This window comes from Eretmochelys imbricata, chromosome 20 (genome assembly GCF_965152235.1).
Source record: "Eretmochelys imbricata isolate rEreImb1 chromosome 20, rEreImb1.hap1, whole genome shotgun sequence".
Taxonomy (NCBI): domain Eukaryota; kingdom Metazoa; phylum Chordata; order Testudines; family Cheloniidae; genus Eretmochelys; species Eretmochelys imbricata.
The window spans coordinates 21,539,132-21,598,453 of NC_135591.1; the positions used below are offsets into that span (position 1 = coordinate 21,539,132).

The 59,322-nt window shown below is 46.1% G+C and overlaps 2 protein-coding genes and 1 long non-coding RNA gene across 9 annotated transcripts; 2 read left to right on the top strand and 1 right to left on the bottom strand.

The window, feature by feature from the left end:
* Positions 1-668: 668 nt before the first annotated feature.
* Positions 669-27,058, bottom strand: LOC144277631 (uncharacterized). 4 transcript variants are annotated; one of them, XR_013348469.1, is made up of 4 exons: positions 26,730-27,058; positions 25,655-25,862; positions 20,345-20,478; positions 8,105-9,705 (listed from the first exon to the last, which is right to left on the bottom strand). It is a non-coding gene; the product is annotated as an uncharacterized LOC144277631 (long non-coding RNA). The 4 variants fall into 4 exon arrangements; XR_013348470.1 differs by lacking the exons at positions 8,105-9,705; positions 20,345-20,478 and adding an exon at positions 669-856; XR_013348467.1 differs by lacking the exons at positions 8,105-9,705; positions 20,345-20,478 and adding an exon at positions 1,195-1,304.
* On the top strand, positions 1,175-22,309 carry NIBAN3 (niban apoptosis regulator 3). The gene is made up of 15 exons (XM_077838539.1): positions 1,175-1,311; positions 7,769-7,899; positions 9,644-9,775; positions 10,190-10,304; positions 11,407-11,574; positions 12,105-12,220; positions 12,314-12,418; positions 12,999-13,161; positions 13,569-13,756; positions 14,470-14,628; positions 14,939-15,055; positions 15,286-15,393; positions 16,370-16,481; positions 18,418-19,098; positions 19,509-22,309. Exons 1-15 carry the CDS (start codon positions 1,257-1,259, stop codon positions 19,937-19,939), a joined length of 2,781 nt encoding a protein of 926 aa, XP_077694665.1. The 5' UTR covers positions 1,175-1,256; the 3' UTR covers positions 19,940-22,309.
* Positions 27,059-27,252: 194 nt separating the features above from the next.
* Positions 27,253-49,473, top strand: COLGALT1 (collagen beta(1-O)galactosyltransferase 1). Of its 4 annotated transcripts, none has more exons than XM_077838270.1 (13): positions 27,253-27,616; positions 35,527-35,637; positions 36,846-36,963; positions 38,080-38,214; positions 38,366-38,570; positions 40,136-40,255; positions 41,677-41,753; positions 42,012-42,118; positions 42,769-42,901; positions 43,817-43,944; positions 45,094-45,182; positions 47,598-47,689; positions 47,877-48,005. In XM_077838270.1, exons 1-12 carry the CDS (start codon positions 27,408-27,410, stop codon positions 47,687-47,689), a joined length of 1,524 nt encoding a protein of 507 aa, XP_077694396.1. In that variant the 5' UTR covers positions 27,253-27,407; the 3' UTR covers positions 47,877-48,005. The 4 variants fall into 4 exon arrangements, with proteins under 4 accessions (XP_077694396.1, XP_077694394.1, XP_077694395.1 ...); XM_077838268.1 differs by having other exon boundaries at positions 27,256-27,616; positions 44,976-45,182; positions 47,877-49,473; XM_077838269.1 differs by lacking the exon at positions 47,598-47,689 and having other exon boundaries at positions 27,258-27,616; positions 47,877-49,473.
* The last annotated feature ends 9,849 nt before the right edge of the window (positions 49,474-59,322 follow it).

Sequence of the window (59,322 nt, forward strand, 5' to 3'; positions counted from 1 at the left end):
CATTTAATCATCCCTACTGCTCTGTCATGCATAAAGGGTTATCTTGCTTTTTATCTAGCACAAGAGCTAATGTAAGTGCTGAATGCTTCAGCTTAAAGAGAGGGTGGAAGATTTCCTATTTCTACATATCCTGGAGGGTATCACTGAAACTGGCTGTCACATAATATTAAAAGTGGAAGGTTACTGAATTAATCTTAATCAGGAGAAACAAAGTACAGAAGGGAACTGAGAGTTGAGAGCAGGTGCTGAGCACTGACCTGTGGCATTTCTATGCGAAATCAGTCTTTAAATAAATGTTGCTTTCGGGTTCAAAAATACTTCAGAAAAGTCCCACAGTGGCACTGCTAGATTCAGTCACTGGTGCTTTGTTTGCAGATGAACTATCTCTGGCTTTTGGTGCAGTTGGAGGAAGCCCATGTGAAATGCTCTGTATGGATGGTGTATAAAAGGCTATAGAGCGGGAGGATGCCCTAAGTGAGCGTAGGACATTCGTGGATAAATTAGTTCATTACAGCCTGTTAGTTTATAGCTCTTGACTCTTCAGCACCTGAAATCCAAATTCTGGTGCAATAGGACTTTGATAGAGAAATCCTTTTTTGTTTCCTTTGCATAGCATTACTTTATAGTAAGTGGAGACAAAATGGGTAAGGTTATTTTTTTATTGGACCAATTTCTGATGGTGAAAGAGACGAGCTTTCAAGCTTATGCAGAGCTCTTATTCAGGTCTGTAAGCAGAGGATTTGCTAGGACAGAAATTGCAATTTGCACTTTGCAGTTTATTGAATCAATCTGGGATTTGCATTCTTCAGTGTAATCAAGGTTCCATCATGTCCATGTTCTGTGACCTTGTTCCACCCTGTTACAAGAGGGAGGGAGTCTGTATGAGCTTGGGTTATATCAAGCACAGACACAAAAGACACCACACGGTTAACAAAAACAGAACCTCCAAACAGCCTTTTTAACATTAAAGGCTTAAGGATATTTTGAGGCCTCTTTCTGTGTCAGGGTGTGGGTTCATGGACTAAGTGCTGCTGCCCCTTTAAGGCCTGTTTGTGTGTAGGGGTGTGGGTGCAGGGACTGCCGTGAGACAGAAACATTATTTGAATATTTATGAGCTGATGATCTGAAGGCGAGTGTGACAGAAAAAGACAATCCCTGCTGCTCTTGGAGCCTAAAAATCACTTTACCAGGCAGCTCCTCTCTGCCCATGACTCTGACTGGAAGAATTGGAAACAGGCAAGATATTAAAGTGGAAGATGGGAGGAAGGTATTCAAGTCCACTGGATGGAAGACAGCGCAGGTACCTGAGAGGTAAGGAAAAGCTTTGATGATTACCATTTCCAGAGTGATGGTTCCTTTTAAAAATAAAACCATACAATTAGTTCAATGTATAAACATGTAATCTGAGGTGGATGTATCTGCAGGTTGTTGCCTGACATGGGATATGGTAGATTACCATAAATCCAACCCTGGGGCAGGGATGCTGTATAAAGAGGACTGGAGAAGGGGGTTCAAGATTCATCTAGTGGACAACAGCAAGTTGAAACATAAATGTCCCAAACAAGTTATGTTACAGATCTTTCAGATATAGTGGTTACTACTTATTCTGACTTCTGTGCAGGGAAGCTTATGGCAAAGAGATTTGCTACAATAAGGAAAGAAGACTTTCCCCACCTGTTTTCAGAAGTGCATTTTCATTCCTGGTTTGTTTTTTTTTTTAAATGTGGTTGCACAAGTCCTACAACCATGTTGGGAGGGACAGTTAAAAGATCCTGCCCCCGTGTTTGAACTGTTGCTTATTTGATCACAACATTAAGGCTGGAAAGAAATATGGATCAACAATGTTCTACACAGTGGTCAAATCTAACTTGACATGACATGACAGTCAGGTGAACCTCTGTAACGTAACTTGTGAGTCTTAGTGTCGTATGGGAATTCAAAAGTTGGAGCCTGGCCATCAGTTAGATATCAGCACTCACATTTATGCCAAGCTATAATATATGGTGCTGAGAATCCATGCTTGCCAGCAGAGCTGATGAGTCTTTTATGAGCACAGAGGCACCAGTAAAGTTATCACATCTGTCTACATTGCTCCAGCTGTACATCACAACCTGGCACCATATGTGAGTATCTATCTGATACTGAATCACTAAGGTTCCCATCCTGGTATCAGTCCAGTTTGCCTCTGCTTACAAGGGCAGCAGGAGAATTTGTCTGAAAATAGCTGAGTCGTAATCTGAGCCAACAACTCATCTTCGTTTTTAGGGCCTGTCTACACTACAAAACTACCATGTCAGAGAATCTGGTTACAATGCAACTAAGACAAACTTTCATCTTGTAGACAGGAACTGGAACCACATTTTTAATTGTGCAATAATTGTGCTGCAGCCCTATTCTGCCCATGGCCATTTCTCTACTGTAGTGTCGGAGACTCTTTCAGGTGTGTTCCAAGCTCCAAAGTGTTTTACAAACTATATATAGAAGAATCCATTCTCCACTGGGCCAGGACAAGCACCTATGGGTGAAACAAAGCGAGTGTAATGATACTTGGCTTTAAAAGTACAGTGCTTTTTAATGACAGGTTTCAGAGGAGCAGCCGTGTTAGTCTGTATTCGCAAAAAGAAAAGGAGTACTTGTGGCACTGTAGAGACTAGCAAATTTATTTGAGCATAGTACTTGTGACACTTTAGAGACTAACAAATTTATTTGAAGTGAGCTGTAGCTCACGAAAGCTTATGCTCAAATAAATGTGTTAGTCTCTAAGGTGCCACAAGTACTCCTTTTCTTTTAGTGCTTTTTAAGTATTCATTAAGCCTTACAGCTCCTTGTAAGATAGGCTTGTATAAGCCCCATAACTCCCTTGAAAGGTTGGTGGTATTAGTACTAAAATTACTTTTATTATTTTACAGATGGGGAAACTGAGAATCAGAGTTTCACAGCACAACTAGACACAATAGTTTAGGACAGAAAGAAAAGACCTGGCAGCGACCTTTGGGTTATTTGGTTCCCTCTGGAGCATTGAAAAGTAGCACCTTAGGACCAGGTGGGAGTATCCCCTGTAACTGCCTGTGACTGTAGGGGTGCAGGTAGTGGAGCATCTGTTCTTCTCATTTTATATTTCTGTGATCCTACCTGAGCGAGTTTGAGCAGGCAGGGTGTAATGGTCTGAGCTGCAGTTTGGCCAGGACGCTATTGTTAATGCCTGGGCTCATGCAAACAGCACACAGGACCTTTAGTGACCATGGCTGGACAGAACTTTGGTTTTGTATGTCTAATCCGAACAACTGTTAGTTCTCAGATTACCTTTAAAAACCTCTGTTGGCTTGTAGAGGGTGAGTGAAGGATACAGCAAGAGAGAGAGAGAAAGAAGTCAGCTGAAGTGACTAGGGTGGTATTTACCTAATGTAAAAACACAGATGTCAAACATCAAGGGGCAAAATATACCCCTAATGCAATTTGATTAACTCCTTCTTAGATACACCAGGGACAGCTATGGCCAAGTTGTTTGTCTTGTGGGGTGGTGTTTCTTCTCTGACATGGGTGTAGCCTCCTCTTTCTAAAAGGATTCTGTCATCCAAACATCATTCCTCAATCACCTCACTTATGGAGATCACTGTCTTCCTCAGTGGATCCCTTTCCCATCTAGGCAATAGCCACCTCTAAGGCTGACAGCAGAGTTGCAGTGTGAATTAACCAGCTGAAGTTGCTGGCTTAAGTTCACCTGTCATGGAGCCCTGTTCTTTTTCTGTTGGGCCAGCAACCCTGGCTAGCATAGACTCGAGGCCAGGTACCTTGCTTGCCCTCTCACTGACTGACTTACAGTGGCGCTGCAGGAGCTACAGTCTCTGTTTAAAATCACTTGGATGTACTCAGTGGCTTTTGTTTTGCTGGGCACTTTGCTGGGAGGTGCTGAGCACCTGCCACTCCCAATAACTTCAGTGCGAGTTCAGTGCCCAGCATCCCCCAGGAGCCTTTATCTAGTTTCTTCTGAAATTAGCCAGTGATGGTTTACTTCAAAATATTATCCATAACCACCATCATCCTGGTAATAAGTGTGTTGAACCACAGGGAAAACAAAATGTAGCTGATTGCATGGGTCACAGCCATTTTTAAGGGACCGTACAAGGTTAAACAAGTAAAATGGGAAAAACACCCAGTGCGGGCAGGAAATAAGAACAGGAGATGCCTTTTGCTCCACAACAGGTTGAGTATTCTCCTGGGTCCCAACTTTAATTAACTTGTGTATTTGTTACATAGGGTGCGTTTGCACATCAGCAGTCATTACTGAATTCTGGGCCAGGGAGACGTGACTAGTTCGTAATCTCTATCTAGATCATTAGGCACTGCTGCCAATGCATGTACAGGGTATCTAGGTCAGGTGAGAGATGCTTATAAGAGAGACATGACTATCCTGAGGTATTTATTATGGTTTCACTAAACACTAGCACATTCGTAGATGTATAGATTCTAAGGCCATTGTGATAATCATCTGACCCCCTATAAAACAGGCAATAGAACTTCCCAAAAATAATTTTTAGAGGAGATCTTTTAGAAAAACATCTGATCTTGATTTACAAATTGTTAGTGTGGAGAATCTACCACGACCCTTGCTAAATTGTTCCAATGGTTAATTACTCTCACTGTTCAAGTTTTACACTTTATTGTCAGCTGGAATTTGTCTAGCTTCAACTTCCAGCCATTGGATCATGTTAGACTTTTCTCTGGTAGACTGAAGAGCTTATTATTAAATATTTGTTCCCCATATTGATACTTATAGACTGTAATCAAGTCATCCTTTAATCTCTTCATTAAGCTGAATAGATTGTGTTCTTTTAGTCTGTCACTGTAATGCATTTTTTTCTAATCCTTTAATCATTATCATGACTCTTCTCTGAATCCTCTCCAATTTATCAATGAGTCACTTTGTTAGTGAACTCTCACAGATAAGTCCTTCTAACCTCTGGTGAAATTTCTGCTGTTGCATCATCATCTCCTTGGGCAGGGTGAATGAGCCCACAGGAAATTTTTAAAAAATGAGGAGCCCTCCCATAAAGTGTTGGAGTGAGTGAGGACTCAATCTCAGCTTCTATTTTTCTGTGCAACTTGCTGTAATGATTTGGTGTGATAAAAAATAACAGTCCCCCAAGGTTTTGACTTATCAGTCTCCTAGGTCCTTGGAAGTGGTTGCCTTATTTGCACTATTAAGAGCATCTTCCTGAGGCCCATTTTGCTGGCCTTAGTACAGTGGTGTCAAGCTCTTCCACGCTTATTTCAGGTGCACACTTTTCATATTTTTGCATTTGAGGTAGAGGGCGGGGCACGGGAGGTCTGTTTAACTGACTGCATCTGTTGGCCCTGAAAGTCCCCTGCCTGGTACCTTGTGTTGTCCTTTACACCTGTACAAAGTAGTTGTAAAATGCTGCTATTCTGATTTGGTAGTAGTTTGCATTCATTTTGCAGAGCTGCAGATGACAACACATATTGGTGCATGGTGATGGAAAAGGAGATTCATTGGTCATCAGCTATGCTGGGTCACAGATGTGGTTACTCCAGCTAAAGCTGTTTGTGTTACTTTGGCAGAGTAGCTGTGGCAAAAGGAACTTGAAATCTCCACTGCAATCATTGGCTTTACTGGAAATTCCACCATCAAGTCCGTTTAAGCAGCTTTAGTGGTACCATCAAATTCAATCCAGGACTCCATAAAGAGGGTAGTGCAGTAGCATACATTGTCTTTCCTCCCACAAGCTGGCAGACTTTTCCAGCGGTCAGTATGAGCACATCCCACAACTTGTTATGAATTTTTGGAAAGCTACTAATGCTGGCTGAGTGCTCACTGAGCTCACATTTGGGCTGTGAAATACAAAATCTAATTTAGGGTTTGATTACTTTTCTTTTCCATAGTAAATCAGCCAACAGTTCAAAGGCATTAGAATATGCAGGCAACACACACACAATTAGTCTGACAGTGGGAATGGCCTCTGAGTGCCTTTCTCTTGTCCCCCTCCTATATAAGTGTGTGTGTGTGTGTGAGAGAGAGAGAGAGAAAGATGGGAAATGTCTTGTTTTTATACTTTCGTCATTCTTTCCCCCGCTCACTGTTTGAGCCACATTTTTCTCTTTGCCTCTTCATGAGTCTCCAGGCTAAAGGGGGGTGGGCTGGGGAATGTATCACAGGAAATCTTCAGAAATTCATACTGTGACAGCATTGTCCGCTTTGCCTGAGGTCACAATAGAATGCAGGCATGACCTTTCAACAGCTTCTCAGTTATTAGTGAATTTGCTCTCTCGTTTTAATCTCCTCTTCTAGACTATAGAGAGAATCTGTTTGGAAAAGCAATGGCACATAGGAATCTTTTATCTTTTAATTGCATCAGACCCTCTAACATTCAGAGCCATCTTTCTAATGCTTCACTGGTTTTAGAGGAGCAGCCGTGTTAGTCTGTATCCACAAAAAGAACAGGAGTACTTGTGGCACCTTAGAGACTAACAAATTGATTAGAGCATAAGCTTTTGTGGGTGCTTCACTGTTTGCCATTTTCACAGGCTATTTTGGTTGGCTTTTGCTTCCCGCAGTGTAGAAGTACAGCAGTTCAGGAGTGTGATCTAGTGGTTACAATAGGGAACTGGCAGTGGGGGTACCTGGGTTCTCCAGGCTGTGGTTGACCATGGGAAGGTTTCTTCATATTTCTCTGCTTCAGTTTCCCTACTGCAAAATCACACTAAGCTACCTCTTAGGACAGTGTGAAGCTAAAATGTCTGGCAATCATATTATGATTTAATGATTTAATTGGGGATTGGTCCTGCTTTTGAGCAGGGGGTTGGACTAGATGACCTCCTGAGGTCCCTTCCAACCCTGATATTCTATGATCTGTGACTGTAGGTTGGAAGAAACCTTCTGGTTCTTCCCATACTAGATACTGGTGGGGCAGTGGCAAGACTCTTCCAAAATAAACACTGTCAGGCCAGGGCCTGTAAGCTTTCCAGGATGGGGAGCATCTCCTTTCTACATTTGTACAACAGCTACCACAATGGGGTCCCAGTCTTGACGGGTCCTTGGGTGCTACCATAATATAAATGTAATAACATCAGAGATGCTATAGTAAATCTTATATCTCAAGTCTGGCTCCTCTGTTGTGGTGCTCCCCACATTCCTCAATGGAAGTAGAAGATTCCTGCCCCGCATCTGCACACCGTGCATCATGTCAGTGTTCCTTGGTCAAAGAAGGTTAGATGGAATCTCTTGTCAGAACCTATCAGTGCTGCTGCTCCTTGCTCAGCTGCAGAAGTCATTGCAGGGTGACACAAGTTTCCTTCCCCCATGCCAGCTGAACATGCTCCTCCTTATGTTTGGTAGGCACACTGTACGCATCAGTGAATAGAGGGACATAAAGGCCTGTAGCATGCATCTCCCAGGTACTTTTAGAGTCAAAGGGTTCCCTAGCATTGGCTGTCTGCATGTTGTTTGTTCTGATTCCTCCTCTGATGAGCATTAGTAGCTGTTAGAATCTGGTTGTAGCCTTACAGTGAACCTATGAGTCTAGAATTTGTGTAGAGAGAGCCCAGATTAGAACTCCCACATTGGGGTGCTCATGAACTTTGGATAAGTTTGGATCTGGATTTGAACTTGTTGGCCTCATCCTTGGCGGCCCACACTGGTAATTCACAAGCTACTGGGTGAAGGAACAATGCTAATCAGACACAGAAGCTTGCATTACCTCACTTGGGAGAGCACTGAAACACCATGGTCATCTCTGTTCTCGCTTCCCAGGTCGCACAGATGCCACAGTGAAGAATTTCATGCCCTATTATCAGAGGCAACTTGCAACCACCTTTCTGAGACGGGTCTCAAAGGAGCTGGACCCGCAAGGCAAACCTGCTCTACAGCTGCTGCAGAACAAAGTAAGTATCACACCTCCTGTACATGACACACTGCCCCTACTACAAACACCTGATCCCAAGGGCACCTTTTCATGGCTCCATTCCCCCAGAAACAAACGTTCTCTTAGCAGTTGCTGTAATATGGAAACTACAGCTGCTTCTTCCTAGACTCTAGCAGTCTCATGTAATTATTTGCTAGGGTGTAAAAAGAAAAGGAGTACTTGTGGCACCTTAGCGACTAACCAATTTATTTGAGCATAAGCTTTCGTGAGCTACAGCTCACTTCATCGGATGCATACCGTGGAAAATACAGAAGATGTTTTTATACACACAGACCATGAAAAAATGGGTGTTTATCGCTACAAAAGGTTTTCTCTCCCCCTACCCCACTCTCCTGCTGGTAATAGCTTATCTAAAGTGATCCCTCTCCTTACAATGTGTATGATAATCAAGGTGGGCCATTTCCAGCACAAATCCAGGTTTTCTACCCCCCCCCCTCAAAACCCCACTCTCCTGTTGGTAATAGCTTATTGGATCACTGACCTAACAATAGGGGCTTCTTTGGCTTCTCCTGCCCTGGAAATAGGTCTTTAGGGACATATTTTAAAATGCAGATTACAATGGTTGATCTGTGTGTGTGTAGGGGCAATTTCTGCATGTCGGAGGCCAGTGGTGGGATGGCTCAGTTCACTTTTGAGGGACTGACTAAAGTTTCGGATAATTCAAAAGGCCTTCTCTTCCTGCACACCACCCCCTCTTTTTCCCTCCCTCACTGATCCCCACTGACTCCTGTAGGAGCTGTGAGCTTGGAGAGAGGACAATGAATGGCTGTTACTAGTGTTCTGGGAGATTTCTTTTTCCCACACACCCCTGAGCTGTTGTCTTCTCCCTGATCTGAAGACAACTTTGTCTTCCTCCCTCATTCTCTCTAGCATCTTGAGATTCTTTAGGGCTATTAATCTGACACATAATTGTGTGTGTTGCTGAATGAATCAAGCATGAGGATACATGCCCTGGTGGCCCGAGCATGGGAATAGGAGGTGGCAACTCCCAAATTCTAATCTTCACTGCTGCCCTGCTGCCACTAGGAAGGTTTAAAAATTGCCACTCTGTGTTACTTGCTATCTTTCATTCCATACTAAAGAAACAAGGTGGGTGAGGTAATATATTTTACTGGACCTACTTCTGCTGGTGAAAGAGAGAAGTTTCCAAGCTTACACAGAGCTCTTCTTCAGGTCTGGGAAGGGTACTCAGAGCATTACAGATAAATACAAGGTGGAACAGATTGTTAAGCATAAGGAGTTAACACATGTTGCAAGAGACCATTCATGGTGAAGTGGGCTGTTAACACCTCTGCATGTCTCTCTAATAATCCTGGGATGAACATGGCTATAACACTGCAATTCCACACTACATACAGTTTTATAATTTTATATACACAGATGGAGCCGATAAACTGTGACCTCTCCTCTGGTTAGACTGAAAGACCTTGTAAGTCCCCTTCAGAGCTACTGACTGTAATTACAGGGCGTGTGTGTGTGTGTGTGTTAATGTAGGTGTTTTATTTGCTTTCAGTGTCCGCTAGCTGTCATCGTTCAGTTGTCCCATTATTTTTATTGTGGTAGCAGCCAAAGTCCCAAGTCAGGGTCCCCTTGTGCTAAGCACTGCAGAGACACAGATGACATGGTCTCTGTCCCAAAGAGTTTACAACTGCATCTGCACTTTCACTGGGATTTGTTTCCTGTCCTCTCTTATCCATTCTCAGCTCCAGAAGCCACCTGATGCTCTTCTGCATGAGGGATTCCTGATGCAGTATACTGGGGACACCTGCAAGTGGAAGAAGAGTTATTTAATTTTGCTGGGAAACTATACCCTGGAGTGGTTTGATAGTAAAGAGGTAAATGTGCTACTTCAGCTGCGTTTGTCCCCACTTTATGGGTTGTAAAATGTATATGGATCTTACATACTCTTACCCCATTCAGGTGTGTTTCCTGCAGACACATGTACACCCAGACATCTGACAGTGTGTCCCACTGTTTCAGAAAGTTTATGTTCTGCGCCCCCTCCCTGCCCAAATTCCTCCTTCTGGCTTATAGGATTACATTCTCCTCCTTCATTTCCTCTCCAAAATGAATGTGTGGTGTTTGTTACACAGCTACTGAATTCTACCTCCAGAGGTGGCTGTATACTGTCAGTGAGTGCAGTTTAGAGAAAGAGACTTGCTGACCCTAAACACTAGCAGCAAGGTGTGTGTGAGGAATTCTGCCCTTGAGCCCTCATTAAGATAGTTCTGTCTGGATTTCTTTTCCAGGCCCAGGGGAGAGGATATAAGCCCAGAGGATCCACCACTCTGTCTGGATACTTGCTGGTGACCTCACTGAGCGAATATACCAGGCTGATTGACAGTCTCTGCCAGGGATTAGTAGGTAAGTCTGTGATGTGCCCCATTTGAGAAATGTGCCGCAACCCAGAAGGGAACAGTGTCTTACTGGCCCCTCACAGCATTACACAAAACAGCGACTTCAAGAACTCTTCAGCAACACCACCTCTAAATAGAAAGGGCTCCATGTCTGAATTCTGGACTTTCTCTTTTTTGTTGTAAGGATGGCAAAGTCCAACATATAGAAAGAATATTGATTATACATACACAGAGGCTCCATTGCTCATGGGGCTGCTGTACTGTTCAAAGTTAGAGACCACAAAATAAATTGAACATGCTGATGTCTCTAAAACATAAGGTTTTCAGGACCTCATGCTGTTTAAACCTGTTTCCTTTTTGCCATGCTGTTCTGTCCCTCCTTTTTCTCTCTTTAGAAGGAGTACATTTAGTACTGTTGGTGGGTTACAGGGCTTTATTCAGCCAGATGAAGAACCCAGGTTTCACAGTGAAGTGACATGAAATTAGAAGCAGATGCAGAGAGATGTTGCCAATCCCTGAACTCATTTGAGACAGCTGCTCTGTTCCATTTCTCAGTGCTACTTGCCAGCTCTGAAAAGAAAGTGGCAATGTGCCCTAAAAGTTCCATCTATTGGTAACGATATGTAAAATCTTTTTATTTCATACAATACAAATTAAAAATTTCTAATGAAGCAGGAATTTTTCCTGTCTGCTGAAGAAAGGAAGTGAGACTTCAATAATCACTTTCAGAACAGAACAGATTTTGTTAATGGCAGAATAGAAAAAATCCTTAGTGTACAATTTTGGCACAATATTTTCTAGTAAATACTAACTACAAAAATGAACATGCCTTAAAGTGACTGTGCAAGTCTCTAGCCTAACTCAGTGCATTCAGATGTCTCAAATTATGGGCATATCTTAGCAGGTACTGATCACATGTAGTTCCCTCTGACATCTTAGAAGTTGCTGGTGCTCAGGTGTCTGTCATTAGACAGCATTTCTTTCTGGCAGTAAAATGGCAGCTGTCAGTGAGAGACACTAGGATCATTAAGAGCTGTGGAGACATTACACAGTATTTCTAGAAATAATTCTAACTCGTTGGAAGCATGTTCTGTGCTTTTCTTTTCAAGTTGACTACACCCACCAAGACCAAGACCCCTTAAATGGGCCTCCAGAAGAGTTTCTGCTGTTCCTTTACCATCCGTTCCGAAAGTCCTTCTGTTTCTGCACAAACTCTGCAAAATCCCAGCACACCTGGAAAGCCATCCTTCAAGATGGGATCCGATATTGCAGCACAGGTAACACCTGGAAGCGCCTGCATCACTAGACCTGAGGCAACATCTGCAAATGGGGCTGACCACAGGAGTTCGCTACTGACATGAGGATCCTTTCCTAAAATTGTGTGGAGTCCATTCAGTGAGGCATCACCTGTGAATTGAGGGCCCAGTGAATCGGATACGAATGTGATATTGATGAAAGTCCAAAGAGTGTAAAAATTTCCTACATTTTCTATTGTTCCCTGGATTGAATTTATGGTTTTTAAATTTGAGCAAGTTCAGGCAGTTAGGCTTTCATTTCTTTAAAGGGAGAGGCTTGTGCATTCAGATCCACAGAGATTTCCAGAGGTTCTTCCCCCTTCTTTGTTATTAGTGTAATGTTAGTCTCTATCATAGGTTTTATATAGCACTCATTGCCATAGCATTTAAGCACTGCTTGTAACCAGCAAGCTTAGTTACATATAGCCAGATTTGGTTGTGCTAAGAGTGGATTGGACTTTTCTGATTAACCTCAGCTATGTTGCTGGGACTAACTTGTATTTCGGGTTCAGTTTTACAGAGACAGGACTCCTTTGAAGTAGAGGCTTTCCTGGAAGCTGTGCGATTTTATAGGCAAGAGAAAAGTAGTTACGGAGCAGGGGATCTCCTCCTGGGAACAGAGCCTGAGGTTTGTAAAGTGCTGAGCATTCCAAAGCTGGAGTATTTAATACAAGCTCTGTGCTGGTAACTTGATGAAGATGGTCTTTTTCTTTGGGTTTAGATTCTCAGTAATGTGCTGATGGAGGATTTGCTTCCAGTGCTGCAGTCTCAGGTCCCCCCAAATCTCAAAGGGTCAGAAAGTAGGAAGAAACAGATCTGGTGCCAGGTAAGTCCACAGAGCAATGCTTACATCTAAACCCAAACAGTGATGTTTCAGGAACTAATGAGTGACACTCAGCTAACTTTTTAGACTATGGTTTCGGAGAGCACATTAGGAGTTTGTACTTTGCTCTGCGACAGACAAATAAACACAAAGAACAGCTCCACTAGCTACTGCTCTCAAAATCCAACCCACAGCCTCTGCCTTTCATGTCTCCTGTGAAACTGCTGCCTTTGATGTAGTGTGTTGTGCAAAATTTAAACGGGGTATTTGTGGGGAGTGAAGAGCGTCCTGCTGTCTACATGTAGCTACCAAGTAAATGATGCCCCAGGAGTGATTGGACTGGCCTTTGAGTTGGGTCAGCTGGCTCTGTAAGAGTCAATTAGAGCCCCATGCTTACAGATCTAATATAGGTAGAAGACAGTGCACTAATCAGCTGCAAGCAGAATGACCTGACAAAGACTGTGCACCCAGCAGCACAACCAGAAACTTCTCCTGATCTCTGCACCTGGCCTGTATGATGCCTCTTATTTTTCCTGTTTTCTCCTCCCCTTTTGCTGATCTGGTCCCTGCTCTGGGTGGTCAGTTCCTAGAGGAGGTTTATACATTGGTCCTCAGCCAGGTCTCCAGCGAATTCCTGGATTTTCAGAGGGAGAATGAGAAACTCCACATTCAATTGGAAAAGAAGATTCGCCCTGATCTGGATCAGATGCTGATTTTGAAGGATCAGATATCTATAAAACTCCAAGGTTAGAGGAAAGGGGGTGAAGGGATGGGGTGTTTGGTTCTCTTCTGTTAATCCACGGGATTTACTTTGCTTTAGAATTCTAACTCTCTCAATTGTATTTGAAATTTTAAGCAGCGTGTGCAGCATTATCTGCCACTGGAGAGGTTGGAGTGGGGGATGAGTTCATTATGTCTTACTGTTTTAGACAATGCTACGTGAATCTTGATTACAGTATTTATGATTAGATGCTATTTGATGGGTACCCTAGATTCACAGAAACTGCGGGGATGGGCACATCCGAAATAATGGATGAATGAGTATTTCACATTCCAAGACCCTGCAGTTGTCTCCTTGAGCCTAATTAATCCAGGGCAACCTGATTTCCGCTGTGACTCTGTCAGGCTAATTGAGGGGTTTCTACCTTGGCAGCGGTGGTCCAGAGCTCAGTGGAATCCTGCTGTCGCCAAGGAGTAGAGCCTGACCTGGACTGTGTGATGGAGGAGCTCATATGCCCCATCAGCTTAGGATTTGACGTGGTGCGTTCGCTCTTCACAGACAGAATTGATGAGATGATCAGACATGTGCAGAGTTTGCCTACCACTGTCTTCCAGGAAGAGGTAAGATATAGACGATATGACAGAGGGACCGTTTTGTCTTATTCCCCTGGAGACCACATTACATGTCTGCTTTCAGTATTGTGGATGGCAACTTAATTCCATCTGTCCCATAGACCCCGGAACACCAGTGATCCACCTACTCCAGTATCCTGCCTCCAACAGTAACCAATGTATAATAACTTGTAATCTCCTCATCACAATGATGTCTCTGAATTGTGCAGGTCTGTACAATGGGAGGAAAATTCTCCCTGACCCCCAGCTAGAGAGGAGATTATGCCCTGAACTGTGCAGATTGTGAGCTCTTGTAACTTTCACCTAGCTGCTGTTGTAACCACACAGTGCAATTCATTCAGGTCAGTGCCACATGCTGTTTTGAATGTGACTACACCACAGACGCAGCTTGATAAAGGGAGGCAACTTTGTTAGACAAGAATATGGCTTCTGAACTTGTCTCAGAGTCTGCTCGGTATTCCACTGCCTGTTCATGGATCACCCATAAACAGGTTTTGTGGGACAAACATGGCTCCAGAGACAAGTAGTCAATGTCCTTCTGCAAAGAGATGCCTTCTTTTCAGTTTTACATTGCTTGGACATGGATAATGGCTTTAACTCAGATCCTTTCCCATAAAATATTAATTCTTAGCATGTAGGTAAGCTTTCACTGCCTCTAGGCACTGACAGACCTTAACTAGCTGACTACTTGTCTGATGCAGATTCTCACACTTGGGGAAATGCCCTGGAAACCTGAATTCATGGAGCCATGTTACGAGAAGGCTAATCTCTACAAAGACAGTCTGCAGGGACTGAAGGAAAGATTTGGCTTTCATGGTGTGACAAGTTTAGTCCTCAGAGCCCAAAACCTCATGCAGCAGGTAAGTGGTGATACTTTGAGAGAACAGATTGGGGTGAGGCAACCTCTTAGTGGAGATGAAGGGAAGGGGCAGTGCATTCATTCCCTGAGTGTTAAGCTCTGAGCTGATCTATTTTTACCTTTAATTTGTGTGGGGTCTGCTTTTTCCCTTGGGCATCAGCAGGGTATGAAGAGATTATTTAACCAATCTTAGAGAGAAAGCAGGCTGCATTATCCAGAGGGTGGCTGCTGAAGATGTGGAACTGAGTCCTGACTGTGGTCTCTGAATGTGCTGGCTCCCCTACTCATCTGACAATTTTTTTCTTTTGTAGCTAATGCAGAATTCGGTCCATACATTCCACCAGCTTTCAGAGCAACATCTGAGCTTGGCAACCAACCACAGCCAAATCACCCAGACTCTGGAAAAGATCAAAACTCGTGTGCTGAAGGTAAGGTGTGTGATATTCTTACCTTCTCTTTGTATAAAGTCCTATTTCTTTGGATCATATTCTCCCTGCACTTGTTGGCTTTTCTGCTCTGTGTGCTGCCTTGGACACTGTGTTCCTCACATGATCCAGTCCTGAGCTGCTCTAGGTGGACAAATGCAGAAGTTGTTGTGGGGAAGTTTCCTGACTGTTGCGCTGATTCCTTTTTCAATTTGGTTGTGGTTGGTTTTCAGAAATTTGACTATGACAGCAGTTCCACCAGGAAGCAGTTTGCACAAGAGTGGCTGGTTCAGATCTTTCTTCCCTTTCTGCTGAAGAATCTGGAGCCCAGATGTAAGCTGGTGAGGCCTGATTCTGAATGAAGGTGAAGGGACCCAAACCCCATAGTGAACTGATGAAGCTCATACAAGCTGATTTTATCTTATCAAACTATTCCATTTTATTCTTCAGAAAAGCTTTGCTAGCTCAGTGAACTTCAGGGGGCTGACAGGAGATCCCCTTCCCCTCAGTGACTTTCATAGAATTTAAGACCAGAAGGGATCATTAGATCATTTAGTCTGACCTTTCATTATAGCGTTCCAGAGTGGCAGGGCTGGACTGTGACTCCAAAGAGAGGAGAGGCTTTAAGCAATATTACAGGTTCTTCAGTGCCACCAAAATGCAGGCCACTCTCACCAGGCAGCCAATAAACTCCCTCCAGAGGGCCATGAATCTATTTTTATTTCACATCATGACTCTTACTACCATGTAAATGTTTCCCCAAAATTTTCCATTTCGTTTTATCATTTTTCTGCACTGCTACCAGCCTAACTCAGTACCTTGTACTAGGACAATGGTTAAGTTTGACTCCCTTTGAAGGTAGTCCTGGTGCATGTCAGTGGGCTATTGGTGGTACAGGGCACTGTGTCCTGAAGAGATTTAAACTTTGTCTCTAGTGATCAGGAGTCTGGGAAGCTTGATCCTAAACTTGGTTAACTTTCCCCCAGACTTCTGGGGAGTTTGAACTAATTCCATTGAACACTTTCCATTCTGGCTGTTTAACCATGAGGCTCCACTTTCCTTCTGAACCTGTAAATACACATAAAACATTGTGCAGGACCAGCATTAAAGGTTGGACAGGCAGTTCAGGTGCCAGAAACTACAGGGTGCCATTGGAATTTCAGGTGACTATTTATTCCGAGGTGGGGGCAGAACACCATATCTTGGCTCACTTCAGGTGCTGTGTAATCCAAGGCTGGCCCTGCCTGTGGGTGGGTGGGTGGGTGGGTGTGGTAACTGATGCTGGCTGATTTCCCTCTCTTCTACCTCCTTTGGTAGGAGCTGCCCAAGTATGAAAATTACGTGTTTGCTGACTTCAGTGGCATCATCAATGTTGAAAATATTTATGAAGAAATGGTTCTGGCTGTTCTGCAGCAGGCAGTCACCAAAGGTGAGTAGAAACTGGGTTCCATCCTAAAACAGACCAAAATCAGCACTGTTAGGTCCTTATCCTCTGCTAAAGAGAGGACAGATTATCTTCACCAAAAATGTTTACAGTCGCCAGGCCTGTAACTTCCCCTCTGTTGACTGCTGTTGGCTTTTTTTTTTAAAGCATTTTGTGATGTTTTGGGGTTCAGTCCAGATCAATAAGGGGGGGTTACCGCCTGCCTTGGAACTTTGCGTGCCTTAAATGCTGGGTTGCTGTGGCTCACAGTCCTGATACCAGTTTTCTCACCAGTCTTCCTTTTCCTGCAACAGCTCACTAGCTCTTAGTCACGATCCCCACAGAGTCCAAGGTGCTGGTTTTCCTTGTCTCTTCAGGTGAAGAATAACTTAGGGGCTCTTTTCACCTCTCTGTATAGTCCAGTAAAACTTTGAAAAGTCTCTCTCAAAGTTCATTGACCCTGCTTCATGAGGCAGAAAGTCTTCCTGGGATGTTGTCTTCAGCCCCTTCTTTATCCCTCTCTTCCCTCCCACTGTTCCTCAGACGTTCTTGTTAACTCCTGGAAACGGCCCACCTTGATTATCACTTCAAAAGGTTTTCTCTCCCCCCACCCCACTCTCCTGCTGGTAATAGCTCATCTTAAGTGATCACTCTCCTTACAATGTGTATTTTTTCATGGTCTGTGTGTATATAAAATCTCCTCACTGTACTTCCCACTTTATGCATCCGATGAAGTGAGCTGTACCTCACAAAAGCCTATGCTCAAATAAATTGGTTAGTCTCTAAGGTGCCACAAGTACGCCTTTTCGTTGAAATTAAGTAATCATTTCTCCCATACTTGCTCTTCTGATGATTTTGTTTGCCTGGCATACAAATATACTTTTCATTGGTCACACGTTGCTCAATTTATATGGGAGATACATTCAAACAAGTGGCACCGCATTCCTTTGTCTGGGGAAAAAACTGTTTTTCATCTCCCCTTGACATGCTTGATTTAAACGCATTTTAGTCATAATTTCAGCACAGCTGAATAATCCTTTCTGGGTTTACTTTACAAACATCATGCAAGAATATTAGTGATGAGAGTGTTATTGGTTTTCCAATGACCTATAACGTGACACCTTTTAGATACAGATTATTACAATAAAGAGTTAGAGTAAACCTGAGCTGGTGAGGCCAGCTGAAACTCACTGCTCGATACCAGGGAGCCAGTTGCCTTCTGGCATGGGAATGCTCTTATGGTCTCTCACATCTATAGGCATCTTTATGCTTTCCTGTTCAAACAACTTTCCATATGTTGTTTGTGGTAAATTCCAGTATTCCTATGTTGAAATATCTTACTTCTGCCTGTCTCCGCATTCTCTTTCTCTTCCCGATCTGATTGTAGCCCAAACATTTCCCACTGGCTAGTGTGGTGGAAATAAAATCCCATTTTACAGCCGTGATGTCATCTTAGGGCTGCATGTTAGTTGTTGCTTTTCAAGTGTTAAAAACAAAAGAGCTTTTATGTTCAGGACAAATCGTTAATGTGCTCATTTTAAAGCCAGGCATCCTGCCCATCTGCTTGCTTTGGCTCCTCTGATCAAACCAGCCCCAAAGGCCATTTTTAACTCTTCAAATATGTTTTTTTGTTGGGGATAAGCCAGAGGGAGCATGTGACAGAGCTTTCAAAGCCTCCAGAGCAGTCACAGGGACTTGCTCCTGGCTACCACACTAGAACTGGGGATAACCTGGCTTCCGCCGTGGAAAGAAAAATGTCAAGAAGGGCTCATAAGACCTAGGACACAGGACAGATGGAATATTAATGTAGGGGTGTGTGCTGCACTATATGCAGTCTATATATGTGACTATATAGACACATGCAGTAGGGAGGGAACAGGGACAGAGAGCAAAGCAAGATTTGGTATTTCTTTGTCTTACTTTCTGTTGTTCTTTGTTTCAGCCTTGAAAGAGGCTTCAAGTCAAAACAGACATCATCTTTACAGTGACAGCTTCTCCTGTGTTCTGGATAGTGTGGACAACTTGCTGCAGCAGGACAGAGCCCAGGAACACTCTGAAATAAGGACAGGAGCCTTAGGTTGCAATGCCACATCAGACACCATGAACCTCATCTCCTGTCAAGACAGTGAGACTATTTCAGACAAGAAAGCATGGAAATATGAAGGAGGCTCAGCTGGGGCTGCAAATCCTCCCAAAGATAAAGGGCAAATCTGCCCAGTAACTTCCCATTGCCATAAAGAAGCAGAAAAATATTTGAGGGTGTTGCCTGATGGTAGGAATTGGAGACACAAGAAGGCCTTGGAACCAGACATGCGAAGCAGCTGTATTACTGAACTTGCAGGACATGTTGCAGAGAAGACTGAAGTTGTGTCTGAGGCTGAAAACAATATGTGCACAGGAGACCGAAATAAAAACAAATGTAATGACAAGTCATGGAGCCCTTTTGCAAGGAGCAAAGATCTACAAGAGCCACAGAACATCATAAATGAACATTCAGTAGACAAAGTTGCTGTAGAGAAAATACAGGAGGAATGGGGGAGGGCGATGTTTGAGCAAGGCAGTCAAGGGCAGGATGGAGAATTGGAGTTAAATCTAGCTTGGATTAAAGGAGCAGGACAAAGTGGTAAGAATAACCAAGAATACAGAGAGTTATTGCAGGATCAGGAAAGTCCCTGCAAGGAATCTTGTAACTATACTTTTTTTTTGCAAATACAAGCATGTCCAAGAACCAGAGTCCAACCCCAGATAGTACAAATTCTGACAACTCTCAGGCTAACTGTTGGCCTAATACCAATTCATTGCAGGTTATGGGTTTGGACAGAGATACATATAGGGACGATGGAGGTTTAACAGAGGGAAAATTACAAAGATCTGCAACAAATCATGTGGCATCAATTGAGTGGGATGGAGACAAGTTAGGAGAAAATCGGAGCAGTTGGGAAATGCATACAATATCAGTGGGTGAAGGCAAATGCAGGGTGGGGGAAGCTTGCAATGGGCAAATGATCTCACACTGTCCATTTTCTGTGAAAGAAACAGGGGATGCCACTTGGACACACCGACTTCAGGAACATGGTGATGAAATGATTGCAGAATTACATGTCCAAAAGTTGGTTCCTGCGGAGGGTCTGGAAAGAAAGGTCTGTCAGCTGGAGCTAGGGTACAATGCTCAGCAGGAATTCAAGGGGCGTAGGCATGTAGGTGGACTGGCTGAAGGTAAGTCTGTTCCCTTTTTACTCACTGGAAGCCTGAGACACGAAGATGTGCATGAGGGTCCTGTCCCGGAAATGAACAAGGAGGAGATGACAGAGGAAGACTTCAATGAGACAGATAAGACTGTTTTTCTAGAGTGTCTGTCCATAGCTATTGAAATGGAAATCTTCCAAACAGATCTGCTGGAAATGGATCTCGAAGAGAACAGAGACCAGGGAAGTGGTTGTCCTCAAACTGAACCTCTGAAATAGAAGTATGAGGAGCAAGATCTAACTGACATTGACCATCATGGAGCAGAGGGATGGCAAAGCTTAATACACACATTCAACTTTCCTGATACAATGATAGATATTTCATATCCCTATATTAGCAAATAATGGAGAGTGCCAAGGCAACTGAGGCTGTGAAGGGGCTGCCAGTTGCATGGCAGGCGGTTCAGCAGCACTGACCAAGACTTAGTGGGAGATGCAGAGATTTTCAGTCTCAAAGCTTTACGAATGTGAACTGAAAGAACTGGAATTGATCTTGCTTCTCAGAGCAGAAAACTGAGCACAAGCTGAGGGATTGGAAAGGAATGAACTGCTCCTTTGTGAACATTTTATGTAAGACGTAATATTTATGTGTATCTTAATACCCTTAGGCTCTTAATTTCTCACCTTTCTGCCCTTCGTCCTGGTGTGGCTTTTCATTCGATTTGTAAGTGATAATACTGAAGGTGTTCATAAGGGGCCTTCAAGTCAGGGTGTGTACACAATACAGTATTCTGTGGTTTTCTCATGGTACTGATATCCTGGAAAAGTGTTTCAGAGAGAGACAACAAACATTCTGCAGCTACAAAGACTTCACTAATAAACCCTTCCCAGTTTCTTCAAACAGCATACACTGATACAGTTTCTGTCCTGTTCCACTCCCTTTGTGACTCAGGCAGTGCAAAGTGTGTGAAGCCTAGCCTCATTCCCCTAACTTGGGCCCTCCTGCGAGTACAGAGCTGACAGTCAGATCCTGTCACCCTCCTTGGAGCCCCCAGTGCAGTAGGGAGGATGGAGGTTATCAGGAATGGAAGAGGAGTAGCTGGAGTGTGCTTCGCTACAGTCATGCTCAGGTGGAGAATTGGGGCCCCACCCTCTGCATTGCCAAGCACAAACTCAAAACAAAATATCTGCTCCACTGTATCTATCTTCTTTGTATTTGTTTCTTCCAAGGCAGTTATAGTAGGGGAAGACAGTGAAGTGGTGTCATCACTGATATTTTGGGCCCAACCCTGCTGCTGTTGAAATTTAACAGCTCATGGAGTTCAGTGAGCAGGACTGGGCCTATTGTGTAATAAGGCTCAATGAGATTCTTATAGTGGCCACAAGGATACCTATTTAATTCATTTATTACGTGTTTGCTCAGCTGGACTGAATCACAGAACCTGAAGTTCATTGGAATGGTTGCCGTAACAGAGGTAATATCTGTTTCATATGTACAACTTTACCCCAAAATAGAAGCTACTAATTTAAAACTTCAGATATGTAAAAACCTTTTTAGTGAATTTTTAATAATGTTCATGCCTCATGCTGACCTGTAATTTGCTAAGAGAAGGGAACTCTATCTAGTGTTGTCTTTTCCTAATCCCCACAATGCTGTTAAGCTTTTTAAGTTTTTAAACTTTTATTCCAATATATGGCTTATTATTTAATCCATAAAAGCTTATGTATCTTATACCAACAGGTGTTTACATTTAAGTACTAACATCATTAGATAGTGATGTAAAAAAAAGTAATCTGGTGTATTTATTTGAATAAGCCTATTAACAGTCAAAGCGTGGTGTTTACAAAACTGACACTTTATAATTTTGTGGTTTTCAAAAAGGGAACAAATTCATTCATGTTTCTGTATTTCATAAACACAATCTCTTGTGCATCCACCCCATTGAGATGACTCTTAACTGCTAATCAAATGATACTAAAGATTTTCCATGCACTGAAACTGCACTGATTTATAAGAATCAAGCCTATCACAGGCTTTTAGGATGGAATTACTTTACCATCCGCATTCAGTTCACATCTTGCACTTTGAAATTTGGTCTTATTGAAACCATGGTCTTTTAAGACCCCAGTGCTAACCTAGTTATTCATTCTCTTCAGTACAGGTTTGTACAATTCCACATGGTCCATTTGTAGGGAACTGAAATTTATGCCTTACTACTTGTTCAAAACACCTGATATCCAGTTAGAATTGTTTCCACTGGTGGGTGGTGGTGGTTGGTTTTGGATGATATTGCATTTTAGCTGTGTATTTTTAAAGAGAAAATGTAACTGGTGTCAGCTGATACTGACCTTGACCACATGAGTTTAATTTCTTGCAACCCTCTCTCCTGCCACAAGATGGCGGCCAGGAAATAAAGACCACTCTTTAACCAACAGGCCTATGTCTGTCCCATTTCCTGTCTGACATTAAATAGGAGGCAAGATGGTATAGAGTTATTCATGATATTAAGTGATGTGATTAACATCTGTCACATGTTTGTTCTTTCTTCCTTTCCCACCCCCCGTTGAAAAGTGTGTGCAGTGGAATTCTGTTTTGGAATGTTTTTATAATATATATGCACTGTTGAAATAAATGAGCCTACAAATTTAGCCAAAGTGTGTAAAAGTTCATAACATGTTACAATAACCTATAAAAAGTGATGGGAAAAGGTACAGAAGGCAAACATACTAGGCTAACTCGATATGATTCAAGGACTGTGTTGAACCGAACACTTGATAAAAACAGGAAATGTAGGGCTGGAAGTTAATGAGCCAACTGGTATGTTGGATATTACGCCTATTGGTGGACAAAATAATGAAGGGATGGGCTATACCCCCTATCACTCCCTTTCTGGGTCCTTAAAAGAAAGATTGTGTGGCGAAAGTATGAAAGAACAGACAGAGGGTTCTGGAATGAGCTTCATCATTGTGGCTGCTGTGTCGTCGTCCCCCCCCCCCCAACCAGGATCAGGGTGACTTGCTGGGGCCTGGGGCTGAAGCAGAAGCCCAAGGGCTTCAGCTAGGGTGAGGCTTGGGCTCCACTCCCTGGCCCCTGAAGAGGGTTGCAATGCAGTGAAGTTTGAGAACCACTGAAGTCTTATTTCTGGTGGGGGCCTTGTGAGTCACTGCGCACCTGCAGAATCCCGTGTCCCCTGCAGATCTCCCCCCCCCACCCGAAAATACATTATCCTGGGGAGGTGCTGTAATTACATCTTTTTCCCACCAGAGGCTGCTGTGGTGCCAGAACAGGGCAGGTGGAGCAGCCTGCTGGGGAGAGGCTAGTTCTCCACAGTGCCCTGCCCTTGGGACCATGTGAGGAGGAATGGGGTGGAGAGGGATGGACAGAGTGGGGACCACAGGGCTGCTGGGGAGGTCACAGACTAAGGGTCAGAAGGCTAATGGTGGGGAGACAGACTGGGGCATAGGAGCTAGTAGGGTGACAGCATTCAGCCAGGGGCTGAGTGGGGGTGCAAGGCTACATGGAGATAGGGGGTAGCTGAGTGGGGTACAGGGACATTGGGATGCTGGGAGAAGGGGTGGCTGAGTAGGGTTCTAGGGACACAGGCTTATATGCCTGACTGAATGGGAAATGGTAGGGGTCAGCCAGGGTCTGCGGGGGGGGGAAGCTCCCTAACAATCCCCCTCCCCTCCCCTCCAAAAAAAAAAAAAAAAAATTGTTCCATACATCTCCCACCCACACACAACAACTGTCCAAGTTCACTCCCAGGCTCCGTCCCAGCAATTACTTCCCTTTCCCTCAGCTCCTCCATTAACCCTGACTCCCTCAAGCCTTTGCACAGCTTCTGAGGGATGTGGGAAATAGTGTCTGTATTGTAGTTTAAATTAATTATTACTCAGTTATGTATAAATATGCAGTCAAAAAAGCTAACAATGTTAGGAATCATTAGGAAAGGGATAGATGATAAGACAGAAAATATATTGCCTGTTTAGATCCATAGTACACCCACATCTTGAATACCGCATGCAGATGTGGTCACCCCATCAAAAAGGATATTTTGGAATTGGGAAAGGTTCAGAAAAGGGCAACAAAAATGATTAGGGGTATGGAACAGCTTCCATAGGAGGAATGATTAATAAGGACTTTTCAGCTTGGAAAGTTAAGGGGCGATAGGATAGGTCTATAAACTCATGACTGGTGTGGAGAAAGTAAATAGGCAAGTGTTACTTCTTCTCATAACACAAGAAGTGGTTAGAGGTGGTTAGGGACTATTTAGAAAAGCTGGACGTGCACAAGTCCATGGGGCCGGACGAGTTGCATCCGAGAGTGCTGAAGGAATTGGCGGCTGTGATTGCAGGGCCATTGGCCATTATCTTTGAAAACTCGTGGCGAACCGGGGAAGTCCCGGATGACTGGAAAAAGGCTAATGTAGTGCCAATCTTTAAAAAAGGGAAGAAGGAGGATCCTGGGAACTACAGGCCAGTCAGCCTCACCTCAGTCCCTGGAAAAATCATGGAGCAGGTCCTCAAAGAATCAATCCTGAAGCACTTGCATGAGAGGAAAGTGATCAGGAACAGCCAGCATGGATTCACCAAGGGAAGGTCATGCCTGACTAATCTAATCGCCTTTTATGATGAGATTACTGGTTCTGTGGATGAAGGGAAAGCAGTGGATGTATTGTTTCTTGACTTTAGCAAAGCTTTTGACACGGTCTCCCACAGTATTCTTGTCAGCAAGTTAAGGAAGTATGGGCTGGATGAATGCACTATAAGGTGAGTAGAAAGCTGGCTAGATTGTCGGGCTCAACGGGTAGTGATCAATGGCTCCATGTCTAGTTGGCAGCCGGTATCAAGTGGAGTGCCCCAAGGGTCGGTCCTGGGGCCGGTTTTGTTCAATATCTTCATAAATGATCTGGAGGATGGTGTGGATTGCACTCTCAGCAAATTTGCGGATGATACTAAACTGGGAGGAGTGGTAGATACGCTGGAGGGGAGGGATAGGATACAGAAGGACCTAGACAAATTGGAGGATTGGGCCAAAAGAAATCTGATGAGGTTCAATAAGGGTAAGTGCAGGGTCCTGCACTTAGGACGGAAGAACCCAATGCACAGCTACAGACTAGGGACCGAATGGCTAGGCAGCAGTTCTGCGGAAAAGGACCTAGGGGTGACAGTGGACGAGAAGCTGGATATGAGTCAGCAGTGTGCCCTTGTTGCCAAGAAGGCCAATGGCATTTTGGGATGTATAAGTAGGGGCATAGCGAGCAGATCGAGGGATGTGATCGTTCCCCTCTATTCGACATTGGTGAGGCCTCATCTGGAGTACTGTGTCCAGTTTTGGGCCCCACACTACAAGAAGGATGTGGATAAATTGGAGAGAGTCCAGCAAAGGGCAACAAAAATGATTAGGGGTCTAGAACACATAACTTATGAGGAGAGGCTGAGGGAGCTGGGATTGTTTAGCCTGCAGAAGAGAAGAATGAGGGGGGATTTGATAGCTGCTTTCAACTACCTGAAAGGGGGTTCCAAAGAGGATGGCTCTAGACTGTTCTCAATGGTAGCAGATGACAGAATGAGGAGTAATGGTCTCAAGTTGCAGTGGGGGAGGTTTAGATTGGATATTAGGAAAAACTTTTTCACTAAAAGGGTGGTGAAACACTGGAATGCGTTACCTAGGGAGGTGGTAGAATCTCCTTCCTTAGAGGTTTTTAAGGTCAGGCTTGACAAAGCCCTGGCTGGGATGATTTAACTGGGAATTGGTCCTGCTTCGAGCAGGGGGTTGGACTAGATGACCTTCAGGGGTCCCTTCCAACCCTGATATTCTATGATTCTATGATTGATTCTATGAGAACCACAAGGTCACAAAATGAAATTAATAGGCAGCAGGTTTAAAACAAACAGGAAGTCACCCTGATCCTGAGGGGGCGGGACCCAGATCATCACCCCAACAAGCTCCACATGAATCCCAAACACCACCTCGGATAACAGTTACTGTACCATCATCTTTGGAGAGGCTGTCAAACAAGGGGGCTTTTCCTTCTAAGATTGGACTTTAACAGCAGCAGCAGCAGCAAAGACATCTCCAGCCAATCTCAGCTACTTCTGCTCTTTTCCTCAAAAGGACAGTTATTACAGTACTATTTTTGGTAAAATCCAAGATACTGTCAAGCAACATGGACTTTTTCCTTCTGAACGCTAGATACAGCTAAAGAAAAAGGGAATATTGTTAAAACTAAAGCCTCCCTTAACACATTTTAAATTTCAAATACTTTTAACTGTTTTTTCTTCTTTTCTCTAGCTTTAATAAAAGGTTAACATGATTTTTAATGGTGTTTTTGCCATAGTACTAAGTAGGCTGATGACTGTATTTCCAAGTTCTGGACCTATTTAAGCATGTTTAATGTTGTACACTGTCTGGGTTATGTTAACATCTCTGGTGCATTTATTCCATCTAAATTAAACAAAGCACCACCTGGGTGGTTTATTCTCTCAGAGAAGGCAGGGACAAAGAAACGGTCCTTGCCACTGGAGAAGGTACTCCGTTTGTAATGGTCCTTGTTTGTGGGGTGCATCTGATGAAGTGAGCTGTAGCTCACGAAAGCTCATGCTCAAATAAACTGGTTAGTCTCTAAGGTGCCACAAGTACTCCTTTTCTTTCTACACCAGTGGTTCTCAAACTTTTTTTGACCCCTTTCACCGAGCAAGCCTCTGAGTGCGACCCTCCCCCCCTTACAAATTAAAAACACCTTTTTATATATTTAACACCATTATAAATGCTAGAGGCAAAGTGGGATTTGGGGTGGAGGTTGACAGCTCGTGACCTCCCCCCCCCATGTAATAACCTCGTGATGCCCTAAGGGGTCCCGACCCACTGTTTGAGAGCCCCTGTTCTACACTCTTGGCTGGGACCTCCAGAAATCTGTCTCCTGCACAGATAAGCTTTATTCTCACTGTGTACCCCTGGGGGAATGCTGTGCCAAAATTAAATTCTGCACGCTATTTTAAAATTCCACATTTTTTGCCAAATAATATAATCATGCCAGTTTCAATTATTTAGGTAATTTCAAAATACTTGTCCACCAGTAGGTCTGTAACAACACGGAGAACAAAAAAGGATCCAGGAAATGTTTTTTGGCCTATAGATTCCTTACTAGGCATAAGAGCGAGACTGGGTCAGGCCGAACCTCCATCTAGCCCAGTCTCCTGTCTGCTGGCAGCTGCTGCCAGAAGCTGCGGAGGGAGGGAACCGAACCGGCCAGTCTCACACGGGATCAGGGGCCCCCGTTCCATGGGATCCGTGACCCACGATGGAGAACCGCGGCGAGAGAAAACCCCGGGGCCGGGGCGGGAGCGCGGCTCGCCCAGCGGCAGCCACGTGCGCGCCGTCCGGGGCGCGGCACCGCGCCGGGCTGGGAGCGGCCCCCGAGCAGCGGCCGGGGCGGGGGCTCGTGTCCCACCCGCCAGCCCGCGCGCGCTGCACGGAAGCGGAACGTGGCTCACGTGGGGCGGAGCCTGGCCCCATCCCTTTAAGGCGCTACGTGTGGGCTCTCTCCAGCCGCCGGGAAAGGCGAGGGGAGGCTAGGGGTGTGTGTGTCTCTCCTCGGACCCTTTCCTGTCGGCGTGTAAGAATGCTTGTTAAAGGGGAGGTGCCCCTAGGGGGAGACTGTGGCGAGTACCGGGCTCATCTTCCCTTTGCCTTTAATTTCCATTTCCTGTCGGAGGGCAGCTGTGTAGGTCGTCCAGACCCACCATGGCCCCAGCCGCCGGGCTCTGGCGGCTGCTGCTGCTGCTGGCCCCGGGCGGCGCCTACTTCCCCGAGGAGCGGTGGAGCCCGGAGTCGCCGCTGCAGGCGCCCCGGGTGCTGATCGCGCTGCTCGCCCGGAACGCGGCGCACGCGCTGCCGCCGGTGCTGGGGGCCCTGGAGCGGCTGCGGCACCCGAAGGAGCGAACGGCGCTCTGGTGAGAGCCGCCCCCCGGGACCCCCCCAGCCCCGGGACCCCCGCCCCCCCCGTATCTCCCTTGGCATCCCTGCCTAGTCCCCCCCCCGCCCCCGGGACCCATCGCCCCCCCCCCGTATCTGCCCCTTGGCATCCCTGCCTAGTCTCCCCCCCCCCGCCCCCGGGACCCGCCCAGCCCTGCTACCCCCAGGACCCTGCCCCCCGTATCTGGCCCTTGGCATCCCTGCCTAGTCCCCCCCGACCCCGGGCATCGCCCCCCCGTATCTGCACCTTGGCATCCCTGCCTAGTCCCACCCCCCCCCCCGTATCTGCCCCTTGGCATCCCTGCCTAGTCCCCCCGCCCCCGGGACCCGCCCAGCCCTGCTACCCCCGGGACCCCTGCCCCCCGTATCTGGCCCTTGGCATCCCTGCCTAGTCCCCCCCCGCCCCCGGGACCCATCGCCCCCCGTATCTGCCCCTTGGCATCACTGCCTAGTCGTCCCCTCCGGCCCCCGGGACCCATTGCCCCCCCGTATCTGCCCCTTGGCATCCCTGCCTAGTCCCCCCCCCACGCCCCCAGGACCCGCCCAGCCCTGGGACCCCTGCCCCCCGTATCTCTCTTGGCATCCCTGCCTAGTCCCCCCCGCCCCCGGGACCCCCTCCCCCCCATGTCTGCCCCTTGACATCACTGCCTAGTCCCCCCCCGGGACCCATCGCCCCCCCGTATCTGCCCCTTGGCATCCCTGCCTAGTCCCCTCCCTGCCCCCCGGGACCCCCTCCCCCCCCATGTCTGCCCCTTGGCATCCCTGCCTAGTCCCCCCCCCCCGGGACCCATCGCCCCCCCCGTATCTGCCCCTTGGCATCCCTGCCTAGTCCCCCCCCGGGACTCCCTGCCCCCCGGGCATCGTCCGTCCCCCCCCGTATCTGCCCCTTGGCATCCCTGCCTAGTCCCTCCCCGGGCCCCACCGCCCCCGGGCATCGCCCCCCCGTATCTGCCCCTTGGCATCCCTGTCTAGTCCCCCCCTGCCCCGGGACTCCCCTCCCCCCCCCCCCGTATCTGCCCCTTGGCATTTCTGCCTAGTCCCCCCCACCCCCGGGACCCGCCCAGCCCTGCTACCCCCGGGATCCCCGCCCCCCCGTATCTGCCCCTTGGCATCCCTGCCTAGTCCCCCCTGCCCCCAGGACCCACCGCCCCCGGGCATCGCCCCCCTGTATCTGCCCCTTGGAATCCCTGCCTAGTTCTCCCTACCCCCAGGCATCGCCCCCCCTCGTGTCCGCCCCTTGGCATCTGTGCCTAGTCCTTCTGCCCCTGGGCATCGCCCCCATACTCCCTGCCATCACTCCTCCGTATCTGTCGCTTGGCATCCCTGCCTGGTCCTCCCGCCCTCGGGCATTGACCCGGATTCCACTCAGTCATAGAATCATAGAATATCAGAGTTGGAAGGGACCCCTGAAGGTCATCTAGTCCAACCCCCTGCTCGAAGCAGGACCAATTCCCAGTTAAATCATCCCAGCCAGGGCTTTGTCAAGCCTGACCTTAAAAACCTCTAAGGAAGGAGATTCTACCACCTCCCTAGGTAACGCATTCCAGTGTTTCACCACCCTTTTAGTGAAAAAGTTTTTCCTAATATCCAATCTAAACCTCCCCCACTGCAACTTGAGACCATTACTCCTCATTCTGTCATCTGCTACCATTGAGAACAGTCTAGAGCCATCCTCTTTGGAACCCCCTTTCAGGTAGTTGAAAGCAGCTATCAAATCCCCCCTCATTCTTCTCTTCTGCAGGCTAAACAATCCCAGCTCCCTCAGCCTCTCCTCATAAGTTATGTGTTCTAGACCCCTAATCATTTTTGTTGCCCTTTGCTGGACTCTCTCCAATTTATCCACATCCTTCTTGTAGTGTGGGGCCCAAAACTGGACACAGTACTCCAGATGAGGCCTCACCAATGTCGAATAGAGGGGAACGATCACGTCCCTCGATCTGCTCGCTATGCCCCTACTTATACATCCCAAAATGCCATTGGCCTTCTTGGCAACAAGGGCACACTGCTGACTCATATCCAGCTTCTCGTCCACTGTCACCCCTAGGTCCTTTTCCGCAGAACTGCTGCCTAGCCATTCGGTCCCTAGTCTGTAGCGGTGCATTGGATTCTTCCATCCTAAGTGCAGGACCCTGCACTTATCCTTATTGAACCTCATCAGATTTCTTTTGGCCCAATCCTCCAATTTGTCTAGGTCCTTCTGTATCCTATCCCTCCCCTCCAGCGTATCTACCACTCCTCCCAGTTTAGTATCATCCGCAAATTTGCTGAGAGTGCAATCCACACCATCCTCCAGATCATTTATGAAGATATTGAACAAAACCGGCCCCAGGACCGACCCCTGGGGCACTCCACTTGATACCGGCTGCCAACTAGACATGGAGCCATTGATCACTACCCGTTGAGCCCGACAATCTAGCCAGCTTTCTACCCACCTTATAGTGCATTCATCCAGCCCATACTTCCTTAACTTGCTGACAAGAATACTGTGGGAGACCGTGTCAAAAGCTTTGCTAAAGTCAAGAAACAATACATCCACTGCTTTCCGTTCATCCACAGAACCAGTAATCTCATCATAAAAGGCGATTAGATTAGTCAGGCATGACCTTCCCTTGGTGAATCCATGCTGGCTGTTCCTGATCACTTTCCTCTCATGCAAGTGCATCAGGATTGATTCTTTGAGGACCTGCTCCATGATTTTTCCAGGGACTGAGGTGAGGCTGACTGGCCTGTAGTTCCCAGGATCCTCCTTCTTCCCTTTTTTAAAGATTGGCACTACATTAGCCTTTTTCCAGTCATCCGGGACTTCCCTGGTTCACCACGAGTTTTCAAAGATAATGGCCAATGGCTCTGCAATCACAGGCGCCAATTCCTTCAGCACTCTCGGATGCAACTCGTCCGGCCCCATGGACTTGTGCACGTCCAGCTTTTCTAAATAGTCCCTAACCACCTCTATCTCCACAGAGGGCTGGCCATCTCTTCCCCATTTTGTGATGCCCAGCGCAGCAGTCTGGGAGCTGACCTTGTTAGTGAAAACAGAGGCAAAAAAAGCATTGAGTACATTAGCTTTTTCCACATCCTCTGTCACTAGGTTGCCTCCCTCATTCAGTAAGGGGCCCACACTTTCCTTGGCTTTCTTCTTGTTGCCAACATACCTGAAAAAACCCTTCTTGTTACTCTTGACATCTCTCGCTAGCTGCAGCTCCAGGTGCGATTTGGCCCTCCTGATTTCATTCCTACATGCCCGAGCAATATTTTTATACTCTTCCCTGGTCATATGTCCAACCTTCCACTTCTTGTAAGCTTCTTTTTTATGTTTAAGATCCGCTAGGATTTCACCATTAAGCCAAGCTGGTCGCCTGCCATATTTACTATTCTTCCGACTCATTGGGATGGTTTGTCCCTGTAACCTCAACAGGGATTCCTTGAAATACAGCCAGCTCTCCTGGACTCCTTTCCCCTTCAAGTTAGTCCCCCAGGGGATCCTGGCCATCCCTTCCCTGAGGGAGTCGAAGTCTGCTTTCCTGAAGTCCAGGGTCCGTATCCTGCTGCTTACCTTTCTTCCCTGCGTCAGGATCCTGAACTCAACCAACTCATGGTCACTGCCTCCCAGATTCCCATCCACTTTTGCTTCCCCCACTAATTCTACCCGGTTTGTGAGCAGCAGGTCAAGAAAAGCGCCCCCCCTAGTTGGCTCCTCTAGCACTTGCGCCAGGAAATTGTCCCCTACGCTTTCCAAAAACTTCCTGGATTGTCTATGCACCGCAGTATTGCTCTCCTAGCAGATATCAGGAAAATTAAAGTCACCCATGAGAATCAGGGCATGCGATCTAGTAGCTTCCGTGAGCTGCCGGAAGAAAGCCTCATCTACCTCATCCCCCTGGTCCGGTGGTCTATAGCAGACTCCCACCACTACATGACTCTTGTTGCACACACTTCTAAACTTAATCCAGAGACACTCAGGTTTTTCTACAGTTTCGTACCGGAGCTCTGAGCAGTCATACTGCTCCCTTACATACAGTGCTACTCCCCCACCTTTTCTGCCCTGCCTGTCCTTCCTAAACAGTTTAGAACCATCCATGACAGTACTCCAGTCATGTGAGTTATCCCACCAAGTCTCTGTGATTCCAATCACATCATAGTTCCTTGACATCACCAGGACCTCCAGTTCTCCCTGCTTGTTTCCAAGGCTTTGCGCATTCGTATATAAGCACTTGAGATAACCTGTTGATCGCCCCTCATTCCCAGTATGAGGCAGGAGCCCTCCCCTCACAGACATTTCTGCCTGTGCTTCCTCCCGGTATCCCGCTTTCCCACTTACCTCAGGGCTTTGGTCTCCTTCCCCCGGTGAACCTAGTTTAAAGCCCTCCTCACTAGGTTAGCCAGCCTGCTGGCAAAGATGCTCTTCCCTCTCTTTGTAAGATGGAGCCCGTCTCTGCCCAGCACTCCTCCTTCATGGAACACCATCCCATGGTCAAAGAATCCAAAGCCTTCTCTCCGACACCACCTGCGTAGCCATTCGTTGACTTCCACGATTCGACGGTCCCTACCCAGGCCTTTTCCTTCCACGGGGAGGATGGACGAGAACACCACCTGCGCCTCAAACTCCTTTATCCTTCTTCCCAGAGCCACGTAGTCCGCAGTGATCCGCTCAAGGTCATTCTTGGCAGTATCATTGGTGCCCACGTGGAGAAGCAGGAAGGGGTAGCGATCCGAGGGCTTGATGAGTCTCGGCAGTCTCTCAGTCACATCGCGAATCTTAGCCCCCGGCAAGCAGCAGACTTCTCGGTTTTCCCGGTCAGGGCGGCAGATAGATGACTCAGTCCCCCGGAGGAGAGAGTCCCCGACCACCACCACCCGCCTTCTCCTCTTGGGAGTGGTGGTCGTGGAACCCCCAACCTCAGGACATCACATCTCATGCCTTCCAACCAGCGGAGTCTCCTTCTGCTTTCTTGCCCCAGACATATCATCTGGTCCACTCTCCACAACGGTACCTGCGGAGAGAACATGAAAGCGGTTAGTTACCTGTGTCTGTGTTACTGGAACCCAGACATTCCGCTTACCTCTTCTGGAGGTCACATATTGCCAAGCTTCTTCACTGGCCTCTTGGCTCCTCTGTGCAACCTGCTCTATATCTTTAGAGCTTTGTGCCCCTAGAAGCCTATCCTGAGTTTTGTCCAGAAAATCCTCGGTTTCTCGTATGCAACGCAGGTTCGTTATCTGTTGCTCCAGACCTTCAATCTTCTCTTCCAATATGGAGACCAGCTTGCACTTTGTACAGACAAAGTCGCTTCTGTCCTGTGGAAGAAAGACAAACATGGCACATCCAGTGCAGGTCACAACAGCTGAACCCCCCCCCCTTCCATATCGCCTTCCTACTACGAGCTTCCTCAGAGCAGTTTGCAAGACATAAGCCTCACTGGGCTCACTCCAGGCGAACTCCCAGGCAAACTCCTGCTGTGAGCTGCTCTGCTGTCCCCCGCTGCTCAGCTGGTTCGCCGCCGCTCAGCTGGTTCGCGAAGCTCTGGCTCAGTCCACCTATCCCCGGGCATCGCCCTTGGGACCTGCCCCCCTGGTATCTGCCCCACGCCCCTGGGCATCGTCCCCAGGACCCGCCTAGCCCCCCCACCCCCGGGCATCCCTCCTGGTATCCGCCCCCGGGACCCGCCCAGCCCCTCACCCTCAGGCATCCCTCCTGGTATCTGTCCCTTGGCATCCCCGCTGAGCCCCCCACCCCCAGGCATCGCCCCCGGGACCTGCCTAGCTTCCGCCCCCAGGACCTGGCCAGCCCTCCCTACCCCCGGGCATCCTACTCAGTATCCATGCCCGCGCATCTCCCCCCTGCCCCAGCATCTGCCCCCGAGACCTGCCCAGCCCCCCTACCCCAAGCATCCTCCCCAGTATCCACCCCCAGGCATCCCCCCCCACAGCATCTGCTCCCGGCACCTGCCTAGGGCATTCCCCTCTCTCCCCTGCCCCCCGGCATCTGCCCCAGGGCATCTTGTCCCCATGGCATCCTCCCTGGTATCTGCCCATCCCTCTCAACCCCGGGCATCCCCCCTGGTATCTGCCCCGGGCATCCCCGCCCAGCCCTTGCAGGACTCCTATCTCTGGGAATCTCTCACACACATTACCAGGACCCACCCTGCCACCACAGGACTTTCTCCCTCCCCACCCATGTACCTAGGATCTTGGCTTCTCTCCACACATATTTGTTCCCTTCCCTGGCCCCGGAAGGAGCTGATGGGGCTCGGGACCCGCCTGCGATTTTCTCCCACTGCCGCACTGCGGGCCATTTAGTGGCTCTGGGGGTTGGTGAGATTCAGACAATTCCCTTTGCCTGCTCCCTGCAGGCCCACGCTGTGGGCCTGGGGCCTTTCTTGAGAACAGACAGGATTCTAGTGAGACCCTGGGCCAATCTGGGTATTGTTGGATGGGAGAGTCCTGTTACCTTTTCTAGGTTGCTGATTAGCACTTTAAAGCCACCTTGGCCCAAATGAAATACTTGCCAACTTGCCCCCAGTGTCTGGGCTTTACCAGCTTCAGCCAGCGCTCTGTGCGACTAGAGAAATAACGTGGCTGTTACATGGATGAGCTGGGTGGGTAGTGTTGTCAACAGGGAAGGTATCTTACCCAAGGGATTTAGTACCTGCTTTGAAATTCCCACTGGAGCTTGCGTTACAGCAGCAGGAACGAAAGGCATTACTGCAGACTCTCTACCACTTTGAGTTAATTATAGACTGAGGAAGAGAACTTTTCCTGCCACCTCATGGTGGCTAAAGGAGTGGTCCCAGGGCTCAGTGAGCCCCTTTTCCCTGGTGGGTGAATTGTATGTTTGGAAAGTGGAGAGTGAAGGTATGCCCACCTCCCACCCCTGTTTGCTACTGTGGTTAAAGACAGCTGTGCCTCTTGTGTTGGGGATCCATTCTCAATGAGACTGGGTTAGAATAGGGTGTCTGGGATGCTGATTGCCTGGTTTTCTTACATTAGAGCAAAACCTTGCACTAGAGAGGATGAGAGAGGACAAGAGGCTCCTGATTCAATAGGGTATGAGGAGGAGCAGGGTTAGAATGGAGAGCCCAGAATTCTGGGAACATGGGTGTCTCCTGTGGGCTGAGTTGAACCTAGAGGGGAAATGAGCAGCTTTGCAGATGCAAAACTATATGAGATGGTGGGATTTACCTCAGACTCTCCTGCAGGGTGTGACGGGAGGCAGCATGGACCAAGAGTAGGGCTCCATGTCTGTCATGGAAGTCACGGAAGTCACAGATTCCATGACTTCTGCAGTGGCCAGTGTTGCTGACCCCAGGGCCACCCATGCAGCTGGCCCCGGAGCCAGATGTTCAGGCAGCCTGGGTCAGCCTCACTGGCCACTGCTATAGCAGTTCTGCAGTCAGGCACTTGGGCAGTCTTGCAGCCAGCGGCACTGGCCACTGCTCTGGTGGCCCTTGGCAGCTGGCCCCAGGGACCGCCTGAGTAGCTGCCAATGTGTCTGGCCCCAGGGCTCCCTCATCCCTGGCGGTGACCGGAGCAGCAGTGGGCCTCCCGGGACTCCATGCCCTCACCCCCTGGGTAGCAGCCGGAGCGATGCCCTGCAGGACTTCCCCCCTCTCCGCCGGTGTCCTCCCTGCCTCTCCCCCCATGGGGCTCCTTACCCCCTCACTGGCAGTGGCGGGTTCCCAGCTTTGCTCCCATAGTGCCCGCAGGTCATGGGACTGTGATTTTCTCCTCTCCCCCGTGACCTGTCCATTACTTTTACTAAAGATACTCACAATTGAATCGTAGCCTTAACCAAGAGCATTGCTCCAGCTTCCCCTGCAGGGCATGGGGGAAAGCGCCAGGAGGGTTCATGTCCCTACTTAGCAGTGTGTCACTGTTGGGTGTTTTTCAGGGTGGCAACAGACCACAACACTGACAACACAACGGCTGTGCTACGAGAATGGCTGATAAATGTTCAGACCTTGTATCACTATGTGGAGTGGAGGCCGATGGAGGAGCCCAGGTGAGACCCTGCCTCAGAGACTGTTACCAGCACCTGGCTAAACTTGCCTGCCAATGAATCTGCATTCAGTGGGAAGAGAGACAGCTGCTCAGGTTTATTGATTTCCTCAGTAAAAGGGTAAATTAAAAGGTTGAATACTTGGTTAAATGTGGAGTTAACCTCTGTGGGAGGGGTAGGCATTCATTGTAAAAGACTGTCCCAGGGCCAGGGAGCAGATAGGGTTTATTGATGATCCTTGTTTCTCTGGGGCATGTGATTTTGTTAAGTTTCATCTTAGCCCTGCTGAACTCTCAAATTGAGGATGGGTGAATGACTGAACCCCTTTTCCCCCAAGCAAGTGCACTGGCTCCCTTCTAACCACTGGCTTCCTTCCCATCAATGACCTCCCTTGACCTCACAGACATGCGCTCAAATGGTGGGAGGGGGTGCCAGGGATGGGAGGATGATTGCTGCAGTGTTTGCTCCAGATAGGAAAGTCAAGCTGCCCCGCCTTGCAACTGTCAGAAGCTCACCCAGGTCATACAGCCTTGCAGACCTGCCTGCAAATTACTGAACAGAGCTGGTCTCCAAGTGCTATCGAGAATCCCATGTAAATTCTTCAATATTCTCATTTTTTGAATGTATAAGAAAAAAAAATCTGTTTCCCTTTCAAAATCTGCAGACACCAAGGAGACAGCATTAAATTCTGCCTTATCTGATCTTCCTTGTTTTAGACCATTCAGCATACTTGTCACTTGGGAGCAGTGTGCTGGAGAGCAGGTCAGGGTTCTGATAGAAGTCACTGTTTGTGGCAGGATTGGATTGGCTGCAGTTGTAGACAAGATTGTTCAGAGATGCTCATAAACTGGTGTGTCAGAGCAATTGACTCTGCTGCATCAATGGTCTCCACAACATATAGAGGGTATTCTGTTAGCCCAAGGGTTTAATTGGGTCCATAGAGACCAACAAGACATGTCTGTCTATCAAATGCCTTCCTTTTTCTGTAGAGTCTCAGGGCCTCCATGACATTACTGACCTCTTGGATTGTGGTGTGGCTAAAGGGGAGGCCTGGGTGGCTTTTGCAACTAGCTTGCCTTTCACCTCTCAGATTTGACACTTGTGCTGAGTTCATTCCAGCTACATATTCACATCATGTAACTTTTGGGAAGGGAAAGCAGTAAGGAGGGATAAACCCAGCTGGGACTTTAACAGAGACTAATCCCTGGCAGGTCCTATCTGGATGAGGAAGGCCTGAAGCACTGGTCAAATTCTCGCTATGAGCACGTGATGAAGCTCAGACAAGCAGCCTTGAAATCTGCCAGGGACATGTGGGCTGACTACATCTTGGTAAGAAAATCTCCCTGCCTTTGGTACTGTGGTGGCAGATGCTATGTTTATGTCCAGTCATTTTCCGTTTTCAAACCAAATCCAAGATCAGTTGTGCAGGTTTCTGTTTGCCTCTCACGTGGGCTAATGCTGCTGATTACACTAGCCTGACCCTGCGCACCAGAGCTACATCAGCACAGGAATAGCCAGACCGCATCCAGGCAGTCCATAGCCCATTATCTACGTACTTCGGTGTTCCGCTTTTGGCAGCGACCAATATATGGTGATAACCTAGTGGGTGGGAATAATCCATGAGATGTCCTTGACTGGATCCCTGCAAGCACTCTGTGTCCCTCAGATGCATGAAGCTGGGCTCTGCTGGTGCCTCTCTTTGACCAATGAATTGCTATCAATGCAGTGTCATGCAGTAACTATGCTGGTGACAGTGGCATGAAAATGAGTGTTTTCCTGCCTGCTTGGAGAAGTGGAAGCATCTTTAAAATATTGCTGTTGTGAAGATGTTGCTCCAAACCAGGAGGGCTTGGAGGCTGTAGCCTTCTTTAGTAGCTTTATGATCTAACTGGCTTAGGTATGAATGTAGTTAATGTACATATAAATGTCTGTCACACCTATCTTTGTGTTTCTCACGTCCAAACAGGAAGGACTGTAGTTGAATTTAAGGAACCTCTCCCTTGAGGGTGCACTTCTTCTGAGAGGGGTCTCTTTTTCTCTATTTGGAATAGCAGCTGCCTTTAAGAGAATTTTGTGACTGGGCTTTAGGTAATAGAAATCCATTTGGACTCAAATACTGCCTGTGCTATACTGATGTGCTGGCATGAGATATTTTGTGGCTCAGCAGTCCATGTGTTTCCAGGCGTGGCTGATGGATCCTGCCTGTCAGCACTGAGAATGAGGAACAGAAATACCTGTGTTTATCAAAACGAAAGCAATAATATCTAGTTAGTGTGGAGCTCCTAGGGTCAGTGGACATTCTGAGAGTGTCTTTGGGAGCAGTTAGAAAGCATTCACAGGGTTTACATAGGAATGGCTCAGGGTGGAGCACACCAGGCTGACGCAGGGACCGGACTAGCTGCATTGGAATTGACTGTACTTGTTGTCTCTCTTTGCTGTTTGCAGTTTGTGGATGCAGATAATCTCCTGACAAACCCAGACACCCTGGGCCTGCTGATGGCAGAGAACAAGACTGTAGTGGCACCCATGTTGGACTCTCGTGCTGCCTATTCTAACTTCTGGTGTGGAATGACCTCGCAGGTAGGAGGAGGCCTGGGGTTCTGACATACGTTCCTCCTCCAGTCCCTGTGTACAGTAGGACTTTGCGTACAGGATCCATTGTGTGCATGAGCAGCTCCCAGCTGCCCCCCTCATAAAGGCTCCTGCAAGAGGCTCCTTTTTCCCTTTTTAGGGTTATTACAAACGCACTCCTGCCTACATTCCCATTCGAAAACGAGATCGCCGTGGCTGCTTTGCTGTCCCCATGGTGCACTCCACTTTCCTGATTGACCTGCGGAAAGAGGCCTCCCAGGACCTTGCCTTCTACCCACCACACCGAGATTACACTTGGTCTTTTGATGACATCATTGTGTTTGCATTTGCCTGCAAGCAGGCAGGTGAGTTAATGGATATTGCTGCTTATGCACTTCTTGCTAGCATAGGCTGGGTTTGTAGCACTGCTCTGGATTGAGAGATGAGGAGCCTGCAGCCATCCTTTTCCGAAGGGGGATTAGGTTGTCTGCTGTGTTGGTAAGGGGATGTCTTGGGCCCAACAAGGGATAAGATATAAACAAAATCCTTGTTTTCTGTTGCAGTGCTCAATAGTTCAGTTAGGCATGGTTTGGCGTCTCATATCAAGTAATTGCTATGACTCCTATTGTTGTAATGCTCACCATTATAAAATCTTTTTAACCATTTAAAGTCAGAAAAAGAATTAAAAACAATTGAAGGATTTGAAATGTACTGCATTAACACAGGCTTTCATTTTAATAGCTTTCCTTATTCCTTTTAGTTGTATAGAGTATTTTATGGGGGGGAACACTTGCTTTATAGTTTTTTAGATGGTATTAGCTGCCCTCTTGTGGGGAGATGAGGGAGAAGAGAGGAAAGTTAGTTTAGATGGTCTGGAGCAGCTGCTGCTGTTGAAAGTCCTGTTTCCTTTAATACCAAACAAGATAAATGCACACAAATGGAAAGAGAAGAGTAGAAAAGATAGAAAATACAGCATCTGTCTCTGCTAGGTTTTGTGAGGGTTTTGTTTTTGGCTTGCAACCTTGCTGCTGGGAAACTATAGGACCAGTAAATGATCTTATCAGCTACTCTGAGACATGGCAAACTTTTACCAGTGTTGGTCTGTTTAAAGAATTGCGTTTAGTTGCTTCTCCTGTCATACCAGTGTGCAAATGTGGAGTTGTCTTGGCCAGCTAAAGCCAGACTCTTATTAGGCCAAAGGCAAAAAGAGAAGTTAGAAACAGAAGAAATAAGGCAAGGAAGGAAAATGACATGAGGGAGGAACGATAGCTGGAACCCAATGCTCACGTCTCAGACATTCAAGGTTTAGGCAAAGCCGATGGAGGGGATGATGTCATTTGGTTCCCTTTCTCTGGCCTGGCCTGGCCTGATCACATCATCTTTCAGAATCAAGATGACAAAGGCCCAATGGTGTCATGGCGGATCCCAGGGTTCCAGGAAATGGTAGGGGAGCTGCAACCAGGATGGAGAAGCTTGCTCCCCTATCCCCTTTTTAGTGACATAGTGAAGAAGCAATGGTCAAAAAGGAAAGGAGACATCATTCCATGATACAGTAACCAAGAAAACCCATTTAAGTGATTTCAACTACAAACATTTCCTTTCCTAACTCAAGCCACCCTGTGACTTTAGCACAGCTCTTCCAGCTTAACAATCCAGTGAGTGTCAGTCTGTCTTGTACTTATGTAAACAATTGTATATAATGGACTGGGTTGGCATTTTTGTTATCTTGGACCGCTTAGAGTACAGGCCACTGCACAATATGCCCCTCTAATGCAGTTGTCTCATGCAGACCATGTGAGGTCTTATTGGGCTGACTTATGAAAGCCAGGGACATGGGTGCCTTATGCAGTTCCATGATGTGGGCTGGGTTTGCCACTGAGTGGGTTTCGAGCAGTGTCCTACTAGCATCTTCTCTGTGTATTAACTTCAGAGGTCCAGATGTTTGTATGCAACAAAGAGGTTTATGGCTTCCTGCCGGTGCCACTGAGAGCCCACAGCACCATGCGGGATGAGGTGGAAAGCTTCATGCATGTGCAGCTGGAGATTATGGGTAAGTGCTGGATGCCAACAGAAACAGAACATTCATAGGCTTGGACTGGGAATTGCTTAGAGAGTTTTCCTTCTTCCCTCTTACTTCTGACATTCTGAATTTGGGACCTGTCTCTGTCCTGGGGATTCAGCCACAGCTTCCTCAAAGCTGGTGGTTGGATGGAAGGAGGAAAATGTATTGAGGAATTGTTAAAGCAGAATGGCTAGAATGGTAGTTTCTATGGAAGCTGTACCTCAAATGATTCCACAGTTCCCTTGGCCATGCTTGGAGCTGCAGGTAGTGAGGGAGCAGCATGGTGTCTTGCCTGTTGACATCTGGGTAAATTGTTCAGCTCCTGTGGTTGCTGTTTGTACCACTTAAAAACAGAGAGCGTTTATTCCTGATTTGACTATGTTGCTTTTTCCACTAACCTTTAGGGCCCCTCGTCTCCTGTGACTGCAGTTTGCCACACAGGCCTCTTTCAGTTTTTCCCCCTCTTGGCCTCTGGTGTCTGCAAGGCCTGTATGGCAGTGCCCAGCCACTCTGCTCTGTGTGTGTGTGTGTGTGTGTGGTAATCTGAATTCTGGTTTTGTATGGTATAGGGAGTGTGTTAGACTCCATGTTTTCTCCCCTGGGTATATTCCTAGGTACGGTTCACAGTATCTCTCTATATTGGTCCTGGCTGCACAGAGATTCTTTTACTGACCATTCCCTATCAACACTTAAAGGGATGGGGACTGATTCCTAGCCATTTAAAAACACGTCTCTGTAAATTTGAGTAATGCAAGAGGGAGAGCCCAGATCATAGGATAATATTAACTGTTTTAAAATAGTTTTATGTATCTGAGAGTTTGATGCCAGAGGTTTATTCCTTTGATTTTTTTTTTTTTTTCCCTTGGCTGCACACAGAGCATGGCTTCAGCTGCACAAGCTTGCATTCTCCTTGTCTTTAGAGGCAGAATATTTCTGTAAATGCAGCTCTAGACAGTGGTTTCCTGTTCAGATCTGCCTGCAAACGTTCTCTAATTAATTTGTTGAGTACTCTTTGCTCACTCCTTGAGGCTGGAGAATCTCCTCCCAACAAGAGCAAAAACCTGAAGTAAATAATAAACGAGAGAGCAACATGTCAGTCAACAGGACTAATAAGCGTAAACATCCATGTCAGGCACTTGTGGGGCACTGACCAAAGGCTAGCAGCGAGAAGGGATATAGGAGATCAGTCGTGGAACAGAAAATTAGAGGATCCTTTTCTTTCTCACGCCCCAGTGGATTGTTTGTACCTGGTTACTCTGTGGTGGTTTGTTTGGAGGGCTGTTCCTAGTGTGGCGGTAGCTGTGCCCCATTTGGAGTTGTGGGGGCTAAGAGGGTTCCCTTGGCCTTATGCCTGGAAGATAATGTCTTACAGAAACCCATTTATGTTCCATTTCTCGGTTTTCCCTTAGTGAAGAACCCTCCGGTGGAACCTTCACAATACCTGTCCGTCCTGCCCAAGGTCCCTGACAAGATGAGCTTTGATGAGGTGAGTCAGGACTTTGCTCCATACAGGCACGTTACTGAGATGAAGAATAGTGTTTAGTTTGCACAAGCTGAGCTTCCTCCTGTGGTCACTTCAGACTCTCTAATGCCTGAGCTTCATTGCTAGGTCTTAATAAAGCACAGGGTATCTCTTCCCTTGTGTTCAGTGCAAGATGCAGCAAGGTTGCACTTGAGTTCTTGCCTCCCTGGGTGTGGTAGGGACCTCCCTGCACAATCATGGCCATGGATTTTATTTCCTCAGGTTTTCATGATTAACTTAAAGCGCAGGGCAGATCGACGAGAGCGAATGCTGCGGACGCTGTACGAGCAGCAGATCGACTGCAAAATCATTGAGGCTGTGGATGGAAAGTGAGTGCATCCAGAGAACACGCATGTGCCCAGTCCAGCACCTGATAATAAGGAACTGGAATATTCCAATGAGGGTTCCTGGAGGGTGGACTTATTGGGAGGAGCTGATGTTGTCTCTTGGAGATGCAGGGAAGTAGGGCAACTCCATTGCTTGGTGGAGGGAAGAAGGAGGAGCTAGACTCTCTATGAAGTGACTGGGAAGCACTGACACCCAAAGTTCTCTGCTGTCAGAAGCCCCTTGTGGATTGTAAGGCTTTGTCTCCCTTCATCCCACCCTGTCAATGGACAAAGAGGCTGCTGAGTGAATAGCCTGTATAGTTCCTCTAATAATGCCTTCCCTGCACGTGCACACAAGCTCCCTCAGGGTGAGGAAACAAGACAATGACTGTCTAGTGCCTTGAGCTCTTGCCAGAACAGCTGTTGTATTGACCTAAACTACCTGCATTCTTTCTAAAATGACTGTGAGAATGAGTAATCCTAGCATTTTCTGTTCTGTTTCTCATCTTTTCTGCAAAGAGAGAGTCTTAAAATAAAGTGGCCTGGAGATTTCTTGGGGAGAGAAGCTGCATTTATGAGCGTTAGCAGAGACTCCAAAGCCAGCTGCTGCTCTGTGCTGACGGAGGCATTAACCACATTGTGCTTGTTTGCAGAGCCATGAACAGCAGTGAGGTGGAAGCCATGGGGATTCAGATGCTGCCAGGATATAAGGATCCATACCACGGCCGTCCACTCACCAAAGGGGAGCTGGGCTGCTTCCTCAGTCACTACAAGATCTGGAAGGAGGTGAGAGAGTCTGCATTCTCAGGAGAGCTCCAGGAATCTTGGTGCTTCTGACCCCTTCAGAACACTTGTTCTGTGTGGGTGTGATGGCCAAACAAGAACCTTTTCAGTCTGTGCTCCTGCCATGGTTCTACCATTTCCAGCATTCCCACTGCTCTTGGCAGGGGGTTTTCAGTTGCACAAAAGATAAGCAGGGACGTACAGTCTTGTGGGAGGTGGTGGGGATTTATGCTCAGGACCATCCAGAGATTTGCATAGCCCCTGCATTGAGCAGGAATTCACATGCTGATGCTGTTAGTTCAGTTGGGTGAGAGGAGTGTGTAGGTAGCAGGGTGGTGCCCTCCTCTGGTTTTTTGGGTTACTGTGTGAGCCACAATGGGTATATTTATACACATCAGGTTGGGAGCAGTCTTGCAGATCTCATGATTAAGGGTAAGATTATGTCATGGAGGTCACGGATTCCGTGACTTTCAGAGACCTCCATGACATTTTCCTCTTCAGCCACCATGAGTGGCGGGAGGCCCTGCAGCGGGGTTCAGACTCTCATCTCTTCTTCCCCCACCCCAGTGCTCAGGCTTCAGTCATCCCCTTGTCAGGCGTCGCCCCATTATTTTTAGTGAAAGTCAGACAGGCCACGGGCTTCTGTGAAATTTTGTTTGTTGCCTACAACCTGTCTGTGACTTTTACTAAAAATAACTGACAAAATCTGAACCTTCCTCTTGATGCCTTGATGTGCCCTAGAGGTGGTAAAAGGGAATACACATGGAAGAGGTTGGGGGGCAAAAGAGAGCTAATTCCTCAGCACTAAAATAGATACCAGTGCTGTGAAAGAAGGGGAGATAAATTACATGTCACGGGGGGTGGTGCAAAGGAGGGGCAGGCATTTCAGGTTCTCTGACTTGGCTTCTGTTCTGCTAGATTGTGGAGAGAGGGCTGGAGAAATCAGTCGTGTTTGAGGATGACCTGCGGTTTGAAATATTCTTTAAACGACGGCTAATGAATCTGATGTATGACCTCGAAGAAGAGGGTCTGGACTGGGACTTGATGTAAGTGCAGAAGATCAGAACATTATACTGATGTTCTACTCAGCTTCCCTGGGCACTTGTCTTTAATTATCTGTTTATCTCTGGCAGTACGCTCTGTGTTATACAATACATAAATCCTGCCCCAAAGAGCTTGCAGTCTAAAAGAGCGAGAACCTACCTGTTGATTATTAAAAACTTGCTTTTTGTAGGCATTAGGAAGAAGTGGCTTTTTGAAAGGGATTTGAATAAGGAGAGAGTGATACTTTGATGACTTGGCAGACTGGGAACAGAGGGGTCATTGATTTCCCTGTTACCAACAGCTCCAATGGAACAATTCTGGTAGAGCCTGGGTGCTGGTGAGAAGGCTGAGCTGTACTCTGTTCAGAGCATAGGCTCACCCACTAATGATTACACAAGATTTCTGTACCATGCACAAACACAACATCAGAGAGGACCATGTACCATGTTAACCAGACAGTGGGTTTGTTTTATGCCAGAAGTTGCTGCCCTATGCTACAAGGATACCTGCCACCTCTGCTCTCCACCTATGTTGACTGATTCCAGGCATGGGGATTTCATAGATTTTCTTTTTTTTTTAAGGCCACTGCTATTAGATCATCTGATCTGACCTCCTGCATAAAGCTGGCCAGAGAATTCCACCCAACTGCTGCTTGCAGCAGTTCTCAATATGTGGGTCAGGACCCCATTTTAATCGGGTCTCCAGGGCTGTCTTAGACTTGCTGGGGTCCAGGCCCCAAGCCCGAGGGCTTCAGCCCTGGGTGGCAGGGCTAAGGTTACAGGCCCCCTGCCTGGGGCTGAAGCCCTTGGACTTTGGCCCCCCCAGCCTGGGGTAGTGGGGCTTTGGCTTTGCCCCCTTCCCTCCCCTCCCGTGGTGGGGCTTAGACGGGCTCAGGCTTTGTCCCCCTCCTGGGGTCCTGTAGTAATTTTTGTTGTCAGAAGGGGGTCGCAGTGCAATGAAGTTTGAGACCCCTGAGCTAGAATGTGAGTCTCTTTCTAAAAGATAATCTTGGGCTGCTGTCTGTCTCCCCCAGTTACATTGGGAGGAAGCGAATGCAGGTGGAGCATCCAGAGAAGTCTGTGCCTCACGTGCGGAACCTGGTGGAGGCAGATTATTCCTACTGGACTCTAGCCTATGTGATTTCACTGCAGGGTGCCCAGAAGCTGCTGGCGGCTGAGCCACTCTCCAAGATGTTACCGGTGGATGAATTTCTTCCTGTCATGTTTGACAAACACCCTGTGTGAGTCTGGACTGCATCCTCTGGGGCCTAGTGCTGTGGAAAGAAGGGTGTATCAGCCTATAGGAAGGGTGGGTGCGAGGGGGAAGGGATCCTGAAGCATTGTATTCTGAAGTGAGAAGCCTGTTGCAGCAGAGCTTTGAAAAAACTCTTTGCTGCTGCTTCAGCAGTGGTCGGAGATGGAGTCTGTAGTCAGCTGCTGTAGCTGAACAGGGAATAACCCCTGTGTTCTGAACTTGGCAGTGAAGCCTCACATATCCCAGTAGTAGCATATGGAGTGGGTGTGAGGGTACTGCAGAGCTTTCCTGCTTGTCCCTGGAAGCAGCATGAGAACTTGTTATGAGAGATTCTAACTAGAGCTGATTGAGGAAATGGTTATTGTTCCTGTGATGGGTTGGACCACTTGGGAAGCCACCTGATGTGCCTAGAAACCACTGAGTCTACCTGTTCTGCCAGCATGGGCCCCCTTTAGCCTGTCTTGCTGAGCCAGGAACTTAAAACTGCGTGTCTGTCGGTGTCACTCACACACAGCTGCAGATCAGCTCTAGGAAGATCAGCTTAAGAGAAAAGGAGTACTTGTGGCACCTTAGAGACTAACCAATGTATTTGAGCATGAGCTTTCGTGAGCCACAGCTCACTTCATCAGATGCATACCATGGAAACTTAAGCTTAGAGACTTGCTTAAGAGACTTGCTCCAGTACTCAGATGTCAACCTCCCTTGGAGTGCAGACCTAAAGATATATTATGAAATTTGCCCCCTCCCTCAATGTGGAGAGAGATGTGCACACTTCTCCCCGTCCCCACCCTGTTAGAAATTACAGAATCTGGGTTTAATAATAAACAAATTTTATTAACTATAAAAGGCAGATTTTAAGTGGTAAAAGGGGTAACAAACAAAACAAAGTAGAATAAGCAAACGAAATCAAACACGCAAACTAAGCTAGTTTCACTAAGAAATTGGTTACAAATAGTATTTCTCACCCTAGATATTGTTGCGGGCAGTTTGCAAAGCTTCTGTGGTTCAGAGTTCCAGTTGTAGTTCTTTTCAGACTAGACCCCTGTCTCAGTCTGGACTGCCACCTTGCCTTACATTTTGCAGTCTTTCTTCTTGGGCAGACAGGCCATGAAGGGGGAGGAGTCTTGTTTGCCTTCCTCCCCACCCTTAAATAGGATTTACATAAGGCAGGAATCCTTTTTTTCCCAAACTTGGCACCCCCTTCCCTTACAGTGAAAAATTACAAGAAGTTCCAGGTAATGTTTAGTATCAGGGGGCAAGACCCCCTGACTCTGTAGGATCACAGCGTCCATGAGTCAATGGCAGTATGGAACATCCACAGGAAGGCCAAGTTTTTCACAGCTTATTGTCCTTGCTGATGGGCCATCTGCCCTGTCTGGCTTTTCCATTGTTGTATCTGAACTGTTAGCAGTGAGTGTCACCCAAAGTAGCATAGTTGAAATACGGATACATAGTCAATATTCCTAACTTCAGATACAGAAATGATACAGGCATACAGATTGGATAATTGCATTCAATAAATCTAACCTCTAATGATATCTCACATGAGCCATCTGACATAAAGTGTATCTCAGTTATGTCATATTTGTATCATAAGCATAATTTAATAAGAATATGGAATGACACATCACAGTTCCTATAAAAATTTGAATGAAAACATTTTTCTAGGGCTGTCATGCTATTAAAAAAATTAATAAATTTCAACTGGTATTATATAATAAGTGCGATTAATTGTGATTAATTTTTTTGAGTTAATCATGTGAGTTAACTGTGATTGACATACCTATATTTTTTCTTAAAGCTTTTTGATATTTTTATTGAACAACCAGAAATGTTTGTCTTCAGCACCCATGGGGTTTTTTAATGAATACCTGAGAAACGTGGGTGAAATCAGACACTTCCTGCAGAATTTTCTGTTTTGACAAAAAAGCCATTTGTTAAATGCCAAAAACTTTGGCTGGTTCTAATTCTAATCCAAGGAGGCCACTGGAGTTCCTGCACAGCAAGGGCACGAGCCTGCTGTAGCCCTTTACTGTTGACTGACTTGATCACCATACTGGAATTTCTGTGAAGGGACTTGCAGTCCAGTCTGCTCTGTGATACAGCTTCTAAAATCTGCCACTTTACTGAGGATCAAATGGGCCACCCAGCCCTGTCAGTGAGAGCTGACATCACACCTTCAGACCATCTTGCTCAACACTGCCTGGTTCAAGCAGTGTTTTTCCTGACTGTCCTAGGCTCATTCCCACATGACAGTAGTAACAAGATGGCTTCTGGCTTTTGTAGCCTGGTTATGCCCCAGGAGGCTGAGATCTGGTTGGAGCTACTTGGGTGTGGGTTGGAGAGGGCTCTAAAACACTCATTTCTTAGGAATTGTTGGAGCTGCCATGTTTTTCCACAGCTGCTGTTCTTTTAGGGAAAGACAAACACTTCTGGAAGATGAATGTCCCCCTCTTGGGAGCGGGCTGGAAGGATTGTGGGTTAGAAGATTAAGTAAGTTGATGTGTGGTTTGAATGCCACAGTGTGCAGTGGGAGGATGAGGAGTGTCTGGAGTGAAGCAGGGTAGATGGAGGGATTAATGCACTGGTGTGGGAGGCTGAAGATGGATTGTAGGGTAAATGCAGAAGACGTGACACCTTTCCCCACCACCACCACTTTTTTTTTTCCTTTTCTGAACAGCTCTGAATACATGGAACATTTTGAAAACCGGAATTTGCTGGCCTTTTCAGTGGAACCACTGCTGGTTTACCCAACACATTACACTGGTGATGATGGCTACATCAGCGACACTGAGACCTCTGTGGTTTGGAATAATGAGAGAGTAAAAACTGACTGGGACCGTGCCAAATCCCAGAAAATGAAAGAACAGCAGGAGCTCAGCAAGGAGGCCAAGAACTCAGATGTGCTCCAATCACCTCTTGACAGTACAGCCCGGGATGAGCTATGACCAAAGCAGGCCCCTTCTAGGAAATGGATGAAGGGACTGACCGTGATAAGGAAGGGTGTGTGTTGGAGCAGGGGTAGAAAGCAGGGAAAGGGTATAGCAACATCCTTCCCTGGGGATTACTGGGGCTTCGTTCTGTCCAAGAATATAATGGTAAAGTCACTTAGATGACAAAGCCAATGAGTGTCGTGGCTGAAGACCTGCTGACCTCTGCTATTGCAGGACTCTGTGTGAGAGAGAATGCTGGAGAAAGTCAGGTTTGCCTTGTCCCTCAATTCAGCCACTGCTCTGTGGTTCAGCACAGATCTTTACACAGTTGCTCGTTGTAGTGGAGAAGTTTTATTCTTTGGTTTAGGAAATTGAAACGGGATAGGACATTGGTCTTCCTGCCTCTGTTGCCATGTGTGTATCTGTGCTAGGAATGTATCTCATGACCAGGGATCCTAGTTTTCTCTGATTTAAAAAAACAACAAAAAAATTATCCAATAAAAAACCATAATGGGGGGGGGGGCATGGATTTTTAAAATGAAACACTTAACGTTCTTTTCCCTAGCCACAAAATATATAGGTATCAGTTGAACACAATGTTTTATTGGTATATTTACAGTTGTAAAACACTGGAATGATCCAGTCACAGTGCATTGTTTCTTTACTGTTGTCAAGAGCCCTGCTGTTTCAGCCTTTCATTTCTTTTCAGTCAGTTTAGCTCTTTCCATGTGTTTTGTGATTGTCTGCCTTCAAACTTCACCTACAGCCTTGCTGCATACAGTTCAGAACAGCAGGTTACCATCAACATTAAATTTGTCCTTACCAAACTCAGTGACATGGTCTTTGGGATGACTTTTAAAGTTTTCAGCATCTTTTTATAACTTTAATTACTCATGTGTGGAGGCTGAAGTGAAATTTGAGATGCATTAAAATGCAACACCCTATTTGGCATTGAGTAACCTCTATACACCGCAAGCATTTATTGGGGTATGTTTAGCTATGTGAATTTAAAGCGCGTTCAAAAATCAACCACAAGAGCGGGAGGTTGTGCACATTGAAAAAGTGCTACTGGTACTTTCAGTAAAATTTAGTTAATTTTTACATTGAGGGAAAAAAACAAAGATTCTCTATAAAAACACAGTATGTATTTTTCCCCCTGGCAAATGGATTTCTGGGATCCCTGCTCATGACCCTTGAATGTTCTCTTGGGGGTATGTGGGGAGGAGGGGTGAAATGCTGCCAGATCCTGCAGTTCCTGCTTATGATGTGCCCTAATATAAGCTGAAGTCTTCTCTTTCTGTAAAACCAAAACTTTTCCTGTTTTTATAAAATCTTTGGCTATGATTTGAACTGTCTCTTGCTTCTTCACAAACAGCCCAGAGTGCTGGGGAAGGAGCACAGCAAGAGCTGACTTCTTCAAGCACCAACTTGTATTGTAATCTAGTGCTGGCTTCACAGCCCTGGAGAGTAAAGTCTTCTTTTGATCAACTTGGCAGCAGTGGTACAAACTTGCTTGCACTGCCTAACCCATGTACCTCCTCCCTGACCTGAAGGAGCCCTAGAAATGAGTGGAGCCTGATTCCCCATGGCCCTTTCACTCCATGGTTTCTGCTGAGGGAGGTGTGGTACTGGCAGTTGCATTGTGGGTCCCTGTCCTAGGAGCTGGAGTGAGAATGCTGATTTTTCCCATAGACTAATAAATATATGGTCATTGTTGGGGTGCATTTGTATCTGACCAGAAGAGAGGTTATGAACCCTTGTTTGGCATTTCCAGTACTGAACCAATCAGTTCCATCCTGAAGTGTAATTAGACCTACTTCTAGAACACTAAGAAGTGCCTCCATGTTCCAGTGCTTCTTCCACTGTGCTGGCTTGAGGAATCCTCTAGAAAAGGAGCTGTGCTGTCCTCTTACAGGGAGAGAGTGGCTGCCTGCTTTCATGTGTATCCATTTTTCTTCTTCGGTGGGGGACTTGAGTGAACCTTTAGCATTGTGATCATCCAGTGGACCCACTGGTTGTTTAGCAGTCTTCCTGCTTCTGATATACTTAAATTTTTTTTTCCTATTACTTTTTGAGTCTTTGGCTAGCTGTTCTTCAAAGTCTTTTTTTGACCTTCCTAATTATATTTTATACTTCATTTGCGAGAATTTATGCTCCTTTCTATTTTCCTCGCTATGATTTAACTTCCACTTTTTAAAGGATGCCTTTTTGCCTTTTACTGATTTTTTTACTTTGTTGTTTAGCCATCATGGCACTTTTTTGGTTCTCTTACTATGTTTTTTAATTTGGGGTGTACATCTAAGTTGAGCCTCTATTATGGTGTCTTTAAAAAGTTTCTGTGCAGCTGGCAGGGATTTCACTTTTGGCACTGCCCTTTTTAATTTCTGTTTAACTAGCCTCCTCATTTTTGTGTAGTTCCCCTTTCTGCAATTAAATGCTACAGTGTTGGGCTGCTGTGGTGGTTTTCCTGCCACAGGTATTTTAAATTTAATTATTATGATCGCTGTTATCAAGCGGTCTAGCTATATTCACCTCTTGGACCAGATTCTGTGCTCCACTTACAACTAAATCAAGAATTGCGTCTCCTCTTGTAGGTTCCAGGACTAGCTGCTCCAAGAAGCAGTAATTTAAGGTGTGAAGAAACTTTCTCTGCATCCCGTCCTGAAGTGACATGTACCCAGTCAATATGGGGATAGTTGAAATCCCCCATTATTATTATTATTGATTCTTTTATTTTAATAGCCTCTCTAATCTTCCTGAGCATTTTCACTATCACCATCCTGGTTGGTAATATATCCCTACTGCTATTCTATATATAGAATAGATATCTATTCTATATATAGAATATATATATTCTGTGGTCCAGCTTTGTTCATTTAAGATTTTAACTTCATTTGATTCTATACTTTCTTTCACATATAGTGCCACTCCCCCACCAGCATGACCTGTTCTGTCCTTCCGATGTATTTTGTCATGTAAGGTGTCTATGGAAAGGTTATGATTTGCTAATTATGATTATGCTATCTGTGTGTATCATTTTTGTAGCTGAAGTTATGAATATTGGCTATGTACTTTGTATATCAATGTATTTTGGTTCTAAGTAGCCTTAGTAAAGCATTTGGTCAGCTTCTTGATAAAGGAACTTGCAAGTTAAGTGCCCAATCAAGAAACACTTAACTGCCAATAGACCTTGGAAGGCTCCAATCCACATAAGAAGTCTTCCTGGGGACGTTCATGGTGGGCAGTGGCTGCCACCTGTAAAGAACTGAGTCATGCATGGATATGTGACTTGCCCATGTAACTCCAGGCTCCATCTTGCTGCTGTGATCTTCCACAGGGCAGAGGATATAAAAGGCCTGGAAGACTCCTCCATCTTGTCTTCAATCCAGCTTCTTATTTCTGGAAGGACTTTGCTACAAACTGAAGATCTAAACAAAGGACTGAATGACCCATCCCAGCTGTGGATGTACTCCAGAGATTTGATTTGAACCTGCAATGTATTCTATCACTGCTACAAGCCTGAAACCAAGAACTTTGCCATTACTGTAGGTAATTGATTCCATTTAACCAATTCTAGCTCTCATCTATATCTTTTTCTTTTTATGAATAAACCTTTAGATTTTAGATTCTAAAGGATTGGCAACAGTGTGGTTTGTGGGTAAGATCTGATTTGTATATTGACCTGGATCTGGGGCTTGGTCCTTTGGGATCGGGAGAACCTTTTTTTTTTTTTTCTTAACCATCCCCATAACAAGTGGCACTGGTGGTGATACTGGGGAAACTGGAGTGTCTAAGGGAATTACTTGTGTGACTTGTGGTTAGCCAGTGGGGTAAAATCAAAGTCCTCTCTGTTTGGCTGGTTTGGTTTGCCTTAATAGTAAAGGAACTCCAGTTTTGGGCTGTAACTGCCCTGCTCTAAGCAATTTGTCCTGAATTGATATTCTCAGTTAGGTCCCACCAAAACCAGCACCATTACATTGGCGTAGTCAGCAGGATCCACAGAACCAGGTCAATTAAGCTTTGGGTCAGAACCCCACACTATCCAAATTTGAATTTTGGTATTGGGAGTTTTGTTGGTTAAAGATCAATGATCACGAGCCAGAAAGCATCAGCGGAAGCAATGAAACTGCAGCCCTGAGAGACAGCCTGCAGTTTGAACATGGACAAAAACTGACAGAAATTCGAATGAGAGAGAGCAAGCATTGGCCCAGCTGGAGAAGGAAGCTGCTGTGAAAGATGGAGGGAAAGTTTAAAGAAAGAATGGCTGAATTGGAAAAAGAAGCTGGTGTAAGAGAGGAAAGGGCTTGTTGGGAGCATGTTGAGCTACTGGCTGCTGAGGAAAGGGTTGCCAGACAGGCTCCAAGTCAAAAAAGCAAGGGAAGAACAGCTGAAATTACATCATCTTGAAAATCCAGTTTATAACAATGTTGGTATGTTGTATAACTGAGCAGTTGTCTGGGTGTAACCAAACGTATCCCAACACTGCCACCTTTTATGTAAATGCTGTTACTGTGAATTCAGTAGATGGTGACCCCATAAACTATGTCAATGCTATGTATGAAAGTGATAATGGAAAATTCATAGAGTGTAAAAGTCAATGGTAAAAGCTGTTTAGGGCAAATTATAGCTTCTAACATCACTCTTGTTAAAGCTGATCTTGTCAGAGGAAGACTACTTACCAAATCAAGGTGTGAATGTTGTCCTCTGAGTTTACTTTGTGTGCCTTTAGCTAGAATCCACCTTGAATGGAATGGTACTAAGCATGAAGTTATAGCTGGTGTAAGGAAGTTATTGCCTAAGGATCTTTTGCTTGGGGAAAATGTTAAAGCTTTGCTCAGTCCAGGTAACCAGTCACAGGAAAGGAATGATCTTAAACCTGTGTCTATTATGGGCAATGATTTTCCTGGGGAGGGTTTCTCCAAATGTTTTTCTGTGCAAAAAAGCAGTTTGTCTGTGAAGTTTCTGGATGTCTGTTTAATGTCTCAGAAGTGAATCTGGAATTAGGTCAAGCACAGAGAGCTCGTTGGTCAGGAAAATGTTTCTCAGGAGCAGAGTAAAGTGGATGGTCAAGTTAAAGCCCTAGCTGGGGAAGGAAAGGGTAGATTTTTGATGGCTGATGGATTATTGGCTAATACAGCTGATAAAAGTGAACCTGAAAAGGGTAACTGTGATTTGCTGGAAGTAGCTCAGTGTAGTGAGAAAAGCAGCAGTTTATCTGTTGGGAGTGGCAATGTGCCTGGTAAGGAAAGTTTGGATGAGTCTAGGCTGCCTTGTGAGCTGATGGCTTTATCTAGTCAGCAGTTTGGGAAGGCAAGGATAGTGAAAAATGAGTGTTCCTATACCTTACCTGCTCCCTGTGTGGAGAATTGTGACAGTGAAGAAAATGTGCCTGTGTCTGTTGGGGATATTGACTTGCCTACGGAGAGAGCTACTGTGGTCTCCAAGCAGTTGTCTGTGAACAGCCCTGTGTGCTAGGACAAGGAAAGTGAGATCCCAAACTGTGTGGCTGGTAAAGGAGAATGTGTCTCTAGCTCTTCTTTGTCTGTAAAGCAGACAGAAGGTGCCTTTCACCCTGTGATGGTTGAGGGTAGTGCAGTTGACTCAGAGTTGGTTCTGGATTCAACTAAAGTCCAGGAAGGGAATGGTCCTAAGCTTATGTCTGCTAGGGAGAATGGCACTGTAACTAGGTTGCGTCCAGTTAGCGTCATAGCAAAATCCCAGAGACCAAACAATTCTGATGCTTGTATTTTGCCTGTCACTAATGTGTGGTTGGAAAAGGATGTAGCAACTCGATCCAATCAGGGTGATATCCTAGCCAGGTCACAAGAAGAGCATAAAGGTAATTTAATTGTTACCTACTGATAGTTTGGACATTTGTAGCAAGAAGGAAAAGATTCCTAAGGTTGTGAGTGGCAAAGGAAAGAGAAATGCTTCTAACCTTTTGACTATGGAATCTAGCAGTTTGCCTGAAAGGGGATTGTGTAGAAATCTGCCTGATGAGCCAGAGGTGATCCTGGATGTGAGTAAGACCCAGAAAGTCTGTTGTTGCTCAGGAAAGTGTTCCTTTAAAGCAGTGGTTCTTAACCTTCACTGCAGCCTGCACCCCTTTGGTTCTCAAAATATGTTCTCGCACCCCTTATCAAAAAATCATTGAAGTAGGTCAGTTCTTTAAACCTAGATATATCATAACTATAGAATAAAAGAAAATTATATATTTTAATTTTGCAGTAAAATTAAGAATACATAAAAAATTACTCTCATTAGGTTTACCGGCTCAGTGACTCTTCTGCTCTTCATCTTTCATCAAATCACTGTCATTGATGGAATCCAGGTTAAAAAGAAATGGATCCAGTATGCATTTCTTTGCCACATCAAGCTCTCCAGTGGAAATATATCCTTGGAAAGAGTCACTCAACTGTTGCAAATGCTTTTGTCACTTCAGTTGCGATGGTCATTCCTTCATTTTCTGAAACAACTGTTTCTTCAAGAAAAGGAAAGTTTGTGAAATTTCTTTTCTCAGCACGCTTTATCCAAACTGGAAGTTTCCGAATAAAAGCAGATAACGTCTCGCTGGCCATTACTGTGTTCATCCCAGTTCCTTGCTTAGATGTGTTGAGTTAATTTAGGTGTGTGAATACACCTGCCATGTACGCAAGGCAAAGGATAAACTCTATTTTCGAAGTCATCAACTAAATTACTGCTTTGGTTACAAAGAAACTGACTTATTTCTTCACACATTTCAAAAATATCAGTAAGCCACCTCACTTCTGTATGGGAAAGGACAGTGTGCTTGGCACCAATTTCTTCTCAAAAAGCATGGAAGAGGCGATGATTGAGACTATGTCCTCTGAAGTTTACTGTGCTCACCGCAGTAGACAAAGTATCCTTCAATTTTGTAGGCAAAGTCTTTGCAGCAAGTGCACGATGGTGCAACATACAATGTATGATCATGATATGAGGTACTTATTTCTTTACATAAGCAACAAATCCTGAATTTTTTCCTAGCATGGCAGGGGCAATATCGGTGCAAATTGATCCACACATATCAAGCGTTATGCTTCAAAAGAAGTCTTTGACGAGATTGAACACATCGATTCCTTTCATAGTTAATTGCAATGGTTCACAGAACAAGAATTTTTCTAAGATTTTTCTCCTTTACATACTGCACAAACACCAACAGCTGACTGCAGCCATCAATGTCAGTTGATTTGTCAAGCTGAATACACACTTTTTAAGAGGACTGGCCTCGATATCTTCTATAACTTGCTGCAAGATATCCTGGTTCATGTCATGAATTCTAGAACGGATCACATCATTTGACAAGGGAACCTGCTGAAGCTGCTTTTGTGCATCTGGTCCCAATACTATTGCCATTTCCAATGCACAGGGTTTCACTAATTCCTCAGCTATTGTATGAGGCTTCTTTTCCTTGGCACGCAAATATGCAACTTGATAGAATGCTTGTAACAAGGGCTTCTCAAGTGACGCAAACCCAAACGTCCTCAAGGTTCTGCTACGATCAAATCATACCCTTGTAGACTTCAAGGTGTCAATGTCATGTCCAGCAGCTGCACCCCCATGCTGTTTGTTGAAATGTTCAGACAGCTTCGATGGTTTGAGATTGGCGTTTGAAAATAACGAGCTGCACAGTACACATTGCGGTCATTGATTTCCATCCTCTGTCGTACAAGTGAACCTGTAACGAATATAGTCCTCGTTCCATTTGCATTTCTTCGACATGGCAAGGGTTACTGAAATGAAAAAAATATATAATTGGAGATAGGAGGGCCTATACACTTTTAAATGCATATTAAATATATGTAAAATAGTGTTGTTATTCACCACAAATAACAGTACAGTAGGCACACACACATACGCAAGTACTACCCAGAGACCTTGCGGAGTTTTGCTGTGGAAGTAAACTGTAACTGGCGCGCTAACAGTTAGTGACTAACTGAATTCAGACAGAGGTGCAGCGCTACCCCATCGTCATCTGTGCATGCATCAAGAAACACCCCACAACCTGGCAGTACGCTGTATTTTGTAGCAAGATATTTTCACTACAATTAGCTTAAAAACAATTTGTATATCACAGTAATCGTTAAATGTATAATAATAAATACATAGGTTTGATGAAACAAAGTAGTTTTACTTACGGGCATGTGCTTAATTTGTGTTTTTGATGATTTACCTTCTAAAAAAAATCTGGCATGTCTCACACCCCCAGAAAGGGCATCTTGCCCCCCAGGGGGTGTGTGCACCCCAGGTTAAGAACCACTGCTTTAGAGCAAGCCCTAGGTGAAGAGGGTAAGGGCAGAATTTCTGTGAGGGGATGAACTGTTGATTAGAAAAGCTCCTTGGGAAAGGAATCCTCATGGTAGTCTTTGCAAGCAGTTTACTGCAACTGAAGGGTGTGAAAGTGATTTAATCAATAAAGTTTCAGTTCCTAACAGCAAGAAATTTTCTGTGGTGAATGGATCCACTGTCTTTCCTTTAGAAAGAGCCAGTGTGAATAGCTTTGAAAAGGTCTCAGATGGAGTAAAAGCTGTTGTTGAACAGCCCTATAACTAAGTGGCTGTGTTTGGCCAGCTTATTGTGGAGACAAGGTTGTTGAGAGAGAAATGTCTCCATGCTGATTCTGTAAGTGAGTAGTCTGTGCCTGCGGTTCAGAGGGAAGACTGAGTAGCTAAGTCTGCAGAGCAGAACAGCTGCACAGTTAATTTCTTGAGAATGTGGGAGATGGCAGGTATACTCTTATCTCTAGACACTTCGGATATGACTTGTAGTCTCTCAGGGCAGGTCTTCATTACTCACCGGATTGGGATAGATTTATCGCATCTCCTCTAGACACAATAAATTGATCCCTGAACACGCACCCCATCAACTCCGGACCTCCAGCTCACAAGAGGCAGAAGTGGGGGCTCAGTGAACTTAACATCTGATTCCATGTGGAAGTGGAGGTTGGTAAGGGAAGGACACCAGAACTTTGAGTCTAGCTTGCTGGTGAAAATGGATGGTATCTCTTTAAGACAGTCCAGCCTTAGAATTGGTAGCAGTTAAGGATCTAAAAACTGATAAACAGGCTTCTGTTTGTGTCAATGAAAATTACCTCGCTGACTGGGAGAAGACACACACAAAGCACACCCAATCAGCCAGTGAATTCTGTTAAGCAAAAGCAATCCGGGTTTGATCCTTCAGGACAAGGAGGAAAAAGAGAACTTACTTTTGCAAAGGGAAGACACAGATTGAACCTAAAAGGCCCAAACTCCAATGTTATTGAGCCAAAGGTGTGGAATGAAGACTGTGAGTATTTAAAGAGTGGGGTGTATTTTTTGGGGGGGGGGGGTTGGAAGCTTATTCCATTTCAGAGAGGGAAGAGTAGCCTTGTCTAGATCTTCCTACCCCCCCCCCCCCAGCTCACCTTCCTTTTGCCCCTGTTACTGTACATGGTCAGCTTGCTCCAGCACCCTCAACAGCAAAGTAACAGATTCTGCTGGGGAGCATTTTATAACACTACAACAGCTGGGGGGCTCTTACTATGAGCCAGGTATGATGTTCCAGGGTATAATCCTGACTAGTGGGGTGCTGTGTCACCTGACCTGCAATGTGGGGTGCCTCACCATGCTTTGCTGTTGTAGCCTCTGACTTGGGTAGCTCACAAACAGCCTGTCAGCGTGCAGCTCCCCCGCTCCCCCCACAAGTGTCTGTGTATGGCTACGACTCTGATCCCAGGACCTTGTCAGCACTCACCAGTCACACTTCAGCTTCCATCGGACCTAGGCTACCACATGCAGGGTGACTCCAACACTCCCAGTCCTGACCTTTACCCCTAAACATGCTGTGTGCTGTCCAGCCCTCTCCGGGACAGGCCAGATAGATTAGCAAAAAGAAAAGGAGTACTTGTGGCACCTTAGAGACTAACCAATTTATTTGAGCATGAGCTTTCATGAGCTACAGCTCACTTCATCAGATGCATACCATGGAAACTGCAGAAGACATTATATACACACAGAGACCATGAAATAATACCTCCTCCCGCCCCACTGTCCTGCTGGTAATAGCTTATCTAAAGTGATCATCAAGTTGGGCCATTTCCAGCACAAATCCAGGTTTTCTCACCCTTCGCCCCCCCCCCCCCCACTCACAAACTCACTCTTCTGCTGGTACTAGCCCATCCAAAGTGACCACTCTCTTCACAATGTGTATGATAATCAAGGTGGGCCATTTCCTGCACAAATCCAGGTTCCCTCACTCCCCTCCAAAAACCACACACACAAACTCACTCTCCTGCTGGTAATAGCTCATCCAAAGTGACCACTCTCCCTACAACGTGCATGGTAATCAAGGTGGGCCTTCTCACCCCCCCCCCCCCCGCGGGGACACACACACACACACACAAACACTCACTCTCCTGCTGGCAATAGCTCATCCAAACTGACTACTCTCCAAGTTTAAATCCAAGTTTAACCAGAACGTGGGAGGGGATAGGGGGTAGGAAAAAACAAGGGGAAATAGGCTACCTTGCATAATGACTTAGCCACTCCCAGTCTCTATTTAAGCCTAAATTAATAGTATCCAATTTGCAAATGAATTCCAATTCAGCAGTTTCTCGCTGGAGTCTGGATTTGAAGTTTTTTTGTTGTAAGATAGCGACCTTCATGTCTGTGATTGCGTGACCAGAGAGATTGAAGTGTTCTCCGACTGGTTTATGAATGTTATAATTCTTGACATCTGACTTGTGTCCATTTATTCTTTTACGTAGAGACTGTCCAGTCTGACCAATGTAAATGGCAGAGGGGCATTGTTGGCACATGATGGCATATATCACATTGGTGGATGTGCAGGTGAACGAGCCTCTGATAGTGTGGCTGATGTTATTAGGCCCTGTGATGGTGTCCCCTGAATAGATATGTGGGCACAGTTGGCAACGGGCTTTGTTGCAAGGATAAGTTCCTGGGTTAGTGGTTCTGTTGTGTGGTATGTGGTTGTTGGTGAGTATTTGCTTCAGGTTGGGGGGCTGTCTGTAGGCAAGGACTGGCCTGTCTCCCAAGATTTGTGAGAGTGTTGGGTCATCCTTCAGGATAGGTTGTAGATCCTTAATAATGCGTTGGAGGGGTTTTAGTTGGGGGCTGAAGGTGACGGCTAGTGGCGTTCTGTTATTTTCTTTGTTAGGCCTATCCTGTAGTAGGTGAC

Coding starts and splice junctions, on each gene's coding strand:
- NIBAN3 (XM_077838539.1), top strand. CDS start 1,257: ATGGGAGGAAGGTATTCAAGTCCACTGGATGGAAGACAGCGCAGGTAC. Junction 9,776..10,189: donor AGTGGTTTGATAGTAAAGAG/GTAAATGTGCTA, acceptor TTTCTTTTCCAG/GCCCAGGGGAGAGGATATAA. Junction 12,221..12,313: donor TCCTGGGAACAGAGCCTGAG/GTTTGTAAAGTG, acceptor CTTTGGGTTTAG/ATTCTCAGTAATGTGCTGAT.
- COLGALT1 (XM_077838267.1), top strand. CDS start 27,408: ATGGCCCCAGCCGCCGGGCTCTGGCGGCTGCTGCTGCTGCTGGCCCCG. Junction 42,119..42,768: donor ATTGAGGCTGTGGATGGAAA/GTGAGTGCATCC, acceptor GCTTGTTTGCAG/AGCCATGAACAGCAGTGAGG. Junction 42,902..43,816: donor ACTACAAGATCTGGAAGGAG/GTGAGAGAGTCT, acceptor CTGTTCTGCTAG/ATTGTGGAGAGAGGGCTGGA.